The following is a 60,948-nucleotide window of genomic DNA, read 5'->3' on the forward strand; positions in this document are numbered from 1 at the left end:
GTGAGACAGAAGGCCATGAAGTGTGGATCACATCATTCTCACAAAGGAGTCTGTGTGTGGAGAGAAAAGAGTGTGCTCTTTCCTTCCCCCTCAACCTTTCCCACTGACAGGACAGGACAGTATAGGTAGTGGTGAGCTAATGTAAATGTGGGCAAAGGTTTGTTATCCTGGCATGAGCACCCTTTCAGGCCTCCTCCCACACTGATTCAGGAGTGGCCAGAGTAACTACCAGAACAGGAAACAAGTGACAGTCCATTCATATAAGATATGATAATAACTATCTTGATCTCTTGGACCCCTTCTGTGGGTACTGCCAGCACTGGGCCACCAAGCCCCTCAAGTATCCTGTGGAGATGAAGTCAGGCCTCCTGTCCATGGATGCTCACCTCATCCTCCAGCCTGGGGCAAACCTTCTCAGGTCCTGCCCCACCCACACCTGACTGCAGTGTCCTCTCAATCAAATTCCTCATCCACAGAAACCATGAAAGTTTTATTTATTTATTTATTTCAGCCATGATGTTGAAGGATCGCTTTTATTTTAGTTGTTTTTTTTTTTAAGGATCACTTCTTATACATTAATAAGTCTGATGAGTTGGATTCTGCCCCTGAAATTCATATTTCAAAGTCTTAACTCCCAATATCTCCAACTCCCTATTGGAGGTAAGATCTTTATAGAGGTAATGAGGCTGAAGTGAAGAGATTGAGTAGAGGGCCTAATCCTTTATAATTAGCGGACTTTAAAAAGAGGACTGGGGGAAAGATTATCTTGGGTCAGCCTTGAAGATTTCAAGGGAAGGGCAGCATGTGAAGATCAAAGCAGAAATTGAAGTTCTGCTTCTCCCTTGAAGCACAAAGCCAGCAGCCAGTGAAAGGCTCCAGCTGATTCTCTTCACAACCATAACTACACACACACACACACACACACACACACACACACACACACACACACACACACACAAAACTTGGTCTCAGGCTTCTAGGCTTCATGTCTAGGAGATTGTTACTAAGCCACACCCTGTGTTACTATCTCAGTAGCCCTGGCAAACCAAAATATGTACAACTGAACCTAGCCCACCATGATTGAGTACCTAGCCTAAAAAAAGCCACAAGCATGTTTCCCACTGCATAACAAGTCATGTTTGCAGGGCCGAAGAAATAATGCAAATGATAAAGTGCATGCCTACCTTGTGACTTCCATCTCCAGCATTACATGGATTTATATGCTGGATGTGGCCCTTGTGGGCCTTGAGCACTACCAAGTCTGAGTAATAAAGGAAATGTTCTCTATGAAAGAAGAAAAGGAAGGAAGAAGGAGGAGGAGAAAGAAGGAAGAAGAAGAGAAGGAAGAAGAAGGAAAAGAAGAAGAAGAAGAAAGAAGAGAAAGAGAAAGAAAGAAAAGAGAAAAGAAAAAGAAAGAAAGAAAGAGATAGAAAAAGAAAGAAAGAAAGAAGAAGAAAGAAAAAGAAAAGAAAAAGAAAGAAAAGAAAGAAAGAAAAAAGAAAGAAAGAAAGAAAGAAAGAAAGAAAGAAAGAAAGAAAGAAGAAAGAAAAAGAAAAAGAAAGAAAGAAAGAAAAAGGAAGGAAGGAGAAAGAGAAGGAAGGAAGGAATGGAAGGAAGAAAAAAAGGAAAGGAAAATAAGGAAGAAAAGAAGAAAGAAAATAACATCTATTTACACTATGCTGTCATTTATTGTTTGATAGCCCTGTCTTTAAGAGCACAGTGTATATAAATATGAGAGTGAGCAGACGCTGTTGGAAAGATAGTGCCAATAGACTTGTTCCATACAAGGTTGCCCCTGACTTTCCCTTTGTCAAAAGCACACTATCTGCAAAGTGCAACAAGGCCAGGTATTCTTGTACCATATTTGATGCAGGTGATGGCCAAGGGAGCATCTCCACACTGGCTTTCAAGGGCTGAGAACTAGACTTTTGTCTACTGTTCTTTGGCCTTTATCACATACAGCTCCTGCTGCCCTCAAAACTTCCCCCTACCTGCCCTTTCCTTAGAGAGGATTTTGAGCATCCACCTGAAGATGAGAGCAAATGGAACAGCACATTGTCTTCCATCCCTTGAAAAATGAGACTCTCTGTATTTCTTCCCTATGGCAAGCAGGAGGGTCTGAATGAGAAAAATCCCCCAGAGCTAGCTCCCTGCTCTGTCTAATTTTAACGAGCACCATATGACTAGCAGAGACCTGCTGGGCCATATCTGCCCACCTAGCTGTGTGGAGCTGAAGCAAAGCAGCCTCCAATGGAAAGAAAAAAGACAGATCTAGAAAAGAATACCCAAACAAGGCACGAAGGCCAACATAAAGCTCAGAAAGAAATGCCTCTCTTAGACCGAAGAGTATAGGGCACTTGACTTCCACGAAGCCAACCCAGGCTCACTACCTGGAATCCCAGATGGTTTACCAAGCCCACCAGGAGTCCATGAGCAAAAATCCATGAATAAGCCCTAGATGTGGCCCCCAAACAAAATGAAAATAAAACAAATCACTCTCTGCTTTTGAGCCTAAATAGGCCATTTCTCCACCTCAAGGTGCTCCACCACTATCACTGAAAAGCCTGAACCCTGGGAAAAGCTTAGGGCATGAGGAAGTATTAGAACTCTTTCTGCTACAGTGATAGAAGGCCAGCATACACAGGCTTAAAGAAAGGGGTTTGTACCCAGAAAGGGAAATGTCCAGGAGTAGACAGGCCTGAGGTACAGCTGTAACCAGGAACTCAGACAATGTCATTGGAAATCTGTCTCTCCCATTTCTTGGATCTGATTTCCAATGTGATGGCCCAAATCTCAGGCCAGTAAAAAGGGTCTCACCAGGGTCAGGATTCTATTTTCTCCACCACACTTGAAAAGTAGGTGTCTTTCCACAGTTAGAGCCAATGTTTCAGGGTTAATGCTCATCGGCTTAGCTGGGAACATGTAAACACCAGCGTGGCTCTCATTGGTCAGGACTGGACTAAGTACCCAAGACAGAAATTCAGTGGAGAATGAGTCCTATCCAACCATTAACCCATCAAAAGTGAAGGAGCCTTCCCATCCAGGAGCATATACATACACGTAAAGGACACTGGAGCATATACATTTTCTGGGAGGATATGTTTTTCACAACTGAGCAAGTGACTCTAAGGCAGGGGTCTCAAACTTGCGACCCGCGGGCCGCAAACGGCCCTCTGTACAACATTTTGTGGCCCTGCCCTAGAGGAATCTTGTTTTGTTTTGTTTTAGTTATTTGGGTCACACCCCCAATGTTCAAGGCTTACTACTGACTTTGCATTCAAGGATCACCTCAACTTTGCCTCCTGTGGCCCTCAGGTAAATTGAGTTTGAGATCCCTACAAGGGCTGAATGGTCCATAAGTGCCAGGCCACAGCCTTGGTAAGACAGTCCCAGCCCATCTATGAACTGGAGACAAAGACTACCACTGGGATCCACTCTGGAATTTTTTAATCCCTTTTTCCTGCCAAGCCAAGAGGCCCTTCCCAGGACCAGGAGCAGGTGTCAAGTTTCACTGGGGCACTAGCAGAGGCACTGAAAGTGCCAAGGCCTTTGCCCCAGTGAGCTGGACCATGTCCCATCTCAGACAAGAAGAGGCCTAGAGCAGGAACAGCTGGCAAGTGACTAAGGTCTGGGCAGGATCCAGGAGAGAGAGGAAATGAGAGGGGTTTGCAGTAGCTGCAGCTATTTTTACCTAGACCTGTGCAAACAGAGGTGTGGGCTGGTCTGGCCAGTTCTCCCCACCACCACCACCCTCCCTGTGTCTAGCCTCCGAGTCCCTTACCTGGTTGGCATTACCCAGTAACTTGGAAGTCAGAGAGAGGGATGGGTAGAGGAAGGACAGCTATGAGCTCAGCCCCTAAGAGCTCCAGAGACACCTGCCTGGAGACCTGGCTTCTCCTGAAGGGCTAGAAACTCAGACTGCGAGTCCTGCCCAGAGCCAGGTCAGTCTCTCAATCTAGTGTTGCAGACATAGATTGGAACCAATGGATAGAAAGGCTGTGGTCTGAGATCAGAGTCAGATGACCTCCAGGGATTATGGGTCACCTGGTCTAAAGTCATGATCCATGATCAGGATCAGAGGTTAGTCTAGATCAAGACTGACTATGCAGGGCTGGGGTTCAGGGATAGTTTAGGCACATATGTGCCCAAACTTATTTGACCAATAGCACCCTTTCTCATGTGAAAGTCACTCAGTATCCCAATCACACTCCAGCTACTACCAACCCCCCAGAATTGGACCAGAGACCAGGAGGGGAGCAGGGGGAGGGGTATCTGCCATTTTGGGTAACACTTCGGGTAGTGTCATGAATGGGTCACTCAGAGCTGTACTTAATTATCAGGCAGGATCAGAGTAGTCTGGGTGGAGACCCCGAGCAACGTTGAGAGTCAGGCTGGGATCAGGGATAGTCCAGACTATGGGCCACTTCCGGTGGTGGCCCATATCAGACTTCCCAGCATTTGAGACCTGCAAGAGCAGGACAGATCACCCTTTCACTTGCTAATGCAACCTCCACTGAAACCCCGACCCCCATATTCCCCAGCAGTGGCCCCTGAAAGCTTCCCAGAAGAGGTGACTGGCATAGATTTAAGTCCCTAGGGCAGAGCAAGGTCTGCAGTGAGAAACATCTGCAAAAGGAATTTCTGATGGATAAAATAGCCCATGCTAAGTCTGGAGGACCCAAAGAATATGCCTTTTTTTTTTTTAAAGGCTGAGCTCAGCACTGGCTGAACTCCACTGTCTCATGTCTCACCCATAGAAATTCAAACTTCAGGCCTGGCCCTTTCTGGGAACACCTGGTTTAACAAGAGTTACTTCCAGGTTTCCTTCGAGGGCCTTTGCCTCTGTCTCAACTCCTACCTGAGAGGTGAGGCCTGTCAGATTCTCTACAAATGTACCTTCCCAGGCATTGGCTGCCAGCATTCTGTCTGCAAAATATCAAGCCTGTCTCACCCCTCCCACTGGAACTTTCACCCTCTTTCTCTCTTGACTCCTCTCAGGACTTGTGGTAACTTGGTAGTTCATTATTCTTGTCATTGTGCTGTCATTTTTGTTTCTTTATGTAAATAAAACACTAAGTTATATCCATCTGAAAAATATTCTATCAATATTCATTACATTATTAAGTATAAAATAATTTGCTTTACTTGTTCTTGCCTTTAAAAAATAGGGGTCACCTGCAGTATGATGCAGGATCATGCAGTACTGCCTGGCTCAGCAATATAGGCCAGTGGTGCTGGGGATAGAGGGGAGACCAGGCAATGCTAAAGATAAAATTTAGGAACTAATACACTCTAGACTTGTGCTCTCCCTATTGAGACATCCTCCCTTGTCCTATGTTAACATCTTATTTTAACACTATAATCTCATAGAATATGTCCCTGTACAGCCCATCTCTCTTATTCTCTTGCAGCCTAATTACCTTGTCCTTAAGCCTTATAGAATTCTATGAAACCATGTATTACATCCCTTACTAGGAGTAAGTGTAATCATTCATTTTTCTCTATAAAGGTATTATTTTTCCTAGATTTCAAATAAATTGGCATGAAAATATTTCCTTAAAGCATTCTGTTTGCTTAAAATATCCGTTTCTGGAACCATGCATCTATTCTTACATGTGGTTACTATTATTCTCTTGTCACTGGTATTGTTCTTGTTAAACTGTTGACCATGTGTGGTTCAATGGGCAAATTTATTGATTTCATTTATTCATTATCTTATTTCTATTTCATTACTTTATGGCTTTTTATCTTTAATAACTCCTTCTTTATATTGATCTTGTTCTAGTATATTTAGTTGTAAGTGTATTTAACTAAATTTAAGTCCTTCTTGTTCATAACACAGTAACTAAATCTAAAGCATTAGGTTGAATTACTCTAATATTCATCTATCTCAGTTTTAACATTATTGATCATTTCTATATAATTATTTCAGTTGTGCTATTTTTTTTTTTGGTTTTTGGGTCACACCCGTTTGACGCTCAGGGCTATGCACTCAGAAATCGCCCCTGGATTGGGGGAATCATATGGGACGCCGGGGGATCGAACCACAGTCGGTCCTACGGTAGCGCTTGCAAGGCAGACACCTTACCTCTAGCACCACCTTCCCAGCCCCAGTTGTGCTATTTTCAATACAAGAGTTATTTAGAAGAGTGACTTGCAGGAGTGATTTAATTGGGTGTGTGTAACTAATATTTTTTCAAGTGTATAGAGGAAAGAAAAAGGAAAACCATACCAAAGAAATACATTCATCATTCGATTTTTCAGACCTTAGCAAAAAATGCTAGATTTACTGTAGATACATTTGAAAATACTGAAAGTCTGTGTAACTTAATTCAAGACCCCCCTCTTAGAGTCATCCTAATTCTGAGATGGCCCCAAAAGGGCCTTCAATACCCACCACTCCTTTCTGTGTCCTTGCCCTATTACCTCCCTTGAGTATAGGTGTGCCTAACTTCAGGCAAACCCCTTTATTGAATTTTTTCCTCAACGAAATGGCAAATATGTACTTTAATCTTCCCTTTGCTTTTAATCTTCTCTGAGATCATAAGGCCAACTCCTTTTCCTTTTTTCTCCCTGCCCTTTCTTATCTTTGTGTGTGAGCTAATTGGGTTTTGCATTCAGTTGGTTGTGATGCTCCCACACTTTGGTTGCTAGAGATAGAGGGGACCCACAAAGTTGTGCCAAGAGTGCAACTCTGGGCCTCATGCCTGCAAATCAGCACTCTATTAGATGGGCACTTTCATTTACTGTATTTATTTTAGGAACACACCCAGCAGTTCTCAGGAACTATACTTGGCTCTAAGCTCAGGGAAGCACATGTGATGCTAGTGTTCAAACCAAGGTCAACTGCATACGAGGCAAGCACCTTAACTGCTGTGCTGTCTCTCCAGCTATCAGATGAGCCCTTCAAACCAGGTCCAGAGCTAGAGAGATAGTACAGGGGGTTAAGCACACACTTGCTTTATATGTGGCCAACCCAATTCAATCATGGGCACCATATATAATCCCACAAGCACTTCCAGGAGTGGTGTCCAAGAACAGAGCCAGCAGTGAGCCCTGGACATAGTCAGATGTAGCTCAATCAACCCACCCTCCCCAAATAAATAAAACAATAGAAAAGAGTTCAAAACCAAAGTCAGAAAAGTTGAGAACTGCAGCAGATACTCTTTTGCAGGTCTGTGAAAAAGCAAGCACCATGCAGTGATGTTCCTATGGAGAGGTATAGGTGCCAGATATAAGTATAATTCTGGGAATCCTACCAACTACCTGAAATAACAGCAACAACAACAAAACCCAAATCAGTCCTACAGCTGCAAATAACTAAATTTTGCCTATAATCTGAATGTACTTAGAAGAGGACCCTGAGCAATACTTTGGGATCAATCAGGGATGCAGATAACCCATATTTGGGCCTATAAGAAATATGAGATATGGGGCTGAAGTGATAGCATGGCATAGCACTATGCCTTCCACATGGCCAACCTGGGACCAACCCTGGTTCGATTCCTGGCATCCTATGTGGTCTCCCATGCCTGCCAAGATTTCTGAGTGCAGGGCCAGGAGTAACCCCTGAGATCTGCTGGGTGTGGCCCCAAAACAAAAACAAAAGCAAAAACAAACAAAAAAAGGAAATATGAGATAAGTGGGTGTTGTTTTAAGCCAAGAAGTCTGTGGTTAATTTGTTGCCCAATAGAAAATAAGCCCTCTGTTTTGTCTTCCGTTCTGCCCCACCCCTCTCTGCAAAGGTGAAACATGACTAGGTTGTTTATCCTTCCTGGATGATTTTTACATTTTACATATATATGCTTTCATAAAAGTTACAGACTGTTGTTTACAGGTGTTCAGTTCTGTGCAAGGAACTGTAAGTTCAACCAGCTTTTTTTTTTCTTTCTTTTTTTGGAGTAGTCGGCAGGATAGGTTCAACCAGCTTTAATTGCTCTTCACCTTGTAGTGAAATAATGATTCCAGCTGGGACATGCGATTCTAGTTCACTGACTTTGGTGACTAAAGAATTCTCATGTAATGAGGATTTCGGGTTTCCACTCTGACAGCAGGCTTGGCAATGTCTCCTTTTTCTTTATTTAACCTTTTGATAGAGCTTGATGCATGAATGTGGGGGATTATTTCTTCTTTATAGGCTTACTGTTCTAATTATCTGAATGATTTCTCTTAGATTTTCCATTTTAAATTAGCTTTCATTTACATCGCCTATGATGCATAATAGTTATAATTATTCCTGACATCTGGTGTTCTGTTGCTCTTTATCATCTAAACACATACACACAAATTCTTTTATTGCATTGGTGAGTTTTTCTACTAGTGTTTTATTATCATTATTAATAATATTATTTCTACTAGTTCTTTGAAAGTTGTACAAAATATTCGTATTTTTATCGGATACCCTTGAGTTTTTCATATTCATCGATCATGTTATTCAAATCACATGTCTGTTTGGTGCGTCTTTCCAGAATCTTTGTCAAGATCAATCCCCTATGGATTCGCAGAAACACAGGGCTGGAAGCCAGAGAGGCAAGCCTGAAAATAGAGATGTCAGTGGTATAGGTCTAAACATTCTCCACAATCCCTCTCCTCACTCAGTACCCCAGTCCAGTAACGAGCTGTCAGGGATGGCCTGGGCAAGGTCCTGGACACTATACTTCTGAGACTCATCTCCTTTATGCCAATTGCCCTGGAGCCTTGATCTTCACCCTGCCTTCATCCCACACAAACTGTCAGACACCAGCTGGAAGCAGATGGGCCTGCAGAGATTTGTATCCATATACAAGGACACCTTCTCACAAGCTTGTACACACAAACCCATAAACACACCCCCACACACAGAGATGCCACCACAAGCCCATAACCAAATCACATGCTGCTGCTAGAGCACACACAATGGAGCAACCCTTCCCCCACTAAACTCTCATGGATTTCCTGAACTAGAAACCCCATGCCAAACTGCACTGTCACCACAGACAGTGGGACCCTTACTGGGCCCAATTTAGTCCTGGAAATTCCCTCCAGTCACCTTCACTGTGCCCTGACTAGGGAGGGGAGGGTCTAAGTCTCCTCTCTCCCCTGGAGCAGGATCTCTCTAACTTTCTTCATTCCTTCTCATTTGAATATCTCCTCAGAAAGAACCTGCCAGAAAGAAGAAAGGGGAATGAGATAAGAAGGAAAGAAGGGTGAGGGGAAAGGGGAGATGAAGGGAATGAAATGAGTGAGGAGAGAGGAGGGGAGGGGAAAGGGAGAGAATAGGAAGGGAAAAGAGGGAAGGGAAAGGACAGAGGGGGGAAAGGGCAGGGAATGGAGAGGAGGAAAGGGGGAATGGAAAGAAAAAAGGGAGGGAAGAAGAAAGGAGGGGGCAAGAGGGAAGGAAGAGGAGGGAAGGAAAGAGAGGGAAGAGGAGAATGAAAAGGGAGGGAATGGAAGGAAAGAAAGAAGAGGGAAGGGGAGAGGAAGGGGGAAGAAGGAAGGGAAGGAAAGGTAAAGGAGGGAAGAAGGAATAAGAGAGTAGGCTAGGAAGGCAGGAAGGGAGGGAGAAGAGGACAAAGGAGGAGGAGGATGCAGTAAGCTAAGAGACTCTAGAGCAGAACCTTCAAGAAACTGGGCCCACACACAGCCTAACAAACCCCACAGACAAGCACACACACACATCCTTGCCCCTGTCTTTACCACCTACCCACTCCCTCTGTTGTCTCTCCCAGGACCCCTCCCACCTTGCCACCCTAACTCCTCTCAGCCTCTGCTCCCTTGGGATTCTGAACTGTCCACCTAACCCTGGCACCTGCTCACTCTCCCCCTACTGCCCCAGTCTTGGCTCAGACCCTGGGAACAGTGTGGTCTGTCTACAAGTCAGGACATTCTCCCTCATCTCCAGCCTCCCATGTGGCACCATCAAAAGGTTCCCCTACCCCAGTATCTTTCTCAAACAGCACTCAGTTCTGGAGGGAACGGGCCATGTCAACATTACTGAGATATTCCCAGTACCCAGTACAGTGGACTTGCTAAAGATGGGACCGGACAGATGAGGAAAGGACACCACTCTGCAGTTTCACAGGGAGGAGAACGAAACACCATTCCTCAGCAATGCCAGACTTTCACTTGGAGGTCACTTGATCCCTTTCTCCCAGGAAAAAAAGTAGCCACAAAGAAGTGTAGCCTGAGTAAGTCACATCCCTGAGAGCACCAACCATACTCATTGGGTAAAATCTACCTATAATTGATCCCTTCAACTCAGAAGCCCAGACGGTTAGCTCTTTCTGGTGACCACACAGCATAGTGGATGACTCTGAAATAGGGTGCTAGAGCATGACTCCCCAAGCCGGACCCTGTCTGGGTCCTCCCCAAGTAATAACCTAAGATCCATCTCCAGCAACCTCCTGCTTTACCTGGCCCACCCTGGCCAATCCCAGTACCAAATTGGGTCCCCCAAGTACCAACAGGCGTGATCCCTGAGCAGAGTGCCAGAAGTGAGGACTGTTGAATATGGTCCAAAAACAAAAACAAAAATAGAATCTCCCACTGTAACTCCACCCTGGATTTAGGTGTAGCTACCTGAGACCCACCCATTTCTGGGAGGGGTCTTGGGAACCAGATATTATGTGTGACCTTACCTGCAAGACCCCACCCATTCCTGGGAAGGGTCTTGGAATAGGTAGATAAGCCTTTGAGCCAGGGGATTAGGCCCGTTTTGCCCTGCTGGGCTCTCTGGCTTTTGGGTCTCTGCGTTCTGGTCTTTGACCAGCATGGAGCCCAAAGGGAAGATGGCTGAAAGGAGTTAAGAGGCAGGGCTAGCAAAGAATGGCTGAGCTCCAGAACTGGGACCTTTGAAACTTGCGGTGCATAACTTGGGAGGCAGGGAGAGGCCAGGGCAGCCCCCACAGTAGGGAGGTGGCTGGCAGCCAGAAAGCCAGGCAGTCTCTGAATGAGAAACTGTAGATTCTCTTCCTGCCTCCGTGTCTGTCATCACGAGGAAGCCAATGACGCTCCTACCTTCCCCCCCACACACACTTTCTTTCTACACCCCAGTGATTGCTGGCATCTGAAGAGAGATGGGACTTGGGCCAGAGACTAGGAGATGTACCTAGGAAGCAGGAGAGACTCAAAACAAATTCATGTCAAGAGGAATCACGGCCAAAGAACAGGGAGAAACAAGGAGCACAGGGAGAGGGAGCAGGGGGGTTGTGACTCAAAGACTGATTGTCAAGGGGCTCTGAGAAGGGTGAAACAATGGAAAAGAGACTCAAGTCCCCCCACCTGCTGCTTCTGATGTCCACCCAGATGGCAAGTCATGTGAATGTGAGATTTCTACCCATCTTAGGATACCCCCTTCCCAAGAGTGCCCTATGATAAGTCTCCCAGAACCTCAGAATCCACAGCCACAATAAGGGAACTATTATTGCTTAAAACTTAGTCACATTTAGCCTAGATTGAATCTTCGAGTTTAAGAACTTTGGTGTAGTTGGGTAAACCTGGAAAGAACGGTGAGGAGTGGGGACTTCTCATTAGAAATGAGAAAAGAAGCAATGTTTGCACAGGGGCTCTGCATGAAAATGCTGCTCCTTACCCACCTTCCCTGCACCAGTTCCTGACAGTCATTCTCACTGCCTCTAGGTTTGCTCAGGCTCGCTTGGGATAGAGAGTCTTGTTGCCAAGGGGTCACCCACCCATCCATCTCATACCTTGGGATTGCTCCTTGTTCTTTTAACTTCCACATTCACTGCTGGACCTGGCCCCCAGAGTCATGGCAAAGTGGACTGAGGCTCTTTCCTCCAATCAATCCCCAGTCCCCTCAGAACTCTCTCAAGTGCCTGTGACTCTGTGCCCAGAGAGATGAAAAGTGTCCTAGGTAGCACCAGAATAGATTGCCCACATTCTGTGATTCACAAAGGCTAGAATAGGCAAGGACTCGCTAAGACCCACTTGGGCCAAAGCCCTTGGGTGTGTATATCATGAGTCCTACACACACACACACACACACACACACACACACACACACACACACACACTGAGAGCACAGAAGCCTTCTGACCCACTGAAGACCTGAGACCTGAAAGGTGAAGGGGATTGGGCCACTCCCTGTGGTGCTCAGGGGTCAGTCCTGGTGGTGTTTAGGGAACTATATAATGGTGCCAGGGACTGAGCTGGGGTCAGCTGCACACAAGGCAAGGAACTTATCTTTTGTGCCCTGTTTTCCATTCAGAGGGGGTGTTATGGAGTCAAAAGGGGCAAGAATATGAAGGAACCTAACCCTCAGATGCGTGGACTGAGGAGATGAGGTACTTCTTTAAACATTTCCTTCGGGGGGGGGGGTGCAGGGGGAATGGGGATGGATCTTAGAATGACCAGTGTGGAAAGATTGCTCCAGCTTATATGAGGAAAGAGGCAGAAATTGTGCTTGTTAACTCCTGGGTCCTCCTCTAGTGAGAAATGCCACAGGGTAGAGTTCTGAGACTGGCACATAGAGAACTATTGAGAAAAAAGGAGGAAAGGAAGGGAGGAAGTGAAGAGAGAGAAGGGACTGAAGGAGAAAGAAAAAAGGAAGGAAGGGAAGGAGGGAGGGTGGATGAAAGGAAACAAGTAGCCACCGAAAGTTGAAATTGAGAAACTTGGTGCTTGTCATAGTAGGCTTTCCCCTGACTCCACCACCATCCCACCATTCCCCACCACCACCACCACCTCCACCAAAGGCTAGCTACTGAGTTTCCAGTTCTGTAGGGTTACGTTCAGTGTGTTCCCAGGGATGTGAGCAATTCACTCTGAGCCAGCCAAGATGGGCCTCCTTTATGCAGTGGCACATTATGCTACACGTGGGGTCCCCGAATCCCCTCCTTAACCCAACCGTTATCTTGCCTACCCTTCACCAAACCCATCCCCACTACCCATTTGGCCACCTGGAGCCTCAATCAAACTATCATCAGCCCTTGGATGGAAGACAGAGCAGTAAATGAGGCAGAGCAGTGATTTGGGCTGGATCCACGAATGGACGCCCTCCAAGTGCACCCGGCCACCGCGCTACCAGCCCCATCCATCCCCCTGGAAAGGTGGTGCAGAGGAGTTGGACAGAAGCCGCCCTGGCTCCCCAGAGGCAGTACCCGAAGGCTGCCAAGTTGCACCGAGATGCGGCTGGGATGCGGTCGGGCTGGGCTCCTGCCCACGGTGTTCCTGCCCGCGTGGGGGTGCTGGTGCTCCGGCCGGGCCTCTACCCAGAGGGGCCAGTCGAAAGGCTCGGGGAAGCAGACGCGCCTTCCTCCCCGCACCGACTCCGCAGTCCTTGGGGCCCCGGAGCGAGCCGAGCGCGTCTGGGCAGAGGGGTGGCACCGAGGAGCTCAGAGCTGAGCTCCGCTTGCACCCTCGCACCCCGGGCCTTTCCCTCGCAGTGCTCCAGCGAGAGAAATCGAGCCCAGGGGCTGGAGGGTGGATACAACAGGTAGAGTGTTTGCCTGGCACAGGACCGACACACCTGCGTTAGGTCTTCAGCATACCATGTGCTATCCCGAGCATCCCATAGCCCCCACCACGCCCCCTAGCACACCAGAAGTGATTCCTGAGTGCAGAGCCAGCTAGGAGTAAGCCAGGAGTATAGCAGGATGAGGCTCCAAAAGCAAAAATAGAAAAAAGACAGGAAGGAAAAGAAAGAAGGAAAGGAGAAAAAACGAAAAAAAAGAAAAGAAGGAAGGAAGAAAGGGAGGGAGGGAGAGAGAGAAGGAAGAAAGAAAGAAAGAAAGAAAGAAAGAAAGAAAGAAAGAAAGAAAGAAAGAAAGAAAGAAAGAAAGAAAGAAAGAAAGAAAGAGAGAGAGAAAGAGAGAAAGAGAGAAAGAAAAGAAAAAGAAGGAAGGGAAGGGAAGGGAAGGGAAGGGAAGGGAAGGGACGGGAAGGGAAGGGAAGGGAAGGGAAGGGAAGGGAAGGGAAGGGAAGGGAAGGGAAGGGAAGGGAAGGGAAGGGAAGGGAAGGGAAGGGAAGGAAGGGAAGGGAAGGGAAGGGAAGGGAAGGGAAGGGAAGGGAAGGGAAGGGAAGGGAAGGGAAGGGAAGGGAAGGGAAGGGAAGGGAAGGGAAGGGAAGGGAAGGACAGAAACGCAGAACCCAACAACGAGCCCTTTCCACCCCGGGTCCCTTTCGGCCCGAAATCCCGCCCGTGCCGGGCGCAGAGAGCAGCGGGGCAGGCGAGGCCTGGGTGGGCGTCGGCCTGGAGTCGGACCCGCGCGCACCCGAGCGGACGTCGGGGTGGGCGTGGGTGGCTCGGAAGAAAGGGGCAGCTGGAAAACCCCTAGCTGGGGCGGTGCCGAGGGCGCAAGGCGGCCCACGAAGCGGGGCAGGTCGGCTGGGTGGGGACGGGGCACTCCGTCTCGGGGCTCTCGGAGTTCAGGAGAGAAGACACGGAGACAGGAGCGCCCTCCCGGCCCTCGCGACAGAGACCCTCGGGCAGGGTCAGCGGCGTCGCTCGGGACTCCACTCCGGCAGGTGCGCCCCCGGCCCCACTCACAGCTGGCGCCGCCCGCCCCTGCGCACGCATTGGCTGGGCGTCCCGGCACCCCCCCCCCCCGTATACACACCTGCGCCTCCGCCCCGCCTCTGCACATCCATTGGCGGAACTTCCCTGACCCCGCCCAACACCTGAATCTACGCCCCACCCCTGTGCATCTATTGGCTGATATTTCCTAGACCCGCCCATACCTGGGCCGCCGTCCCGCCTCTGCACTCCCATTGGCTGCGAGCCCCTGGCTAAGCCCCGCCCCCGCGCATCCATTGGCTGGTCCCTCCGCCCGTCAGGCGAGCCCCCGGGTCCGCCCCCAGCCCCGAGCGCGCGGCGCCTCTTAGCGGCGGGGCCGCGGCGGCAGAGCCACCCACCGCCTGGCCGGCCGCTGGCACCGCGCGTCGTGCGCCCGTCCCGGGTTCCCGCCGCCGGGCCGCCCGCCGCGGGCTCCGGGCCAGCCATGCGCCCGCCGAGCCCGCCGCCCGCCTCCTGGCTCTGCCTGCTGCTCGGCGCCCTGGTGAGTGAGTGGGAGTCCCCCAGCCCGGTGGCAGGTGGGCGGGCGGCCGGGATCGCGGGACCGTCTGGGCGCTCGGCGTCGGTGCCGGGGAGGCTCCTTGGAGCCGGCGGCGCGCCTCGCCTCCGCTTCCTTCCGAGCAGACGGGGACGGAGCGCAGGAGCCGGGCTCGGTCGTGCCTCCCGTGCGAGGGTGCCGGCTCAGCGGCATTCACGGAGCCGTGCGGGTGCTGGACGCTGGGCATGCGGGGATTCGGGGACCAGAGAGGGAGCAGCTGGCCGGCCCTGCGTCCTGTGCCAACCGAGCCGAAAGGAAGAGACGGTGCCTAAGCTGGGTCGTGGGGCGTCAGAGCAGAGTCGGTGGGTTTTCTGGGCGGTTGACACCTTGTAACTGCAAACAGGTGGCTCTAGCCACTTAGCCACCCCCTTCTTCACACTCTTGGCTTCTTTCCCACACGGGGACGTGTATCCCTAAAGGTGTGCAGCGACCACGCCACTATGGTCGTCCCAGTGCTGCTGGTGTGTCCATGCGCTTGTCCACGGAGGACTCACCTGGGCAGCAGGGCAGGTCCCAATCCAGACAGGAGATGTACATGTCATCTCCAAGAGCAGGGGAGACCTGGAGATTCTCCGAGGCTGGGGTCAGAGCGATAATGCAGCAGGTCGGATAATAGTTTCCTTGCACTTGGCCTGGCTGACCTTGGTTCCATCCCTGACATCCCATATGGTTCCCCCAAGCTCACCAGGAATGCAGAGCCCTAAGCACTACCTGGTGTTGTCCCAAAGCAAAAAAGAAAACAAAAGATTCTTGCAGGCCTCTCAAGCCCATTTTACAGATAGCAAAGTGAGGCCTCAGAACAACCCCCTTCACACACGCTCACGCATACACACACACATACACACACACACACACACACACACACACACACACACAGCCACACTTCCTGCCTCAAGCATCAGTTCTGCACAGAGACTGGTTTTTCTCCTCTAACCCCAACATTCGAGAAACCCAGATATGTCTGAAAGCCAGATGTGTGCAGTCTGCCTCCAACTCGTGGTTGGCAGGTGGGATCGTAGAATGAGTATCCATTGAGTAGAAAGAGTTATCTCCTTTTCTGAGTACCAGCCTTACCACCTCCCCTAGGAGGGAAATCCTTGCTATTTCATCTTGCAAACCTTGCACACAGGAAGCTTATTTGTACTCGAAGCAGACCATTCTCAGAAGCAACCGAAGAGCCACCTCCTACATACTCAACACATTCCCAGGTTCTGCCCTGAGTCTTGTGGCCTCACCCACAAGTCCATTGATGCCCCCAAAGACTGAATCCTGACCACTCTGATGTTTCTTGGATGAACCAGGGGTATCAGACCTTCCAGCCGGCACCCAGTTCCCTCCCTCAGGTTTCTCTGCACAACACAGCATTGTTTCTCAAATTTGTGAGAACTTGGCCACATTTGTGCCTATATCCTGCCTCCTCCAGTGCTCCCCTCTCTTTCTAAATCTTATTTATTTTGAACCTGACTCCTGTTGCTGTTGCTGCTGCTCCTCCTCCAGTCTTCCCTGTTTGCTCCATCCAGTCCACTCAGTTCACACCCATCAGCACATTTCACTGCCCAGCCTGAGATTCTTGGACCATCTCTGGGACAAGGATCAAGGTCTCTCACCTCCCATGTTCCTAAGCTGAGGGCAGGTCTGGTCTCAGAGAAGAGAAGGGCCCTGGGCAGGACTGGGTGAGGGCAAGCTGGAGTGAGAAGCCCTGTTTTTTTTCCTCCTTGTGTCTCCCACTTTCCCGTTCACCACCACACTCTGTCGGGGGGACAGGTGAAGGGGTGGCTGGTATTATCAGAGTCATAAAAGAGCAGCTGCAAAGTCCAGTTTGAAAGGCCCAGGCCTTATCATTCCTGTTTATGGTGCCCTGACCTCTACCCAGGAAGGGGAAATGTCTGAACAGAGAACTGAAAAAAAGGAAAGAAAACCTCCAGTGTCTCAGAACAGGAAGTCTGCCTCCAGGCCACCTGCAGACCTTCCCTTGTACCTCCCCCCCACTCCAGAGCAAACCCAGAGAACCCACAGGGTGGTGCTCAACCCAGCAAAGAGGGGGTACTTCACACCACAACTTACACACACACACACACACACACACACACACACACACACACACACACACTGCCATTGGGAATTATCTGCCTTGAGATAATTTGAAAGCTGATGGAGGTGACCCAGAAGGAAAAGTCCAGGTGTGTATGGGGTGCAGCCTGCTAGAGCTAGAGTTATATAGTTAGAGAAGACTCTCTGGAGGAGGCAGGCTAATACCCTGAAGAATTTAGTCTAATGAACTAATCTTTTACTTCTACCCTGACCATAAAACTAACCATTGGTCTGTTAGCAGAACCATGGGACCTTAACTACACTCTCCTCCCGCCCCTCGAAGCTGGAACTGCCTCACAGGTGGAGTCGGCTGGGCTCCTCTTACTCCTCTCTGAGCTGTCCATCTGCATCTGAAGACATGGCTTTGCAGTAGACATCCTGACTGGCCATATGTTTTCAGCCTCTCCAGCCCCCCTTAGGGACTTTAGGAAATGTGATTGCATGATGCTGGGGCTTCCTCCTTGAGTAACATGGCAACCCACCGACTTGTGCACCAGGGACAGTGTTGGAAGCTGAGCTATTTTTAGAGATGTCTACCCTCCTGTCCTAGTGTCCCAGAGCTCTGGATTTCTGAAACTTCTATGAGAAAGCCCCCTGAGAAGTTCATGCTGAGGGCCACAGACCTGGTCTTACCTCACTCTATAATGACAACCAGTTGACCTTGAGCATATCTTTCATCTCTGTGGGAGGACCTCCATTCCCCCTTCACAATACAGAGGCAGAAATGAGAAAGAGACTTGGATGAGAGGCCTGACCTTCCTCTGACAGGACCATGAGCTAGGCTGAGATTTAGAACTCCTGTGAGGTAAAGTCTGTGAAAACCAGGATTAGTGGTTTCTTCAGAAACCAGATTGGGAACCCTATGGACCTCTATACTTAGCTAGGCTCCCTGAGGCAGGGAAGAGTCCTGTAAATAATGGGAAGTTTGTGTCCTTGTGAAGTGGCCAGATAATTGGTAGGGAGAAGTCTTCAGGATCAGTAGGTGATGGGTTGTGGTAAGGGACAGGTGTCAAGGGGCAATCCTTGTTAGAGAGTGGCAGTCACTTTGGCAAACTACCCTGGGTGAGCCTGTTACCAACCTTCTCTGCTATAGGCACAGGGCTGGACTGAGGACCTTAGCTCTGATCCCAGCCCCTTCTGTCCAGAATCTACCCTCCACTGGACTTCCCAACACAAATTAGTTCTCACTATACCCTGGAACATGGACATCATATGTCCCTTAGATGAGAAAGAAACTGTCCTGCAACCCGTGGTGGGTGGCTATTATTTATCTTCCTTATAAAAATTGCCTATTTTTCTCTTTGTTTTGGGGCCACACCTGACTGCACTAAGAATTTACTTTTTATTCTTGCTCAGAGATCACTCCTGGTGGTGCACAGGGGACCACATGAAATGGCAGGAATCAAACCCAGGCCAACTGTATACAAGGCAAGCACCCTACTGACTGTACTATCTCTCCAGCCTGGTCAAATGAATTTTTAAAAGCAGAAGAGTGCTGGGGGTTGTGACTCAAGTAGTAGAGCACTTGCCTTACACATGCAAGGTCCTAGGTTCAATCCCTGGCACAGACAGTTGTAGCCCCCCATCCCGGTCTAAGCACCAATGGGTGTGACTCCCACAGCAGCAACAAAAAGTAAAGAATCATATAACCAACATGGAAATATCCATTCCTGAGCCCAATAGCTTTAACTGCTGGGTATCACTTTTCTAATAATTGTTTTAGAATGAATTTTTTGTGACTTATTATCAGTGAGTATTTGATTTGTAGACCCATTTCATATACCTGTTTGTGTAAAAGCTTCTCAGGAGAAAAGAGGTTTCAAGTGGAAATGTTTAAGAAAGCCTGCTCTAGAGTCATGATGTAAAACAGCAGTGTAGGAATTTCTGGCTTGCCTTCTTCAGTTCCTTGGTTTGACCAATATTAACCTTTAGCATTACTATTTGTATGATTGACTTTTTTTGGCTGAAGTCTTTTCAAATAATTTATAAGCATTCTGGTCTTTCATCCTATGTTATTTTAAGATGTCTTCCTGAAACTAAGGGATATTTTCCCATCTAAGTAGGATATCCTCATCACACCAAATAAAATCAACTGGATGCCTTCATTTGGAACATTCTAGAATCCCTGGGCAGCATAGCCTCCCTGTCAGCAAAGAGCAATGCTCTTAGGCAGGAAGTTAGTATGGCTGCCAGGATTTTTCCTTCCTGTGTCTTTAGGGGTCTGAGCAGACAGTAGGTTAGTGGGTGAACATGGAGCAAGGCATGGAAGACACTACCCTACTCTTTGAGGCACCTCTGAGCAATGCCTCCTGTGGTAAGGCTCTCTTAGGAAATGTCTTCTGCCCTTTTTATACAAGTTCTAGCTGCATGGAGGGGCACCAGCTAAGGGAATGAGGTCACCAGCTGACTCTGCCTATATGGTCCCCATATCAGTATCACCCCAAATACTATGTTCCTAGACTGATTCTCTTTCCCCAGGGGTGCACAGGATGATCTTTGAGGAGCAGGAGATATATACCGAATGCTTAGACTGAGTCCTGGCTGCCCCTTCACCCCTACCTTCCATTCTTTGCTTGGGGTTCCTCTGCAGAGGAAATTTGGGACTTCATGTTTTTAAGTCAGCCTTTCAGAGAGGGTTTCTAGGTGGGATAGGGATCACCACAGGCTGTGTCTTTGTGGCATTCCTCGACTAACCAGGGCCCTCATCTTGATTCCACTCCAAGCTAGTGTTCTCTCTTGTCCTGAGCCCAAATCTACATCTACGTCTTTCCTTTTAACTCAGCAAATGTACAGTATACAACATATTCACATTCTTACTTCACCCTTCACAGCTCAACCTGGGCCCAGAAGTTGGTGTTTCCAGTCAAATTCAGATTTGCCCAGATTTGGTGACAGGGTGCCGAGAGGGCCAGGAATGACTGGAGGGGGACAAGGGCAATGCCAGCTGCCAAAACTTACTTCTGGGAACATGACCACCTCTGGCAGGTGGTAAAACAGAGGTATTTGTACTTCCTACAGCTGTGTAGGGCATAAGGCTATAGTTAAAGTATAGGGGGCTGGAGCTATAGCATAATGGTAGGGCATTTGCCTTGTACGCAGCCAACACAGGATGGACCATGGTTTTAATCCTGGCATCCCATATGGTCACCCAAGCCTGCCAGGAGTGACTTCTGAATGCAGAGCCAGTAGTAACCCCTGAGCACTGCTGGGTGTGAACTCCCCCCCAAAAAAATAAAATAAAGTATATATAGCTATATAATACAAGGCCCACTTTGCATTACAGATTAGACTGGGCTTTGGTCCTTGATGCCAGCTCCTCCTGCTCATTCTCTGGTACCTTTTACCCATCACTGGAAGGTGCTGTTGCTGTCCCTGGTCAGGCATAATCATAGTGCTGTAGCAGGGAACTGTTGTCAGATTCTGGAATCTATGGTTTCCCTCAGCCACATGTCTCTTGAGAAAGGGCTGCAGCTTCTAGTAGAGCTGTGGCAGGCAGATATTGTGCCCCAGGCTCAGTGCTCAGTGCCAGAGCATGGTTCTTCATCTCTTTTGCCGCTGCCTCAAGTCCTCCTGGCCTTTCTCCCTCTGGCCTTTCCCTCAGCATCTCTGAGTACATCTCCATCTCCTCTGCCCATTCAAACACAAAAGCCAAAACAAAGGGAGCTATAGTCCTTTGTTTCCTCTTTAGGTCTTCAGTTTCCCAGCCTCTCTCTATGCCCCTGTCATTTCATGAGGGAGAGGACTTCACTAAATGGTGAGGTAGGAGGTGATGGAGAAGAGAATAAAGAGGTGGATCACTCTTGAGCCTGCCCTTTCTTCTTTTTTCCCTCCTGTACCTGCAGGAAAAACCATCCTCCTTCTAGAAGTATTAGGGGTCAAGTCACATGCAGTGACCCCTCACCCCAAGTGCTCAGTCACTCACAGGTGGGAAAGTGTTTCTCCTGTCTCACCCAGCTTGGCCTGTCACAATATTCCAGGTCCCTCTAAAGGAGGATCTATCTAGCCTCTCCTACCCTACTGCACTACTCTATTTCCATCCTGTCATTATCCAATGTCCTGCCTAAGGTTAGGGTTTAGTTTCCAGGCCGGTAGCTACAGTGCTGTTTTCCCAGCACGTGCCTCAAGCTCACCCCATCATCCAAGACCCCTGCATCTCAGAGCCACAAAAGCCAACTTAAACCCAGATCTTAGAGAGCTCCATGTGGGGAGAAGAGAATAGGGAATCCCAGCACTGAGGTAACACAAATAAGACTTGATTCATCACTGCTCCCAGGGGCAGACTAGAGATTCTCCTCAAGGCTACCCAGCCAGCCAACACCATGGAAATGAGTGCAAGAGAACCAGAGTGGAAAGATGCTCCTACCTCATCACGGGTCTGGGTCCCTTCTGGGCTTGGGAATGTGTCCCAGAGTAGAAATGGGGAGCCAGTCTGGCCTGAAGCTCTTGCCTTAACCTACTTGCACCATAAGGCTGCCTTGAAGTTTACTTGACCAAGCTCAGCTCAGCAAAGGATGTGAGGGTTTGGATAAATTCCCAGTTTTATCTCTTCTCCATGTGGGATGTCGGGGAACATGTTGGAGACTGTAGAAAGCACTGTGAGTAGGCAGAGTTTGAACACTGGTCATGATGCCTGCCTGGGCTTTGATGTCTGGGCCTCATGGGCCATCAGAGATTTGAAGTGGGAGAATAAGGCTGGTGAGTCTCAACCTTCAGGAGGTACAATGGCAACAACTATGACCATCCAACTGAGGCAGTCTTGCCTACTCCTCCAGTGTCCCCCTTGTCATCTTCTGATGCCGCCATAGCATAAGCCACAGCTCCACGGGCTTCCTGAAGATCCTCATGCAGGAGGTACTTGAACAAGCACATACTGCTCCTGCTTTCTAGAATGTTCTTACTCCACCTCTCATTTGTCAAGCTCATACACATGCTCAGAGGCTCACCTTTAGTGACCCTTCTCAATTAGTTCCACACCCCACATTCCCCTGAAGCTCTGCTGTGAAATGAGTCGTTGTGGTGGCTGTATCCAGCTGGGACTTGTCCAACTTTTTGCTCGAGAGTCCAGAGGGATAATGAGGATGTTTAGAATACGGAAATAAGTGGAAGAGGAAGTCCAAAGTCTGCCTGAATTCCTCAGTGATAAGGACTAGAGGGAGCTGCCCCAGCTTTGTCTCCGAAAGAACATGGGTTGACCAGATGGTTTGAAGTGAGGCTGAAAAGAGGCCGATGTGCTGTCCAGATTCCTGCTCAAGGCTTGGGTACCTTCTGAAAATGGCCATTCACTGGTGACCTCTGGGCCTGCTCTGGGGCTCTACTTCCCCACCCTTTTCTAGATAGGATCTGACTTCCACTAATTGATGCTAACAGAAGAACCCGCTAGCATCCTTTCAGACCACTTCCCACTTTATTCTTGAGTAACCTAGGCTCCCAGAGCACCCCAGAACCCTGCGTACTGCCCCTCCATGTCCACTCTCTGCTCTGGAACTGCACCACTGGAGGGACAAGGCCAGCTGGCAGGGTGGGTGCAGCTCCTTGTTGCCCATAAGGTAGCAAACAAGCCATCAAGAAATCTATGATGCCTTCATTGGATGATTACAGAAGATTCCTAGCAAACAATGTGGGCACAGCTCCGCCTTCAGAAGGCCTCAGTCGGAGCTCTTGTGGTTATGGGGACAGAAAATTTACTGAGTTCAAGCCATAATGAAAGCTACAGACTCATGTGGCAGGAAGTACGGCTGAGTTCATGGGCTTAGGCAATGTCAAGAGAACCCAGGTTCCCTCCCTTTCTTTATTCTGCCTGTAGCGGTGTGACTTTTATCATTTTGTTCATCTTGGCTGCAAGATAGTGGCAGAGCTGAACCCCTGCATCCTCTGAGGTTTCCAGTCCAGTGGGAAAGAACAAGTCCACTTGCCTAATTGCTCAATCCCAGATCCCAAAAGTAAGCCTCCTGGCTCTGAGTCCACTAATTTGGGCCTGGGGCCAGGGCCTGTTGCCAGGAACGCACCAACTCACCCAAGCCCAGTCACCTGGCAATTCCCTGGAAGAGGGTTCATAAGAAGCCCAGAAACTCAGAGTGGAAAAGGAGCTGGTCTCCCTAGGACCATAAGAAGTACTTGTCACAGACGGGGGAAGGTAGTAGGCAAAGCACCAGCTGAGGTCCACCCCTGTCCTTCCTGCCTTGCAGGTAGGGTGATAGGAGTGAGAATGGGCAACAGAGGCAACAGACATGCAGAGAAAACCTTTGCTATAGGAAAGTAGGGTTTGGAAGAAACCTAGTCCAAACCAGACAAACAGTCCCCTGGGGAATCATGAGCTCCATGGCCAATCCCTTTCCCTCATTTGGGGTCCCTCCATCCACCTCTCTTCTCCTGCCAGTGCAGGGGGAGCCAGCACAGTTCCCTAAAACAAAACTCTTATTTCAGCCTAAGTGACCTTTACTAGCAAGAGGGGAAGCATGTGACCCAAAGAGACAATAGCATAGCATTGTCTTAATGCTGTGTCATTAATGCATTGTCATCCTTAAGCCTCAAGTCTTTTCTGTTCAACACTCATTCAAAAAATCTAGACATGTTACTTGTATTATTATTATTATTATTATTATTATTATTATTGGTTTTGGTTTAAGGGCCATATCTGGCAGTGTTCAGGGCTTACTCCTGGCTCTTTACTCATGGGTTGCTCCTCTGGGGTTACTCCTGGTGGTGCTTGGGATGCCAGGGGTCCTAAGAGTGCCAGGGATGGAACCACAGTCTACTGCATGGAAAGCAAGTACCTTACTTTCCTGCTGCACAATCTTTCTGGCCTTCTTTTATTAATCTTTTATTCTTTTTTATATATGGGGCTTCCCTTGCAGAGTCACTCCCAGTGATGCTGGTATGAGCCCTTTAATACTCAGGCAATGCTTAGTGCTACCTAGGATCCGGGAGCCTTGCAGTCCCAGAAATCAAACTCAGGACCTCATGCCTCCAAGAGATGTGTTCCACCCCTTTAAGCTATCTCCCACCCATGTTACTTTGACTATGCTAACTTTTAACTGCAATACCTCTAACCTGGAGGCCTTGTAAATGCAATACACCAAGATGGAAATAGCAGGAACTAAGCTGATGGCATTGGACATAGGAGGTGCTGACACTTCCAGTCTGAGAGGCATCCTTGCCAAGGAGGCCTTTCTGAGGATGTAGGATCAGGGATACGTGCTTGAACTGCACAGAACAGGGGACAGTGAGAACCCCTCTTCAGCAAGGGCAGGGGGATATGTTGGGATGGGAGGACTCAGTTGGGCAGCCCTTGAGAATGGAGTTGTAGCTTCTTCAACTTGGACCCCCACCCCTTTCCTCTGTAGTAATGGAGGCCTTGCTAGTGCCTGAGACTCTGGGATTAACTGATTTAGAAGAAAAAAAAAAAAAGCCCAACCCTCGGACCCTGATGCTTGCAGGCCAGACAGGACCTTCCTTAAAGGAAGGTGGTGAGGTGCAACCTCATACTTTCTGCTTCACAATACCACAGGGAGAAGCCCTTGGAGGCAGCTGGGGAGGTTAGGAGGGGCCAGAGGTGAGGGTTTTGCTACAAGGCCTGAGGGACACTGAATATCTCAGGCTCAGACATTCCCCTAAGGTCCCTTAGCGTTGTGACTTTTGCCTCCCTGCACAGATGGGAGGAAACTGGTGTGGAATTACTGTGGACAGTCACTTCCCTCAGGCCAAAGAGACCAGAAGGAACTGAGCAATTCAGACAGTCAGTCCTCCAGGGAGGCCCCTACCTTCTCCCACCAGTAGCTCCCAGACTGGGCTTTTCCCAGCTGTCTCTGCCCATCATCATCATCACACACACACACGCACACACACACACACACACACACACCCCACACACTAGCTGCTGCTGCTACAAACTGGGCTTTTCCCAGCTGTCTCTGCCCATCACACACACACACACACACACACACACACACACACACACACACACATCACTAGCTGCTGCTGCTACAAACTGGGCTTTTCCCAGCTGTCTCTGCCCATCACACACACACACACACACACACACACACACACACACACACACACCACACTAGCTGCTGCTGCTACAAACTGGGCTTTTCCCAGCTGTCTCTGCCCATCACACACACACACACACACACACACACACACACACACACACACACACACACACACACACACACACACACACACACACACACACACACACACACTAGCTGCTGCTGCTGCTGCTGCTACAAATCTGGCTCCTACACCCTAATGTAGAGCAGGCTTGGTGGGACTATGGTCCCTATTGGTGTACCTATCTGAGACCCGCCCATTAATGGGAGGGGTCTTGGGAACTGCAACAGGTCCCTACTAAAGAGGCTTCTCTTTTTTATGAGTCTCCCACTTCAGTGACTCTGAAGTGTTCCACTCTGAGGTGGATTAATTCAATAATTCAATTCTATGGATTGAATTATTCTGAAACCAAGGAGACAGGTGGGATTTGGATGAGGAGGCCTAGTGTCCCCTCCAAGAATGAGGACAGAGGCTGGAAAATATGGCCCAATTCCTGGATTCCTCCTGGACCTGGCCTGAGGGACCAAAGGCCAGGATCCAACTCACAACAGCCAGTAGATTCATGCCAAACTGGGACAGGCAAACTGAGGAGTGGCAAAGTCTGGTAGCCCTCCTCAGCAACAAGTTCTCATCAGCTTCAACACTGAGAGGAGCCACGGAGAAGCCACAAGCAAGGTTCCGAGGCAAACAGGGTTTTATATGGTACAGACAAGAGTTCAGGGTCAAATCTAAGGCAGGCCCTAGTTTCAGTCTAATCTACATTGGTGTTCATTCCAGAGGCTAGGATTGAGATTTGGGCTGGGATTAGGATTGGGGCTCAGGCAGGGATCTAGCACTGGATTCACTCTGGGGCAAATATTTGAATTTAATCCAACGTGAGGATCAGAATTCAGTCTGCGGTCTATGATTGGGGTTCAGGCTGGACTGGGATTAGAGTTCAATTGAGGATCTGAGTCGGGGTTTTAGTCTGGAACTTGGATCAGTCTTGGATCTGGATGGGGTGGGGGAGCCACTTTGAACCTGCTAATGGTTGTCCCCTATCTGTCCAAGGGCGGCCTGGCGGCAGGGCTGCAGCAGGAAGAGTGTGCCTACGTGAGGTTGACGGAGGTGCAGCACCAGCAGTGCCTAGAGGAGGCCCAGACAGAGAACGAGACAGCAGGTGAGCACCCGCCAGTTCAGGGATACTGTACCTGAGCCCTCCTTCTCTTCGCAGGATGATCCCAGATCTAGAACTTACACTTAGTGGTGCCTGCTACTGGCTGAATGGAGAGGAGAGGGGATAGGAGAGGGAGTGCCATAGATGAAAGGAGCAAAATACCAACAGGCCTCTTCCTTCCTGTCCTACCACCTGGGTCAGGGGGTACCCCAGGTGTGATCAGAGGAGGAGATGTGAACTCAGGGCTCTGAAGAGTGAGTGGGGTCAATGCTGCCTTTGTGGTCCATACCCCCCTGTGCTTGGCAGCCAGCCACCTAGGAGGGTCGTCTCAGGACCCCACAGGTAGGGTGCCTGTGACAATGAGCAGGTTCTGGAGCTGAGATGGGAGCACCATGGAGTACTCGAGGACTCGGCCCAACTCATCCACACAGGTTTGCATTCATCACCATGGACTGGGCCTCATCCTTGCCTCCCAGTGTGGCCTATAGAGGGCCACACACAACCCCCTCAGTGCTCAGTTCAACTTCCTGTCCCAGACCACTCTTGGCAGGTCAGGCTGGTGGCCAGGAAGTCAGCTCAGCCCCAGAAAGACCAAGTCCTATCGCTGTCCTCCTTCCCAGGAGCTGTGTTCAGCTGTGTGGAGAGTAATATCCGGGGCAGTCACAGGGGCCCCCAGGTCAGGGAGCAGCATTTCAGATGCTCCACAGCACCACACTGGCACAGCAGCCTGGAGTGAAAAGAGATTTATAGATGACTTCCATGAAAGGCATTGCTCGGGCTGACCAAACTGGAGCAGCAGACAGGCTAGGTGAGTGCACCCATGTGGGTGCACTTGGGTAACCTTGTGGGTGGGGTGGCACCCTGGGAGGGAACAGAGGCTGGGGGGAGGCAAAAAGGAGTCTGTTCCCCCCTCAAGTGTCTCCCTGGGGCTGAGTTATCCCTTACATACTGCTTCCCTCGGAGGCAAAGAGCATCATTAAACTCTCCACTCTTCAGCACCCCAAAGAGGCTGACAGTTCTAGAATACCCCTGCCCCTAGGTCCAATCTTCTTGGCCCTACTGATAGGATCTCTACTTTCATCTTGTAACCAGGCTTTGCTGTCCCCAAATCTTGAGGGGATCACCTTGTCTCCTGAGACCCTGAGCATGATGGCTGGATAAAGGAGTGGTCAGCTCTGCTCCCAGCCTCCATGATGGGCCACCATAGGAGATTTGGACCCCAAATTCTAAGCGCCACTGCAGCACCTTTCAACCCTAAGGTCAGGCCACCCTCGTGATCCAGAATGAGGTCACTGCTGGCAGAAGGTGACAGCCAGGTGCCAACATTCTGTCAGCAGGCTGCCAACCTTAGGTCGAAGGGAGGCATGTATGAAACTGCGGGCATTAAGGGGGTTCTGGCAGGTTCTTACACATCCAGCATGAGCTCCTGACCCTAATATGTTCAAAGTTGTAGCTGTGCTTCTGTGCCTGACCCTGAGGGTCTTTGTATGTGGGCGGTGTATATTTAAGTCTAGACATGCCCAGTGCTCTGTGTGTGTGTCTGTGTGTATGTCTAGGTGTCTTTGTGTATGTCTGTGTGTCTGTCTGTATATATGTGTCTATATATTTATATGTGTGTGTGCATCTGTGGTGTTTTGTGTCAGAATTAGCATCCATGTATGTGGATTTGCACGCGTGTTTGGGAATCTCCTTAATGTATCTGTCCCTGTTCACAGTTTCTAAAATGACACAACAAGCACCAAAGGGATAGTACAGGGGTTAATACACTTGTTTAGTGTGCATCTACAGCCATGTCACTGGTTCAAATCCCAGTACATTATGTTCCAAAGTACAGCCAGAGCATAGAGCCAGTAGTCGCCCCTAAGTACCACCAGGTATGACCCCAAATTGAGAGAGAGAGAGAAGTGAGAGAGATGAAAGAGAGAAAACAGCAAGTAAGGCACTTGTTTACACAAAGCTGACCCAGGTTCAATGTAAAATCACAACCAGCTATTAACCCAAAACAAAGGCGGGCCCCCCATCTTCCTCTTTCCCATATATCTATCCTTTGATATGAAAAAGTCCACCGGGATAGGTACCTCTCTCTCTCTGTCTCTGTCTCTGTCTCTGTCTCTCTCTCTCTGTCTCTGTCTCTGTCTCTCTCTCTGTCTCTCTCTCTCTGTCTCTCTCTCTCTGTCTCTCTCTCTCTCTCTGTCTCTCTCTCTGTCTCTCTCTCTCACTCTCACCACAAGGGAGAAGCCACTGTCCTCATGACACTCTGACTAGCTTGGTTTATTAATCCTTTGCCACTACCCTGCTTCTTCAGACCCATCTGCATGGGGATTAGAAATATGGTGCCTGGGTGATCTCACAAACCATGGGGACTTAATTTTATAGTTTAATCCCAGGCATCACATAAGCTCCCATGAGCTGAGCACCACTAGGTGTGATCCCAAAACCAATGAAAAAATTAAATCCTTTTTAAATGATAAAGGAGAACCCTTTTCCCCATCTGGCCTCCCCATCCACAACCCCAGGTTCCATGTTTGACTGCCTTTCCTGGTGAGAGAGCAGCTCTGAATGGGCACACTTAACCAGTCAGGCCCTGTGTCTAGAGATATGGTGACAGGTAAACCTGTGGGAAATTCTGGGACTTGTGGGCTTCCTGAGGTTGGGCACAGACTGAGTCTGGCTCAAGCTAGGGTCCTCTGACTATTCCACATTTTTTTGTTTGTTTTTTGGGTCACACCTGGCAGCGCTCAGGGATTACTCCTGGCTCTACGCTCAGAAATCGCTCCTGGCAGACTCGGGGGACCATATGGGATGCCGGGATTCAAACCACTGTCCTTCTGCATGCAGGGCAGATGCCCTACCTCCATCTATCTCTCCCCCCCACTTTTTTTATATTTCATATTTTCTTCTTCTTCTTCTTCTTCTTCTTCTTCTTCTTCTTCTTCTTCTTCTTCTTCTTCTTTTTATTTTATTTTATTTTATTTTATTTTATTTTTTTGGTTTTTGGGCCACACCCGGTGACGCTCAGGGATTACTCCTGGCTATGCGCTCAGAAGTCGCTCCTGGCGTGGGGGACCATATGGGATGCTGAGGGATCGAACCGCGGTCCATCCTAGGCTAGCGCTGGCAAGGCAGATACCTTACCTCTAGCGCCACCGTGCCGGCCCCTATTCCATATTTTCTAGGCTACCCCCACACCCTCTGTTTCTTGTCTTCTCCATATTGCTGTCTTTTGCAGGAAGTTTCTCCAACCACTTGTCCTCTCCTCTCTGGTCCCTCTGTCCATACCCCAGTTCCAACTCACTATCTACTCCTGATTGATGGTGCTCACATTCCTATAAACCAAACATGGCTTCCCACGTAGTAGGGCCTGTTCTGTCTTTTGGTTTTTTCTCTTTTGGGGGGGTCCCCCAAACAATGCCTGAGGAACCCAGGGAGTCCATCCTGACCATACTCAGCCCAGAGCTTTCTTGCTTTTCTGTGTCTGTTTTGGTGAACCTGAATTCAAAGCTAGAACCTCAGTTCTAAACCTACCTTCCTACATACAACTGGAGATGCATAGAGCCCCAAGCCTGACCATGTGGATAGCCATAGCCTCCACAGCAGGGTGTGCCTAGCGCTGGCAGAGAGGGCAAGACCAAACAGAACTCCCAGAGAAAGTCCTTGCAGTGCCTCAGACCAGAAGATAAGAGGTTTGCTAGAGAGAGAGCTTGTGAACTGTCCATACCACACTCTAACAAGGCACCCTGGGCTCAATGCCCACTTGCTCAAGGCCTCAGTTGCCCATGGGGGGAAAAAATGAGACAGTTTAGCAGATCTCTAAGTGGCAGAGGGCAGAATAATGCTGCCCCACACCAAGGCAGCACGAATGTTTGTTGGTGTAAACAGAGTCCTGAATCTGGGGTAGGATTTACCAGGCATAAAGAGCCCTCACAGGCCTCTAAAGAGGCTTTCCCCAGAGTAGAGGAGGCCTAGGAAAGAGGCCCCACTCCTCTCAAGTTATTCAAAACAAAATGCTAGGTGTAGGGACAAGCATGATCTTATAAATGGTTGGGGTCACCAAGAAAAGGGGATTGTGCTTTGAAGCCAGGCCCTGGGATGCCTCTTGCTCTTGGCCCTCCAGTGCTCACTCAGTGTTCCCAGGCTTTCCCCTGGCAGTGATACCTTTCACTCCCCTTCCCAAGGCCCTCTCTTGAGAACATACAGACCTTCGGACTTGGGCTGGGTTGGGCTCAGCCCAGCTTGACATTGACTTGGGCTCAAGGGTTGGGTTTCCTGAGCAAATCTATGGGGCTGTCGGGGCAGTAAAGGGACCACAAGACCTTCCTCTGAACCCATCAGTTATGACATTTATATAGGCCTATTGATAACAAGCCTCATATGGTAAACAGCCTACAGTTTGGGGTTCCTTGGCCAACACTCAATCATGATTCTCATTTTATCTGAGTTGAGAGCAGTGAGTATTGGGGAGAGGGACAGAGAGGAGTACCCCAGGAAATCTGCATGGCTTTATGGATTCTGTGAAGATTATTTCATAACTTCATCACTGCATCATATCTAACACTCATCATTTTCAACCTTTTATGATACCTCCTATGCTATTTTTTTGTTTTTGTTTTGGGGTCACACCCGAAGTACTCAGGGGTTACTCCTGGCTCTGCACTCAGAAATGGCTCTTGGTAGGCACAGGGGACCATAGGAGATGCTGGTAATGGAACCCGAATCCATCCTGGGTTGGCCCCGTGCAAGGCAAATGTCCTACCGCTGTGCTATTGCTCTGGCCCCTCCTGTGATATTTTTAAATTAAATTCTAGATACTTTGAACTTTGGGGATATTTTGGATAGAGAGTCTCTCAGCTATTGTCCATGGCCCCATCCTGACCACGTTCTGCAACTGGACCTTCAATGTGAGGGCTCAAGGATGTGGTACTACTCAAACCCTGCAGTGCCCGGGATTATTGGGGTCACCTCAGCAGTGCTGGGGGGGGCCTCCAGGGTTGTACCTGGAATGCTCAGGGGACCACAAGTTTCTAGGAATAGAACCAATGTCAGGGACATGCAAGTCATGCACCTTAGCCCCTATCCCATCTCTCTGCCTTCACATTCATTTTTGTTGTTATTTTTAATGATTTCTAGATGCAACATAAAAAGAAATCAAAGGAAGTCATTTATTTAGAATGAAGTACTAGGTACACAGGCAGGCATGAGCACACTAAAATAAAAGGTTAGATGGAACCAGAGGTTTTGTTAAAAAAAAATTCTGAGCATCAGAGAGTGATGGAACCCCAGGCACACGGACACAGACACATTGTTGGCCTTCTCTATAGAGCTTATAGATTTTCCATGACTTTGACCACTCAACTGGGGCCGCTCTTGCTACTCAGCCATCTGGACTGGTGGTTCCCCGCTGTGCTGGGGACCACTAGGGTTATTCCAGCAATGCCCATAATGCTTCCAGACCCACACCCAATGACGCTCAGGAGGAGATGGTGTATTAAAGATCTCACATGGGTCAAGCACCTACTATCAGTCCCACCAACTCTTCATAAGTCCAGAGTTCAAGGAACCAAATCTCTCCTTAATCGTGTAGAGTATTGTCAGACAACTCTTGTCTGATCCACATGTTCTATCCACCTGGGCCATGAGTTCCTCCTGTTAGAAAAACTTCCATCTAGGTTCTGGTTCCAAAGGTCTCCCCATCCCCCACAGATGCCCAGAGGCTTCTCTAAAGTCCTGTTAGTGCTTCATAGGCCTTAGCCATCCCTGCAAAACAAAAAAAAACAAAAACAAAAAAAACAAACAAAAAAAAACACCTTCCTTACCCTGGGGGTGCACTGCTCCCATGAACAGTAAGTAGGCAGGGAGATGTTTCCTTTCCTTCCTGTCCTTGGCAGAACTGGAACCTTCCCCAGCAGCCTCCAAGCAGATTCTTGTGAAGAGTGGGTGCCTGAGGACTGCTGTGGGTACAGGTCCCCATGCTGAGGACCTTAGTGACTTGGAACCCTCTGCTTCCCCCCACCCCTCAGGCTGTGGCAAGATGTGGGACAACCTGACCTGCTGGCCAGCCACCCCCTGGGGCCAAGTGGTTGTCTTGCCCTGCCCTCTCATCTTTAACATCTTCTCTTCTATTGAAGGTAAGAGCCCTGGGGTGAAGAAATGGGATGCTGGAGAGCACAAGGAGACTCTGACTAGAGTGGGGACCCTAGAGAGGGAAGCAAGAGTGAAAGAAGGTGGTCAAATGGGGTGGAAGTATCCAGGGGAACTTCCTGGAGAAGTTTACATGGACACTGGGTCTGGGAAGCACTCAGGGGATTTGATTCCCTTTTCACATAAAGATAAGTGTGTGGGAAGGGCTCACCAAATATTTGCCCAGCAATTGATAACTGATTGACTGACAGATAGCGAATTAAATTATGGCTGCCATATGTGATCTCATCTTGAGTTAGTGTTGATTGAGACTTCCGCTGCCAGTCACTGGCCCTTTTTGGCAGCCACCAAACTACCATCCTGCTTACGCACCTTGTCAAGCTCTTTTTGAATTTGTGATCCCATTGGGGGCAACAAAGTTAGGGAAGGGTGTCTCTTGGGAATTGTTCCTTTTCCTGTGGAATCTTTCAATGCATGCCACGTGTGTGTGTGTGTGTGTGAGAGAGGGGAGGGAGGAAGCGAAGGGGGAGAAAGAGAGAGAGAGAGAAAGAGAGAGAGAGAGAGAGAGAGAGAGAGAGAGAGAGATATGCAGATATCTGAGGACAGTGTACCAGGCACACTACATGCAAAGTTGGGGAAGAAGCAGGGGACAGGGAGCAGAAGCCAATGTCACAGTCTGCTGCCCCAATTGGTGCTGACATTGAGTGGGGGAGTTTCAGCCTGGAAGTATCATAACCAATGAGGTGTCTAGGAGGGACAGGAGCAGTGGAGTGTACCTAAAGCAGATACCTAAAGTGTGCTCACACAGATCCTGGATGATGGAATAAACATGTAATGACACTCAGTATTGGGGGTAAGGGAGTAGGGTGTGAGGACTAGCTCAAGTAGGAAAGCACAAGGCCAGTCTATGCAAGGCCCTGAGTTCCATTTCCCAGGAGTGTCCCCCGGCCCTCAAGCATGGTTAGGGGAAACCGCTGTAAAGGAAAACAAGAAAGGAAAAACAGAAAGAAACTCCTTGGCAACTGGAGTGGCTGGTGTGAGAGCTCAAGACTGAGAAGCCCCCAGTGGGCAAAAGCCATAACTCACTGGGGTCCCTGACAGCCTGGGCTTCTTTTCCCACCAAGAAAGCCTTGGGGGATCTTGAAATGAGGGACTAACAGCTGTTTTAGGTTTTTGCTGGAAGAAGTCATATAAACCCACTATGCCACTTGCCAGTGAGGTATCCCTGGACTGGGTCCTTAACGGATAACGCTGACATCTGGGAGCGTTCTGCAAACCCAGTAGTATGTGAGAGAAGATGATAGCAGAGAGTGTGAAGGAGAGAGAAGTGGGAGTGCAAACGGGGAGGAGGAATGAGGCATGCCCCCCACGTCAAGTCTAGGTTTGATGACCTGGAGAGAGAAAAGAGCTGGTGTGAGATGAAGAAAGGTGAAGCAGACTGAGTGGGGAAGACAGATACACCAAGCAAAAGTAGGTCTGAGGGATGGAGGATAGAGGAAGAGAAGGACCATATAAGGACTTAGGAAGGTGAGGCACCCACCTTGTACGCAGCAGCAGGCACAGACATACATCCACGCATCCACACCTCCAGCTCTGTATGGAAAGAATAATCTAAACAGACCCTCTTGCCCCTGTTAAATCTAAACCTGTCATTATTTTTATTTCTTGCCATTCCTCTAAAACAAGAATTTCATAGATTATTATGCTACTACTAATACTTAAAATATCTACCTCCCACATACTGTTCTGCAGGAATCCTGGTGCCATCCTCAGCACCATATATGGTCAACCACACACCGCCTTGGGTCACTCCTGAGCACAAAGCCAGGAGTAAGACCTGAGTGCTGCTGGGTGAGAGACCCTCTGGGTGTGGAGCTGCCAGCTTCTGGGGGTGTCTCTCACCCCCAGAAAAAAAAAGAAAGTGACCTTTCTTTTTCAATGGACCCATTTTCCGGTTTGTAAACTGGATCCAGGAAAGGGAGGAGTCAGAGAGCTCTCTGACACAAGCGTTTTGCCCCCCACGCAGGGCTGACTGTTGGGGCCCATAGAGACAGTGATGGGGAGATAGTGCTGGGGAGACAGACTAGCCTAATCTTCCTGCAGGGGCATGGGAGCATCCAGCACTTGGGCAGGTGAGCAGAGTCCCCTCCTCCCCACCACTCAGAACAATCTATGGCAGAACCTCCTGGATCCTGGAAGTGCCTGCTAATTGCAAGTTCCTCCTTGACACTCTGCTAATTGCTTTTCTCCCGCTGGCTCTGCTGGAACTGTCAAGGCTGCAGCAAGTTGTCTTTATTTGAAACCTAGATTCCAACCCACCTTCTGCCTACCCTGAGGCTAATAGGCTCCCCAGGACCCATTCACTTGCCAGTGCCTCTGTGCCGATGAGTAAGAGGCAGCCCTTCTTCTGCATGTGGGACCACTTCTCCCCAGCTTCCACCTTACCACACACCATCCAGGAAGCTTGTATTCACCACTCCCTGTCAGCCCAGTGCCCTGTCCAAAAATCAGCCTGCACAGTGGTACTGACTCACTCACTCACTCACTCACTGTTCAGAGACCACAACTCTGAACAATAATGGTACAGAATTGGAACCTGGGCTAAGGGCATAAACAGTAAAGAAAAGTAGAAGCAGCTGGTCTAACATTCCCAAGGAGGAAAGTTTACTAGAAGGGAAGAGCCAGGTTTGGAGGATGCAAATACAGAGAAATGGACTCCTTTTGCTGCTCTAGAACAGAAATTACAAAGAGAAAAAAGTGCCAGAACAATGCACAGCAGGTAGGGTATTTGCCCTGCATGCAACCAACACTCATTCGATTTTTTGGCATTCTATTTGGGTCCCTGAACCCACCAGGAGTGATACCTGAGCACAAAGCCAAGAGTAACCTCTGAGTACCACCAGGTACCACCAAACAAAATAACAAGACTTTTTCCTGGAACTTCCAAGAGTGATCCTTGAGCACAAAGCCACATGGGAACACCTGCAGGTGTGGCCCAAATCCCCCCAAATATAAACTAGTTTCCCTTCAACACCAACTGCCTCTCAATTCTTAACAAAAGTAGGGTGGTAAGAACCTCTTTCAAAGGGTGGCCTAGAGGGGCCGGAGAGATAGCATGAAGGTAAGGCATTTGCCTTGCATGCACAAGGATGATGGTTCGAATCTCGGCATCCCATATGGTCCCCTGAGCCTGCCAGGAGCGATTTCTGAGTATAGAGCCAGGAGAAATCCCTGAGCACTGTCAGGTGTGACCCAAAAACAAAAACAAAAACAAAGGGTGACCCAGAGATTTATATAGAGCAAGTAGGGGATTGCCCATTACTTTCCAAGCACATGGCATTTCATCTGGTTGTACCTAATAAATACACGACACCATGTCTGAATTCAGGGAAGCCTCACCACCCTGCAGCTCTACCCCTGGATACCTCAACCAGTTCCAGGTCACCTCAGTGAACATGGGAATCAAGGTTAGCTGTGGAGACTCATGGAAATTCCCCTCTTCCATCTTTGTTCTCTCTGTATGGCCTTGGGCAAGGGGCTCCCTCTTGGGATCTCACTTCTCAACAGGGACATGGACTCCCCTTGCTCATTGAGTGGGTGAGGGGATCTTAATAATAGTGTCTGTGAACACTAATGCACAAAAAAAGGGCTTCATTCCTCTGAAGCGAATGATGGTGATGCTAGTGTAACTAGTGGTCTGGTGGTGACACGGATGACAAGGTGGTACTGGTGATAATGGTGGTGCTGGTGACTATAGAGATGGTTATATAGATGCTGGTTATAATAGTGGTGACAATGGTAATAATTATAGTGGAGTTGGTGACAATATGGTGCTAGTGGTGATAGGTTCAGCAGAACTAGGGACAATTATGGTGGTAAAGAGATGATACTGGTGACAATACTCGGTATGGTAATATGATGATAGTGAAAACTGGTGGTACTTCAAGGTTAATAGAGATCATGGTGCTGGAGATGCTGAGCACAGGGATTTTTAGGGCCCATCTTTCTCATCTCCTTACTTTCTCTTTTCCTACTTTTATCTCTTCTTCTTCCTCCTCCTCCTCCTCCTCCTCCACTACCACCACCATCCCATCTTCCTTGATGTTTTTCCCTTCCCTTCCCAGCTGTCCTCCATTCCCTCTTCAGACCCCCTCCACCCTCATGAGAATAGCTCCCCAGGATCCACAATCTAGGGAGACTTTTAGAAGCAGTGGAAGGGTCAGCTGCCTTAGACCCTCAGCTCAACTTAGATCTTTACCTGCTTCCCCTGGTTCTGGCAGGGACACCCAAGCTATTGCCTCTCTGTCAATACCTAATCTAGCTGTGCGGGCTTGAAGGTTCAAAGCTTGGGACCACAGCTGGCTCCTGGCAGTGGAACAAGGGACTGAATGCAGGATTACACGCTCTAGCTCGTTGAGCACTTTCTGGGCCTATACCTTCCTTTCTTTAGACCCTCTCTCAGCTCATACTAGGAGTTTCCACAGACTGCCCAGGAGAATGGAGGTAGCCTGGGTTCTCAGCCCAGCTAGAAGGTGCTGTCTGTACCCCAGCAGAGGCATCTGCACATCAGCTCCTGGGACCTATATGAAGGATCTGCAGTTGAGGTAGTTGTGCTCAGATATGGGTGGCCAGGATTTGAGCTTAGATTGCACTAGGATACCTGCTCTGTCGTATTGGGGGTCCCCTAGGGGGAGGGTCTGCCCTGTTAGGATCAGGGCACAGTGGGGGTGATGGGAGTAGAATTAGCACTGGGGCAGCCACTCTGTGTCTACTCCAGAGACCCTCCTGCCCCATTCCCCATCTCAACTTTTCTTTCTCTGCCCCTCCCCTCCACCCCACCCAGGCCGCAACGTGAGCCGAAACTGTACCGAGAAGGGCTGGACACCCCTGGAGCCTGGCCCCTACCCAGAAGTCTGTGGCTTGGAGGACAGGGTTATTGACGAGGTGGGCCTTGATTTACCCACACCCCTTCCTGTAGTGCTGTGGCTGTTTACACTCTCCTTTCATAGTCAGGTGGCAGCCACCTGGTTGGGGTCTGCCCTCCCAGGCCCACCTTCCTCTCCTGATGCATTATCTAGGGTACAGAAGGGGAACTCCTGAGAAGGACTCACAGTCGGGCTATCTCAGGGGAGCCCTGCGCCAGGCCTGCCATGCAACCAGGAAACATGAGTAAATCCTGCCTGGCCCAGCTCAGACCTCAGATATCACCTAGGATTCAGGGCATAGTAGGGCCCTTCATCCAGCACCCCAGGCCCTGCTGGTCAGGTGCTATAGGATATGAGGTCAGAAGCCAAAGTAGAATAGGAGGGGCTGGCTCCCATGTGACTACATCTGTGGTGATATACTAATAGGTTTTCCATCCTAATAATCCTCTCGGACCTCCCCAAAGGACAGTCACTTCCCCCCAGAAGCCCTCAGTGCCCGCCAGAGACCTGTGTGGGATGCCCTGCATCCCTCTTTCCCCCTTGCCTTGCTCCTGCTCTGCTGTGGAGGAGAGCAAGGAAGGGCTTGCTTTGAGGACTGTGACTGTGTGTGTGAGGGTTTAAGAGTCCCAACAATAACCCCTCAAGTTCCAGTTCTGTTTTGCCCAGCCTCGACCCCCTACCATCATTCTGCTGCCCAGCCCCAGATAAGCTGACTTTTCTGTCACCTTGTACCATGCCACCAAGGTCCATTGGGAGGGCTGATGGACAATACATCTTGATCAAGGGGTGTCAGATACACAGTGAAAAATGCATAGGTATCCCCAAGGGATGAGTGCGGCCGTGTCTTTCCCTCAATGGTACTGCCTCATCAAGGTACAGGTGGTGGTGGGGAGCTGAGTTCAACCCCTGCCCTTCTGGGAAACAGACCTGCCCCCTCTGCTGTGACCCCACTGGAAGTGGCTACTCAACCTTGAGGCCAGCCGCCTCTTCTGCCAACGCAAGGGTGGGCAAGCAGGGAGTACTGGGTACCCCACTCCTACCAACAGGTCCTGGGCAAGTTCCCACAAGCTCTCCCACCCCTCTAAGCAGCAGAAGACCGTGTTCTACAGCTCCGTGAAGACCGGCTACACCATCGGTTACAGCCTGTCCCTCGCCACGCTAGTGATAGCTATGACCATCTTGACACTGTTCAGGTGAGGTCTAGCCCTGCTTACAGGCATTTGAGCAGACCAAGATGGGTTGTTGGTATGGTTGATGGGAGAGGGCCAGTTGCCCCAGAAAGCTCTCCTCCCACCACTGTGACCTCCCACCAGCAAGTGGGAGTCTCACTTGGCTGACAGGCTGCTTCAAGTGTTGTGCATGTCACAGCTGAGCCACGAGGGTGATCAGCCTTGGGGTAGGGCCTGTGCTCTGGAATGAGGTCCAGGTTGTCTGTGGGGACAGGTTTCTTCACTGGGACCATACTAAGAGCTCAGATGCCCTTGCACAGAGCCCCACTGTTGATGGGGGGGGGGGGGGGCGGCTGAGCCCTTGCACCTTCCAGACCAATCCCAATCCCACCTCATGCAGGAAGCTGCACTGCACGCGGAACTACATCCACATGCACCTCTTCATCTCCTTCATCCTGAGGGCCATGGCCGTTTTCATCAAAGACTTCGCCCTCTTTAACAGCAACGAATCAGACCACTGCGAGGTCAGATCACTGGTGAGGACCTCCAGCCTCCCTGTCTCTCCCACAGGCTCCTGAGAGGTCTCTGTTACGCCTCCTCCTGCAGTCCTTCCTTCCTCCTCTCTTGCCAAGAATGTTCAAACTCCTTTCCATCATTTCTTGTGGCTCTGCCCATCTCCATCCCCCTTCCACCTCAGAATCTCAGATCTGCTCCTACTCAGGAGCAGCTCAGTTCCTTGATGGCATCTAAATTACTTCCAGGTCAGAGTTAGATCTCAGGTCTGAGCCCAGCTCTGCTGCTGACTTCCCATGTGAGTCAAGAGAGACTCCTGCCTCTATGTCCTCATCTACATAGGGACTTCCCAGACAGGGCCAGCTCTACTGTCTGCCATCTGCCTAACCAGGCTGCCCATCTGCATGTCCCCCTTCCCACCCCAAATCTGGAGCCCGCTGAGACTTATCCAACCCTCTTCTGCTGCTGTTCCATTGGGCTCTGAGCCTTCCCAGGGAAGAGAGGATGAGCGAACATGGAAGGAATGTGTTGCCCATCACTAAGAGCTGGCCATGTGGCTGTGAGCACAGCTAGGACTGAGAACAGGAGACCAGTGCTGGTTCCCAGCCATTCCATGTGATCAGTGGCCCATTGCTTCCTCCATGACCCCAGAGCCAATGCGTTACTTCAGGGGTCAGCAAGACCTTTTCCCCAAAGCATGAACCTGCTATGATGGAATCTCAGGCATCTTGATGGGAGGAAAGAAAAAAAACATGCCCTGGGACCCTTCCTGGCCCTTTCAAGAGACTCTGAGCATGCACGCACGCGCGCAAACACACACACACACACACACACACACACACACACACACACACACAGTCAGACTGTACAGTGAGCAGCAGAGCTGAGGAGCAGCCTGCCACCTCCAGCTCATTTGTTAAAGATAATTGTAGATACAGGCTTTCCCATTCATTAGCAGCTCTGTGAAGCATGTCTCAGGCCCAGAGAAGCACTGATAATTGTCCTGTTAAAGAGCTGAATTATTCTTGTTGTAAAGCAACCTGTCACTAAAGGAATTGAAGTAAAAAAATGAGGAAGGACTTCCCAACCAAAGGGAGAGAAGAGTAGGTTGTTCTCTGAGTCTTTGGGCATGTTCAAAGCTAAATGTGCATGGAGAGGAAGGGTGAAACTGAAGGACTTCTGGAAAAGGGTCGTGTCTTTAAATAGGCTCACAAATACCTGGGCTCAACCATGCAGGTGGGACCATCAGCTCTGAGATCCTAATGCCCTAATCAGAGTCTCCATGGCTCCATTACCTTCACTCAAATGGGCAACTGGTTTTCCTCTGACCCCAAAGAGCATGGCATCTATTCTCTATCTTTTCCCTCTTCATTTCTAGTTCCCCCTTCTCTGCTGTCTTCTCAGACCCATATCGTTTAAACATTTCCTCTGAAGCCCACTCCACAGCCCATGACCCATATCCCCACATGTTCAGGGAACTCTGGAAAGCTCAAGCTTTCTCATACTCTTCCAGCACCCTTTCAATTTGATTGGAATAGGTTAATGAGTAGGTGTAGGAAATGGGGACGAGGTAGATGGACTGTGATATTATGACTGAACTTGTGGATGAGCTCAACCTCCCTCAGATCTCTTCTAGCCCTATTTCATGGTAATTGTGATAGATGAATGAGTAGGTATGTGGAAAGGGGGAGAGGTAGATGGGTCATAGTGTTATGACTGAGCTTGTGGGTGAGTGGGTCATTGGGAGAGTAGGCAAATTAGGTTAGGAAGCTGAGATAAATGGTGGGTCCAGGGGTGGGTAGACACAATGGTGGATGGAGGGTAAAGCAGATTTATTGGTGGGTGGAGAGGCAGGGGGATGGTTATAGTACTTGTCTAACAGCTTTATAGGTAGATGGATAGGAAGAAATGGGTGAATACATGGATGAGAATATGGATAGATAATATCTGAAGATGGTAGAAGATGGATATATTCATCATGGTTGTATAGTGGGTAAGAAAATCTATTGATAAGTGTGTAGGTTGATGCAAGGATGGTTGGATGGTCTGGTAGGTGGGTAGATATATAGATGGAAAGATGGGCAGTTAATACACTGATGGATGGATCACTAAAATCATACATACTTATCACAAAGCAGCAGAGGATTTGAAATTAGAAGCCATGTAAAGAACACTGAGTACTTTTCTAAAGGGAGAAGTAGAAATGACAGAGAGCAAGTTGGTTGTTCCACAACCCTATCATCCCAGATATGGTGTGGTTGGGCAGGGTCCTCTGCTTGCCTTGTGACCCTCCCTCTCTGCTTCTCCCCTACAGGTGGGCTGTAAAGCAGCCATGGTCCTATTCCAGTACTGTGTCATGGCCAACTTCTTCTGGCTGCTGGTGGAGGGCCTCTACCTGTACACCCTGCTCGCCGTCTCCTTCTTCTCCGAGCGGAAGTACTTCTGGGGGTACATACTCATCGGCTGGGGTATGGAGCTTGGGAGGGTGCCAGGTGGGGACAGAGGAAACAAGGCCTGGGGAGCTCACTAGAGGGAGGGTCTCTCACAACCTTCAGCCTGAGCTTTGTGAGTCCTGTTTGGACATAGTTTTATAAAATTCTCCCCAGATGTCTCACCTTAGGGGGACATTTGCAGTTTGTGATTGTGCCTAGAATCTGTGACAGGATAAGTTCTAGGTGTAACCTTTCACTCCACCTCAGCCCCCTGAAAGATACACAACCGCATGATGCTATAAAGTGCCTTTGTCAAAATTATGGGAGAGTGCCTCTCCCATTCAGTCCTGTTCACTGGGCATCAGTTTGTGTGCTCTACTCAGAGGAGAGTACAGCTATATGTGGTGGCCCTGGAAACCCACCTTTTGCTCTCCCTGCTCTTTCTTTTTTTTTTTAATCCTATATATCTCCCTCCTGCCCCCATGTGGCTGCCTCCTATGCCCTCTCTTCTCTTTCTTCTCTTTTGGACCTAACAGGGTTGCCAAGCACATTTACCATGATATGGACCATCGTTAGGATCCATTTTGAAAATGATGGGTGAGCTGTACCCCCACCCTCTCTCCATCCCCACTTGGTGCCATCACATGGGATTAACCCCGTCTGGGTGGGATGAGGTGAACTGGGAGACCAGGGATGGGGCCCATGATCTCCAAAGGTTTCGAACCATCTCTCTCCCTGAACCCCATATTCTGTCCAGATGCTGGGACACCATCAGCTCTTCATTGTGGTGGATCATAAAGGGCCCCATCATTGCCTCCATCTTGGTAAGGCCTCCTCCTGCCATTTGAAGATGGGAACACTCAGGCCCAGATTGAGGAATTGCCTTTCTTTAGGCCACACAGGATATCAGGGTCCCTGTCAGAACCAAATTCTACACTTCCCAAGCCCTACAGCATTCTCCTAGATCAGGAAGCATGGCCAGGTGGTGAAGGCAGTTCCCTACTCATGGCCCAAATGAAGGATAGTTAGGGGAGAGGGATGGACCAAGGGTCATGGGGCATCAGCCCAGGGTGCCGAAATCCCTCCCACTCTGACCACTTTGACCACCCACTAGGTGAACTTCATCCTCTTTATCTGCATCATCCGAATCCTAGTTCAGAAACTGCGGCCCCCAGATGTTGGAAAGAGCAACAGCAGCCCATATTCGTGAGTAGGCACTCTGTGTTCTCCCCCTAGTTTTTAAGCCATTGCATATTCCCATTGAACTGCCAGAGTCATGCAAAAGTAGCAGCCAGAGGATGGCACAGTGGACAGGTGCTTGCCTCACAGGCAGCTAATCCAGATTCAATCCTTGGACCCATATTGTCCCCCAAACACCTCTAGGAGTGATTTCTGAGTACAGAAGCAGAAGTAACTCCTGAGCACTACCAGGTATGGCTCAAAAAACAACAACAAAAGTAACCTAGTTCTCCACCCCAGTGCCCTGGATCATCACATGGGTGTCACCTGCCCTTGCCTCACTCTTATTCTGGAGGTCCCCCAGCAGGTCCACTCTTCCTCCTTCTGGGCCATGCCCAGAAGTTTATCAGACCCAGGCAGGAGTTTTCTGCCAAGTCAGAGAGCTTGTAAAGAGAGTAGTCACCTTTGTCTTGTTTGCATATTCCCGGCATAGACGTGGGGAACAAGTACATGGGAGATATGTGCCGCAGTAAAAGCTCTCAGCCTGCTGAGATAGTCAGAATGCAGCCAGGGTATGGCCTGCAGTAATATAATATCTGTAGCTAACAAGTTGGGCATGTCTAAAGGGACTCCAAGCACCACCTTATTTCATCCACACAATCTTCTATATACTGACGTAAGTTATAGATGAGGGCACTGACATACATTCCCTCCCTCCTCAAGGTCTGGCAGCCCATCACATGGCAGGCAAGACACATTGTCCACAGGCCAGTGATCATACCTCTTGCAGGAAAAGGTGGGCAGTTGTGCCCAGTGCTTGGAAAGACAAGCAGGGGAGAGACAGGTAGGCTTTTGTGAGAACCACAATCCTGGAGGCCAGAATAAAAGAGACCAAAAACGGACTGGAGCATTATTACAGTGGCTAGGGCATTTGCTTTGCATGTAGCTAACCAGGATTATTCAATCCCCTGAGCCCACTAGTAGTGATTCCTGAGTGCAAAGTGATGAGTAACCTCTGAGCATCACTGAGTGTGGCTAAAAAACAAGGAAAGTGAGAGAGAGAGAGTGAGAGAGAAAGAGAGAGAAAGAAAGGAAGAGAGAGAGAGAGAGAATACAGTGACTGTGAAGGGGAGGGTCTGCTTGTCCACCCATGGGCACCAGAGACTGATTATCAGTGCTGTTAAGACAGGACAAACCTGAGCTGTTCCCCCAAGAGCCTTGCAATGCTGAGATTCTAGAATTTTCTTCTTAGCTTGGGTCTTCTTTGGGGAGTCTGTGCTGTGGTTTTTAGATTTCTGGCTTGAAAGTCACGAGTGGCTGGATTTAGGATTCTATTCTGGATCCTGCGATGCTCTCTGGTGAGACTAAGCCTCACGTTCCTGTGGTAGCAGCTCTCTCACCCACTGGCTGTGTGGGTAGATCTTCTTTTTCCTGTCAAAGGCAGGGAGGCCCAGTCGGGGGACTGCACAGCAAGCCTGTACACCTTCTCCCTGCCCTTAAGACCTTATTTGCCACCACTCCAAAGGGCCACTCAAACGAGCCAAAGTGGAGGCAAAGAGAGCTGGTCATCAGCTAAGTCCATGTGGGTGAATGGGAAACTGAACAGCTGGCAGCAGGCAGAGGGACTGGGAAATGGAGCTCCCCAAGGAAAGACTGTCAGTTCTCACTCTCCAACTCCCCACAAACCTTCAATTTAAAGGAAACTGCCATCTGTTCGCTCAGGCATGCAGGATGGGTTGGCAGCCAGAGGGGTGGGCTGTGCTCAACATTGGATCCAGGCCTGGTAATCAGGACCTGAAAGAAGTGGACTGGGCAAAACCAACTTCCTGCATCTGGTTAGATGAAGGATCTCAGATCCAGGGCTGGACTTCCCTGGAATGAAGACCTCCACATCTATGGAGACACAAGTTCAGAAAACCCTTCCCATTCCCAGCCAGGAAATCCTGTTCATATGGGCTGGGCCTGCTCTGTGGCCAAGTGACAGGAGAGACCAGCATTAGGATGAACCTTGTCTGGGTAAGAGAGGAGTCATTTATAGTAATGGGAGCTACTTGCTCTTACCACGCTTGATAAAGAGGAGCTAGTAGTCAGAGCACGCTGGGAGTGTGGATGGATATGAGAAGCAGAGGAAGAGGAATGCAACTCGAGACAGGTGGCACCTCCTAGGAAAGAGAACATGGCAGAGAAGCCCAAGACAAATGGCTGTTCTCATAAGGCATCATCCTCCCAGGTGGCCCTGGGCAGGTGAGGTCAGAGCCCAGTTAAAGAGACTTCCCTTCTAGACCTCGACCTCCTTATTGGAGACTGTTCTCTGGCAGATGATCACACTTAATGGCATGCAGCATACTCCGTGTCCACAGCACAACTCATGTCTGTGTGAAGCAGATTAGAGGATCTGAGACCAGAAGAGGGAAACTAGTATCTTCTCTCACTCAAGAATATCTCCCCAACACCATCTGACTGCAGTAAGAAGAGAATACATGGGGAAAACTGGGTATAGATGCAAGTACAAGGGAATTTAGCAGCCTGATCAACTTTCATCAAGAAGGCAACTTGTGCCAGGTCAGAGGCCCCACAAGAAGAGAGTGCTGCATGGCCGTGCATATTTTTCTAGTCGGTGAGCCCCAGTACATTATAAGATGACACCATCTGAGTGTCATCACATAAAAAATATTCACTGAAGTGCAAAGGTCACAATGGGAAAGCAACAAAGAGCCCCACCACACATAATAAATGAAGTTCCAACTAGTATCAGTCACCTATATAGCCTCTCTGATAAGGACTTTAGAGAAGAAATGCTGAGGATGTTCAAAGAACTCAAAGAAACCATGGAATGGATAGTCAATAAAATTCAAGAGGATATGTGAGTGGAATTGAGGAAACCAAACAAAAATGACAGAAATGAAAAACTTGGTAGGCGAAATAAAAAACTCACTGGAAAGCCTCACCAGTAGAGTAATAGCTTCTAGGATAGAATCAGTGAGCTGGAAAATGAGTGGCACAATACTTCCATATAACAGAAGAAATTCAAATAAGAGCCTTAAAATAAATGAACAGACGATGGAAAAATACTTAAAATATGTGAACAGACAACAATGGAGCTCTGGGATAAATTCAACAGAAACAACAATGTCAGGGTCCCAGAACACCAGGAAGAAAACCCCCATGAAGAATCAACAAAGACATCATTGCTGAGAAGTTCCCAGAGTGAAGAGTGCATCCACCCTCATCCTAGAAGCTCAAAGAGTGCCAGCTAAAAGAGTCCCAAACAAGAACATCCCAAGGAACATCCTAGCCACAATGATGAAAAAAAACAGATAGGTATAATATACTGAAGGCAGCAAGAACAAAGAAGGAAATAACATACAAGAAAGCATACTTAAGATTTTTTTCTTTTTTGGGGGGGTGGGGTCACACCCAAAAGCACTCAGAGGTTACTCCTGGCTCTACACTCAGAAATCGCTCCTGGCAGCCTCAGGGGACCATATGGGATGCCGGGATTCCAACCATGGTCCTTCTGCATGAAAGGCAAACGCCTTACCTCCATATTATCTCTCTGGCCCCAGCATACTTAAGATTTACAGCAAAATTATCACAAGCAATCCTCCAAGCCCAAAGGCAGTGATGTGACATAGTAAAAAAACAAACAAACAAATGAAATGAATGCCACACCAACAATAATTTATGCAGTCAGACTTTCATTCAGGTTTGAAAGAAGGATACACAGCTTTGTAGATAAATAGCTCAGGAACTTGGCAAACTCAAAACTTAAAAGAACTGAAGGGGCTACTTTAAGGCAAGACAAACCCCACAAATACACAAAAAGATAACAGTCCCATGACAATAATCTCTCTCAATGTCAATGGACTAAATGCACCAATCAAGAGACACAGAGTGGCAAAATGGTTTAGAAAATTGAATCCAACATCTTTCTGCCTACAAGAAAAACATTTGAATAGTAAGAGCAAACACAGGCTCAAAAGTCAAAGGTTGTAAGATGGGGCCAGAGCCGTGGTGCAGCAGAAGGGCATTTGCCTTGCATGCTGCTGACCTGAGATGGACCATGGTTCGATCCCCCAGTGTCCCATATGGTCCCCCAAGCCAGGAGCGATTTCTGAGTGCGTAGCCAGGAGTAACCCCTGAGCATCACCGAGTGTGGCCCTAAAACCAAAGGGGAAAAAAAGGTCATAAGATAATTCTTCAAGCAAGCAACACCCTTAAAAAGGATGGAATTTTGCCATACTATCAGACAACATAGACTTCAGGCTTTAAAATGTTACAAGAGACAGAGAAGGCAATTATTTAATAATAATCAATGGTTGTACATCAGGAAGAAATTTCACCTAAACACATCACCCAATCTGGGGCCAACAAAATATTTGAAACAAGTGCTAATAGACCTGAAGAAAGACATCAATAACAACACAGTAGTAGTTTGAAGACATCGACACCACAGTCACCTCTTGATACTGGTTTTGAAAGAAGAAATGGAAGGAGGGGTTTAGTATATATATATGACAATTCATTCCCAAAGCTGAATACACATTCTTTTCCAATGCACACAGGACATTCTCCAAGAATGGACCACAAAGCAAACCTCTGTAAAATCAAGAGGATAGAGATTGCATCAACTATCTTTTCTGACCATGATGTACTGAAAATATAAGTGAATTACAAACAAAAATGGAGAAATGACATTAACACTTAGAAATTAAACACTTACTACTTAATAACAAGTGGGTCAGAGACAAAATCAGAGAAAATAAAAAGGTTCCTGGATACGAATGAGAATGGAGATACGACTTATCAGAATTTGTGGGACACAGAAAAAAAAACATTTAAGAGGAAATTTTACAGCATTGTAAGCATTCATCATGAAGGAAGAAAGGACCTACATATATTACTTCATGACACATCTTAAGAAATTGGAAAATGGGTCTGGAGCAATAGAACAGTGGTAGGGTGTTTGCCTTACACGTGGCTAACTCAGGATGGACATGGGTTCAATCCCCAGAACCCCATATGGTCCTGAGCCATATGGTCCTGAGCTCCTGAGCCAGGAGCGATTTCTGAGCATGTAGTCAGTAGTAACCCCTGAGCATCACTGGATGTGGTCCAAAAACAAAAGGAATAAAGGGGGACAGATGTGGCAAGTTTTTTGGGTTTTGGTTTATTTGTTGTTTTTGCATAGGCACAGTAATTGTTGGAGAAATTTGAAAAGATATTCCATTGGCCTAAGAGATACAGGGATTCTCTACCCTTCAAGCATACTGTCATAAAAACAACTACAGGCTCTGGGCATGTTAGTTGTCAATCCCCAAGGTCTCTCTTTATGGTCCCAGGAAAAGTTCTGTTCAGTCACAGTTGTCAAAGTCAGTCTTCTGTAATTAGAGATCTTGGTGTTTGCAGATCCCAGGACGAAGCATAGGAAAAAGTCTTTCTTTATGGTCCCAGGAAAAGTTCTGCTCAGTCACGGTTGGCAAAGTCAGTCTTCTGTAATCAGACATTTTGAGTTTTGCACAGATCTTAAGACAGAACATCTTCTGATTTCATCTCATCATTAGGTGATGAGGTAGGGCAACCTGCCCTTACTTAGATCAAGTGGTTGCTATTTCCTCATTATGGTATTATATGAACCTACCCTGGAGCAATTTGATGCCAGAGTGGTATTAAGGCCTGGGGAGGTGGGGTGCTTGATTCCTGGTCCTGGTGCAGGGAACTGTGCCAGTTCTAAGTTGGGATCCGGGGATCGAGGTTGGACAGTCAATGTCCTATCAATTGAGCTTCTAAGTCAAGTTCCCATCACAAATGTTCAAGGGTGGAAGGTGCCCCTGCATTATAAAATTTATGAGGTTTTATCCCTATTAGATAAGAACTTCTTTTTATACATAAGAATTTCCCATTTTAATGTGCCTATGAAAAAAACGATTATATTATTATATTATATCATATATCATATTATATTATTGGTGCATTTGAGGGTAAAAATAACAAGCTATATAGCTCTGTGCCCTAGTTTTGACCTGAGCTCTTATCCCAAGCAAGACTTTTCTACTAAAATTTTCTACTAAGCAGAACCAAATCAAGCAAAAAAAAAGGGGGGGGGGTTTGGAGGAATCTACCTCTACATATGGAAATAAACACTGAGTTATAACTATTTGGGGGCCAGAGAAGTGGTGCAGCAAGTAGGGTGTTTGCCTTGCACATGGCTGACCCAGGACGAACCTTGGATCGATCCCCAGCATCCCATATGGTCCCCCAGCCAGGGGTGATTTCTGAGCGCATAGTCAGGAGTAACCTCTGAGCATCACTGGATGTTGCTCAAAAAAAAAAAAAAAACATAAAAAAGAGTTATAACTATTTTTATATTTTTTATTTTATTTTAATGAAACAATTGTAATCCACAGAGTCCTTCATAGTTTAATTTCAGATATACAATGAGTCCACCAGTGTCAACCTCCTTCCACCAATGGACCCAGTGTGCATCCTATTCCACCATCCTTTGTCCCATGGCATGCCAGTGTAACAGGCCCCTTTGAGTTTAAATTGTTAAAGTTTAGGTCCCTTGATTCTTTTATCATTCACTTTGGCTTGGATATTTAGTTCTATCCTTATTTATTTCCCCACCAATATGTCTGAAACCACTTGGTCCCTGGCCCCCAGCTTTCTTTTTTATTCTTTTCTTCTTAGTTTTATTGAAAAATACAGGAATATGTTGTAAAATAAAGTAATATGTAACCCAAACTTTTATGAAAAAGGTGGGAGCCCCGATATTAAGTTATAACTATTAAGGAAATGTATCTACAGAAACATACAAAGAAAATATAAATATCCCTATTAAATATTTTGAGACAGTCTGGGGGGTTGAAGGATCCAGGGAACATTTTCATGCCACAATGTGGTCTTGTGGAGTATGAGAAATGGTTTGCAGGAGTCAGGGATCAGGTAGTATCCTTCGAGCTGGGGGAATTCCTCTGAGGCTGAATCTGATAGCAAACAACAGTCCAGATGAGAGGAGGTGGGAGAAAAAGGGCCACATAGAATGAGTCAGCAGGAGCAGTAACTGCAGCTTCTTGCCAGGGCAAAAGATGGGGGCTGAGAAGGTGTCCTTTAGCTTTGGGAGCTGGGTGGCAGCTTGCTGGGGTAGGGGTAGGGTTCCGGATCCTAAGGAGTTAAGAACTAAGAGTAAAGAGGGTTAAATAGGGAGAGATTACAGATCATCAGGTTTGAGGGGGGTGAAAGACTATAGATTGCATGATTGTAGTTGGGTTTCAGTCATAAATAGAACAGCCCCTTCACCAGTGCAACATTCCCACCACCAATGTGCCCCATCTCTCTCCTTCTCCACTCCCGCCTGTTTTCGAGACAGGCATTCTACTTCTCTCACGCATTAACATTGTCATGATAGTTGTTAGTGTAGTTATTTCTCTAACTGGACTCACCATTCTTTGTGGTGAGCTTCATATCATAAGCCAGTTCTTCTGGCCTTCATCGCTATTGTCTCTGGGCATTATCACAATGTATTTTATTTTTCTTAAAATCCATAAATGAGTGAGACTATTCTGTTTCTATCTCTCTCCCTCTGACTTATTTCACTCAGCATAATAATTTCCATGTGCATCCATGTATAGGAAAATTTTATGACTTCATCTCTTCTGCCAGCTGCATAATATTTCATTATATATATGAACTACAGTTTCTTTAGCCATTCATCTGTTGAAGAGCATCTTGGTTGTTTCTAGAGTCTGGCTATTGTAAATAGCGCTGCAATGAATATAGGTGTGAGGAATATATTTTTGTATTGTGCTCTTTTGTTCCTAGGGTACATCCCTAGGAGTGGTACACTTGGATAATAGAAGATTTCAATTTCCAGTTTTTTGAGGAATCTCCATATTGTTTTCCATATAGGCATTCCCACCAGCAGTGAATGAGAGTTCCTTTCTCCCCACATCCCTGCCAGCCTGATTGTTCTTGTACTTTATTTTATTCTTGTACTTTGTGATGTGTGCCAGTCTCTGGTGTAAGATGGTAGGTACCTCATTGTTGTTTTGATTTGCATCTCCCTGATGATTAGTGATGTAGAGCATTTTTTTCATATGCCTTTTGGCCATTTGGATTTCTTTTTTTGTTTTTTTTTTTTGTTTTTTGTTTTTTGTCTTTAAACTGGAATTTATTGGTATACAAAATTCTGTTTCATAGATAAAGTGGCACATCTTTGCAGCTTCTATTGCACCAAGTATTGAAGATTAAAAACACACACACAAAAGAAACATTTGGTTTTGAAAACACTGCAAATAGCCAAGTAAAGTACTTTGGTAAATAAAAAATAAAATGGTTCATCTCAACACAATCTGAGGAAATTAACAACATAAAGAGGGAATGAAAACTATAGATATGAGACAATGGTCACATCTCTCCCTGTCAAGCTCCATAGGTAAGGCAAGACTTGCTAAGTCTATGAATCATGACCCCATGGAGGTCTTAAATATCTCCAGACTGAAGCTAGAACAAGTACAGTGCAATTAGGAAAAAAGAGAGGAACCGTTCTTGAACCTGGGAAGGCCCCTGATATGCTCCCAGGACATTCTGGCCCTTCTTCGTAAAGGAGACTTGTGCATCAGCACATCTATATTAGCAAGAGGAACACGGAAGGCTTGAAGTCAGACTCAGGCTGGGTTGTAGACCATTTGGATTTCTTTGAGAAATTATCTGCTCATTTCTTCTCCCCATTTGTTGATGGGGTTAGATTTTTTTTTCTTGTTCAGTTCTTTTAGTACCTTGTATATCTTAGATGTTAGCCCCTTATCTGATGGGTATTGAATGAATAGTTTCTCCCATTCTGTGGGTAGCTTTTGTATCCTAGGTACTATTTTCTTTGAGGTACAGAAGCTTCTCAGCTTAATGTAGTCCCAGCTGTTTATTTCCACTTTCACTTGTTTGGAAAGTGCTGTTTCCTCCTTGAAGATGCCTTTAGTCTCAATGTCATGGAGTGCTTTACCTATGTGTTGTTCTATATACCTTATGGTTTTGGGTCTGTTATCAAGGTCCTTAATCCATTTAAATTTGACCTTTGTGCATGGTGTTAGATGGAGGTCTGAGTTTGCTTTTTTGCAAGTAGCTGACCAGTTGTCCCAACAGCACTTGTCGAGAGGCTTTCCTTGCTCCATTTTGCATTTCTTGCTCCTTTATCAAAGATTAATTGATTGTATGTCTGGGGAAGATTCTCTGAATACTCATTTATTCCACTGATCTGTGAGTCTGTCTTTATTCCAATACTATGCTGTTTTAAAACTATTGCTTTGTAATACAATTTAAAATTGGGGAAAGCGATGCCTCCCATATTCCTTTTCCCAAGAAATTTTTTAGCTATTTATCAGTGTTTATTGTTCCAAATAAATTCAAGGGTGTGTTATCCACTTTTTTGAAGAATGTCATGGGTATCCATAGAGGAATTACAATAAGTCTTTAAAATGCTGTGGGAGTATTGCCATTTTAAAGATGTTAATCCTCCCAATTCATCAAGAAGATATGTGTCTCCATTTACTTGTGTCCTCTTTTATTTCTTGAAGCAGGGTTTTGTAGTTTTCTTTGTATATAAGTCCTTCACCTCTTTAGTTAAGTTGACTCTAAAGTATTTGAATTTCTGTGGTCCTAATGTGAATGGGATTGCTTATTTAATATTAATTTCTTCTTTAATATTATTGGTGTATAAGAAGGCAATTTATTTTTGCATGTTAATTTTGTAGCCCGCCACTTTGCTATATGAATCTATTGTTTCTAGAAGTTTTTGGTAGAGTCTTTATTTAGTATTTTCTAAATATAGTATCATGTCGTCTGCAAACAGTGAGAGCTTAACTTCTTCCTTTTCTATTTGGATGCCCTTGATATCTTTTTTTCTTGCCTAATCTCTATAGCAAGAATTTCCAGCACTATGTTGAATAGGAGTGGTAAGAGAGGCAGCCTTGTCTTGCAGATTTTAGAGGAAAGGCTTTTAGTTGATCTCCATTGAGAACAATATTTGCCATTGGCTTCTGGTAGATGGTCTTGACTATACTGAGAAAAGTTCCTTCCATTCTCATCTTGATGAGAGTTTGTATCAAGAATGGATGTTGGCTCTCACTGTTTGCAGATGACATGATACTCTACTTAGAAAACCCTAAAGACTCTATCAAAAAGCTTCTAGAAACAATAGACTCATATAGCAAGGTGGCAGGCTACAAAATTAACACACAAAAATCAATGGCCTTTCTATATACCAATAGTAATAAGGATGAAATGGACATTAAGAAAACAACCCCATTCACAATAGTACCACACAAACTCAAATATCTTGGAATCAACTTGACTAAATATGTGAAGGACCTATACAAAGAAAACTATAAAACTCTGCTCCAAGAAATAAGAGAGGACACACGGAAATGGAAACACATACCCTGCTCATGGATTGGCAGGATTAACATCATCAAAATGTCAATACTCCCCAAGGCATTATACAGATTTAATGCCATCCCTCTAAAGATACCCATGACATTCTTCAAAGAAGTGGATCAGACACTTTTGAAATTCATTTGGAACAATAAACACCCTCGAATAGCTAAAGCAATCATTGGGAAAAAGAATATGGGAGGAATTACTTTTCCCAACTTTAAACTGTACTACAAAGCAACAATTATCAAAACAGCATGGTATTGGAATAAGGATAGGTCCTCAGATCAGTGGAATAGGCTTGAATACTCAGAAAATGTTCCCCAGAGATACAACCATCTAATTTTTGATAAAGGAGCAGGAAATCCTAAATGGAGCAGGGAAAGCCTCTTCAACAAGTGGTGTTGGCACAATTGGATAGCCACTTGCAAAAAATTAAACTTAGACCCCCAGCTAACATCATGTACAAAGGTAAAATCCAAATGGATTAAAGACCTCGATATCAGCCCCAAAACCATAAGATATATAGAACAGCACATAGGCAAAACACTACAGGACATTACAGGCATCTTCAAGGAGGAAACTGCACTCTCCAAGCAAGTGAAAGCAGAGATTAACAGATGGGAATATATTAAGCTGAGAAGCTTCTGCACCTCAAAGGAAATAGTGCCCAGGATACAAGAGCCACCCACTGAGTGGGAGAAACTATTCACCCAATACCCATCAGATAAGGGGCTAATCTCCAAAATATACAAGGCACTGACAGAACTTTACAAGAAAAAAACATCTAACCCCATCAAAAAATGGGGAGAAGAAATGAACAGACACTTTGACAAAGAAGAAATACGCATGGCCAAAAGACACATGAAAAAATGCTCCACATCACTAATCATCAGAGAGATGCAAATCAAAACAACGATGAGATACCACCTCACACCCCAGAGAATGGCACACATCACAAAGAATGAGAATAAACAGTGTTGGCGGGGATGTGGAGAGAAAGGAACTCTTATCCACTGCTGGTGTGAATGCTGTCTAGTTCAACCTTTATGGAAAGCGATATGGAGATTCCTCCAAAAACTGGAAATCGAGCTCCCATACGATCCAGCTATACCACTCCTAGGAATATACCCTAGGAACACAAAAATACAATACAAAAACCCCTTCCTTACACCTATATTCATTGCAGCTCTATTTACCATAGCAAGACTCTGGAAACAACCAAGATGCCCTTCAACAGACGAATGGCTAAAGAAACTGTGGTACATATACACAATGGAATATTATGCAGCTGCCAGGAGAGATGAAGTCATGAAATTTTCCTATACATGGATGTACATGGAATCTATTATGCTGAGTGAAATAAGTCAGAGAGAGAGAGAAAAACGCAGAATGGTCTCACTCATCTATGGGTTTTAAGAAAAATGAAAGACACCCTTGTAATAATAATTTTCAGACACAAAAGAGAAAAGAGCTGGAAGTTCCAGCTCACCTCAGGAAGCTCACCACAAAGAGTGATGAGTTTAGTTAGAGAAATAACTACATTTTGAACTGTCCTAATATTGAGAATGTATGAGGGAAATGTAGAGCCTGTTTAGGGTACAGGCGGGGGTTGGGGGGGGAGGAGGGAGATTTGGGACTTGGGTGATGGGAATGTTGCACTGGTGATGGGCGGTGTTCCTTTTATGACTGAAACCCAAACACAATCATGTATGTAATCAAGGTTTTTAAATAAAAAAAAATTAAAAAAAATAAAAGAAATTTTAAAAGAAAAAAAAAAAAAGAATGGATGTTGGACCTTATCAAATGCTTTCTCTGCATTTATTGTTATGATATGTTTTTTCTTTTTCTTTTTTTTTTTTTTTTAAATATGGAACGCTTCACGAATTTGCGTGTCATCCTTGCGCAGGGGCCATGCTAATCTTCTCTGTATCGTTCCAATTTTAGTATATGTGCTGCCGAAGCGAGCACTTATTTTTCTTTTTGTTGATATGGTGTATTATATTGATTGACTTATGTATGTTAAACCATCCTTGCATTCCTGGGATGAAACCTACTTGGTCGTGGTGAATGACATTTCTTGATGAGGCAATGGATCCTATTTGCCAGGGTTTTGTTGTGTATCTTTGAGTCTGTGTTCATCAGGGATATTGGTCTGTAGTTTTCTTTTTTTGCAGTATCTATATCTGCATCTATATCTATATCTGAGAGAGAGAGTGAGAGAGAGAGAGAGAGAGAGAGAGAGAGAGAGAGAGAGAGAGAGAGAGAGAGAGAAGAGAATGTCTGCCCCAGAGGCAGGCAGGGGGCAAGGCAGGAGGGAAACTGGAGACATCAGTGGTAGAAAAATGGACACTACTCAGGGGGTGTACATTGTATGGCTGAAACTCAACCATGAACAACTTCATAACCACGGTGTATAAATAAAGTATTAAAATAAAATATCTCCCCATTAGCTGCCACAGAGCCTGAAATATCACTAGTGGGATTGTCTCAGGGACTTAGCAATGGTCCTTATATGCCACTCCCCCTGGTTAGAATAGAGGATGTCTTTCTTTTGCTTCCCTACAGACAGGAGGGCTGGGGTCAAGTCGTCAGGACCTATCTTCAGGAGTCAGAGCCCATCCTAAAGTTTGAGTCATAGTTCCACTTCTTTTTCTTTCCTTTTTTGTTTATTTTGAGGGATTTTACCTGGCAGTGTTTAGAACTTACACTTGCCTCTGTGCTCAGGAATCACTCCTGGTAGGGCTCAAAGGACTATATATGGTTGAACTAGGTCAACTGTGTGCACAGTCTTTTTTTTTTAAGCTTTATTGGTTTTTGGGACACACCCAGTGGTGTTCAAGGATTATTCCTGGCTCTGCACTCAGAAATCACTCCTGGCAGGCTGGGAGACCATATAGGATGCCGGGAATCAAACCAGGTCGACCACATGCAATGCAAATGCCCTACTGCTGTGCCATTTCTCTGGCCCCTGTGTGCACAGTCTTAACCCCCACACTGTCTCTCCAGCCTACATGGTCCCACTTTCTATATACCCACTGACACCAGGCTGGGCTTTGTTGTAGCCACCTCTGTGGGCCCCACACCCATTGCCCACTCTCCTTTATCCCCAGGAGACTGGCCAAGTCTACACTTCTGCTCATTCCCCTGTTCGGAGTACACTACATTGTCTTTGCTTTCTTCCCTGACAACTTTAAGCCTGAGGTGAAAATGGTCTTTGAGCTCATCTTGGGATCCTTCCAGGTATGCACTGTCTTCAGAAGATGGAGTTCTCTGGGCCCCACAGAATTCCACTGCAGGACCTTGGCCCTTTGCCTCCAGCTTTCAGTTTTTCCATTATAGTAAATATGAATCAAACCATACCATGGGCATAGCCCTTTGCTTTGGGGAGGGGGGCAGGTCCCAGAGGCAGGTTAGGCTGGGGCTGGCTGCAGGCTAAGGGATGGCACCTAGTTCACCTCTCCTGTTATCACTTCCACAGGGTTCAGTGGTTGCTATCCTCTACTGCTTCCTCAATGGTGAGGTAAGTCTCCTCCACTCAAGTACCTGGGGTATAGGGAATAGAAACACGCCCTGCTTAAACCTGGTTGCTTTGGAAGTCGCCCTCAGTAGATTAGATTAGTGGCATCTCTGACCTTAAAATACTCACGGTGGGGGAGGGGGCCTTTTGGGGTCATATCTAGTGGTACTCAGGGTATACTCCTGGCTCAGTGTTCAGGGATCACTCCTGCTGGTACTCAGACCATACCAGGTGTCAGAGATGGAATCCAGGTTGAGCACATGCAAAGCAAGTACCCTACCCACTGTACTTTCTGGCTCAGCATAAAGCTGTTCACTTCCTGAGACTGGAACCATAGTACAACCAGGAAGGTTGCCTTGCAGGCAACCAGGTCCAGAGTCAAGCCAAGGCACCATTACATATGGTTTCCTGAGCCCTGCCAGGAATGACACCTGAGCATAGAGCCAGGAATAAGCCCTGAGTACCACCACCCAGCTCCATCAAAATCACTTCTGGGTTCATGCCAGATGTGTTGTCTTAGAACCTGCATTTTAAGAAAACTCTCAATAACTGTGCATCTTAACAAAAAAAATTTAACATTATTGTAACCATGTTACCTAACCTGTAATAAACGTTTGTGAAAGGGGATTCTGCCAGAGTCTCCAAAACATACTCCTAGTCTTTAAGCAAGGTAGCACCCAGGTCTTTGGGTAGGCTCCCAGAAGAGGATGTGATTGGATGAGACTCTTCACGCTAAAGCGAGAGCAACCCAATCAGCATCCAAGGAAGCTCTGTGGGGGTGGGTCTGACTGTTTTTTCTCCCAGGTGCAGGCAGAGCTGCGACGGAAGTGGCGGCGGTGGCACTTGCAAGGCGTCCTGGGATTGGGCCCCAGATCCCGGCACCCATCAGGCAGCAATGGAGCCACATGTAGTACGCAGGTGTCCATGCTGACCCGCGTCAGTCCCGATGCCCGGCGTTCCTCCAGCTTCCAGGCTGAAGTCTCTCTGGTCTGATCACCAGGTGTCAAGGGTGGCCCCATGCACCCACACCCAGGCACTCACCAACCCACCCATTCGGGGCGGCACTAAGTACAGAGGCCTTTTCTGGGCACAGCCTGCCCCAGCCCAGGGCTTGGAGGCTGCCTGGTCCCCAGGTCACAGTTGGAGGTGTCTGGAAAATACTGCCTTTGTGCCCTCCTACTGCAAAGGAAGGTGCAGACTTGGCGGAGCTGGTTCCAGATGGGTTGTGGTGCCGAGAACTCCTACTCCAGACCAGTTAACAAGCTGTCGTTTAGTTCCAAGAGCTGAAACACAGCCTTTGCATGCAGGAGGTCCAAATTCCATCCTGCGTTCTGCATGATTCCTCCCAAAGCACTGTGGAGAGAACTGGCCCCTCAAGCTCAGAGTAGCCCCTGAGCACCACTGGCTGTGACCCAAACACAAGATAAATCAGCGTTGGGCCCCCAAAGCCCACCTCTGCCCTAGAGAGCCAGAAATCTGTACAACCTGACTATGCCACTCCCCTTCTCTCCCATTCTTGGGGGACAAGGCACCCTCCCCCACACACAGCAGGGCATGCAGATGCAGAGTGTGGTCTGAGGGGGCGAGGGCTTGCCCCAAAAGCTCACCTGCTACCATCATGGCAGTGCCTACAATTCCACATTTACGGTGTCCATCCAGGAGACTCCCACTTCTAGGGGCCAGGCACTCTGCCTCCCAGATGTGGGACGCAGGTGTAAGTGGGCTTTTTTCCAGCCCTCAGTGAAGAGGAGTGGTTTTTCAATGGCTTCAGTATGGCTGGCACCTCGAGAGGACACTGCTCTGCCCCACCATTCCTATGAGCTTTGCAGTCCACTTACTACTATCTGTGAGAGGCAGGCCTGGATCTTTGCACCTGATTCCCCACATCAGACAGCAAAGTGAGAGATGCTATCTCTATGGCAGAGCTCAAACCTGTTAACAGGACACCACCTGGATGCAGAGAAACCATGTGAACCCCTCCCTATCTGGCTGATGGGGAAGAGAAAACATAGATTGAGAATGTTGCCCTTTTTTTTGTATTGTAGCCAATGGTCCCCTAAAATGTGGCTGAAGAATCCTCCAGCCCATGTGTCAGCTGGATGCCAACCTCCAGCCCATGTGTCAGCACAGCATCTGGTGTCTGCCCTCAACTTTGCACCCAGCCAGCCAGAACCTCCCTCAGAACAGCCTGCAGATTCACACCACAATAAAGGCTGGGTTGGACTGAGCTGGTGTCCCCGATGGTAGATCTTCCCAAGGAACCTGAAATGGAGACCAGTTTCCACTTTCTGGAACTGCATCGCCTCTTCAGGGAGGGAATCACCCTACATGTCAAGATGAAGTCTTTGCAGTCACCCATCAGGCTTAAGCTAGGAATATTGAGGGACATATTGTATTAAGAGTCAGGATAAAGTTATACCAGGGTAGATCTGGGGAGATAATATAGAACAGAAGGGCCTATGGTCCCTCAAGCCCCATCTAGAGCACCTGAGCATCTCTAAATGTGCCCCCCAAAAAAAGAAAATGAAAAAAATTAAAGTTTTCTTAAATATTTTTATTTTAAAAAATACCAAATCATTAGTTAATGCTCTTACTCTGAGCCCTGGCCCAAAGCAGATCCTTCTGGTTGCGAATCAGAACAAGACCGTTGGTAGTGTTATGCAAGTGCCCAGATGGGCTGTGGAATATCTTGGACCCGGTTCTTCCTTCACACAAGGGGTCCATGGAGTGGGACAGCCAATACTGGAACTGTAGCCTTCAGCCAAAAGGAGGTCTAGGATGGACTAATGAATGTCACCAAAACAAATGAGCAGAAACAATAGGACTAATAGAACATTTTAGTTCTAGTCAGACAAATATTTTGCCTGCAGCCAGAGATGTCTCCACTAGTCTTATGCAGAGGGGTTCCTCTGCCTGCAAGAGTAGGTGGGCATGGGCTCCTCTGTGGCCAGGCTCTAACTCCCATTCCCAAGTCACAGACAAACCCAATGCCTGCAGAGGCCCCAGAGCAGGATACAGAGGAGAGGGGAAACAGTTTTGGGTGGAAACATAGCATCCCCCAGAAGTTGGGGCCCAGTACCCTCAGAATTTGGGGTCTAGCACTCCCAAAAGGGCCAACACTAATTGGTTCATATCCCACACATCTTGGGCTTAAGTGCATGGAGAACCCAAGGTGCACCAGGGCTGGCCTCAGATATTCTAGACCTGCCCAAGAGAGTGGTTCAGTGCTCCCTACCTCTTCCCACCCCAGACTAACAGGGGTGAACTCCCCCAAAGAGAGGCTGGTGGGGAGCTGGCCTAGGAGAATTTTCAGGACTTTGCCATTTTCTCTGAGTCTGGCATTCCTCATACTTCAAGACTTGGTAGATGCAATGTGGGACAGTGTGTCTTTCCCTAAGCTGGGACAACCCTCTCTCCTCTCATCTTTCTTACTCCCTCCTTTCCTCTCTTCCCTTCTCCTTTGCCCTCTCCTCTTCTCAATCTGATTTCCCTCCTTCTGAGATCTTGCCACAACATAGTTCTCAGATCTAGATGACCCATTCCTTCAGTCCTGATTCTGTTTCCAGCTTTGCTTTCTTTTCTCTTATTTTTTTTTTTTTGGGGGGGACACCGCAGTGATACTCAGTGTTACTGGCAGAGCACTAGGGAATATATGGAGTGCTGAGGATCAAACACACTTTCATGTGTACAAGGCCAGCTCCCTATCTGCTGTACTATCTCCAGTTTTCTCAGAGGTCATGAACAGATCTCTGCCCCTCTCTGAACCTCAGTTTCCCTGCCTGCATAATCAGGGAAGAGTCTGGATGATGAAGTTTCTAGAAAAATCTTAGGTGGCTATTGAGGGGATGTCTTGAGCTCTCTGCAATGAGATAGGAAACAGCAGCTGGGAACAAGGTGCTCGGCACTAACTGGAGGACAAACAGAATGTGCGAAGATGAAGGTCAGAGAACAGACATGAGTTCAGGCAAGTCGCAGAGGGACAGGAGAAGGTGAGAGGGAACAGAAATGGAAGGAACTAATAGATCCTAGGAAAGGGTCAGAGACTCCTGGAGGCTACCTGAGGCCTATGAAGGCCTAGAAAGCTGGTGACCCATTCAGTCACCATCGTCACCTGCAATCCTGTAAGAGAGTCATGGCTTCTGGGTGAGGGAGATTTTCCAGATAGAGGAAAAGTGAAAGAACAGTGTAATAGTGAATGTTACACAGTGACCCAAGTCAGGGCACATAAAGGGAAGACAGATACGGGGCCTAATGCTGAGAGATGGCAGGTTGGGAAAAGCCAGTGGTTGGCATCTCAG

General features: G+C 47.7%; 1 protein-coding gene and 1 non-coding gene across 2 annotated transcripts; one reads left to right on the forward strand and one right to left on the reverse strand.

The window, feature by feature from the left end:
* The first annotated feature begins 26,219 nt into the window (after positions 1-26,219).
* On the forward strand, positions 26,220-57,742 carry VIPR1 (vasoactive intestinal peptide receptor 1). The gene is made up of 12 exons (XM_049781656.1): positions 26,220-26,352; positions 32,367-32,474; positions 37,331-37,431; positions 38,502-38,605; positions 38,982-39,117; positions 41,409-41,562; positions 42,063-42,123; positions 42,284-42,350; positions 42,641-42,732; positions 56,244-56,373; positions 56,612-56,653; positions 57,455-57,742. Exons 1-12 carry the CDS (start codon positions 26,220-26,222, stop codon positions 57,641-57,643), a joined length of 1,317 nt encoding a protein of 438 aa, XP_049637613.1. The 3' UTR covers positions 57,644-57,742.
* LOC126021432 (U6 spliceosomal RNA) lies at positions 54,995-55,101 on the reverse strand. The gene has a single exon (XR_007499948.1). It is a non-coding gene; the product is annotated as a U6 spliceosomal RNA (small nuclear RNA).
* Positions 57,743-60,948: the final 3,206 nt, after the last annotated feature.

The sequence above is a fragment of the Suncus etruscus genome, chromosome 10, assembly GCF_024139225.1.
Source record: "Suncus etruscus isolate mSunEtr1 chromosome 10, mSunEtr1.pri.cur, whole genome shotgun sequence".
Taxonomy (NCBI): domain Eukaryota; kingdom Metazoa; phylum Chordata; class Mammalia; order Eulipotyphla; family Soricidae; genus Suncus; species Suncus etruscus.

What these genes read in the sequence shown, in the direction of transcription:
- VIPR1 (XM_049781656.1), top strand. Translation starts at nt 26,220, where the DNA reads ATGGTTGTCCCCTATCTGTCCAAGGGCGGCCTGGCGGCAGGGCTGCAG. An exon ending in CATCTTCTCTTCTATTGAAG is followed by an intron (nt 32,475 to 37,330) that starts GTAAGAGCCCTG and finishes CACCCCACCCAG; the next exon opens with GCCGCAACGTGAGCCGAAAC. An exon ending in AGGACAGGGTTATTGACGAG is followed by an intron (nt 37,432 to 38,501) that starts GTGGGCCTTGAT and finishes CCCTCTAAGCAG; the next exon opens with CAGAAGACCGTGTTCTACAG.